The sequence below is a fragment of the Hesperophylax consimilis genome, chromosome 12 (assembly GCF_061612785.1).
Source record: "Hesperophylax consimilis isolate HC1 chromosome 12, BYU_Hcon_1.0, whole genome shotgun sequence".
NCBI classification, from domain to species: domain Eukaryota; kingdom Metazoa; phylum Arthropoda; class Insecta; order Trichoptera; family Limnephilidae; genus Hesperophylax; species Hesperophylax consimilis.
This window is the reverse complement of record NC_142847.1, coordinates 12,331,860-12,403,948: the sequence shown is the minus strand read 5'-3', so window position 1 is coordinate 12,403,948 and position 72,089 is coordinate 12,331,860. Positions and strand designations below refer to the sequence as shown.

Here is a 72,089-nt window from a genome sequence, read left to right as displayed (position 1 = left end):
ATTCGAATTTCGTACGAATCAATTTCGTATATTTCCGATCCAATTTTCCAGCCCATTACCTTGAGCAGGCGACTGATCACCGCCATATTATTTATTTCAATTGAAATAACGCCGGTGCTGCCAAAAGTGTACCACGTGTTTGATTACAATCTAGCGATGGAATGACCGAGATATCAATTTGGATGTGCTCGATTATTTAAAGAATCTAACATTTCGATTAAGAATTTATTCGGTTAAATCGAATCGAATCGAAAGATTCCCCTATGACGACCTTCATTTTTTCAAACTCATCTGTGTGAGTAAATGAAGAACTAGCAAATAACTTGTTATTTACTTTGATTATCGATAATACTAGAAATAATAATTCTTTTTAATACCTACTAGAAGTTAGGATTTATTTCAGTGCAAAAATTCTTGGACTAACTACCATTTGTATTCCTCTTTGCCCAGAATACTAATGGAGGGAAACAATTGTACCAAGTCAATGGACATCTTCAATTTATCTTTAAACAAATATAAAATGTTGTTAATGAAGCAAATCAGTTATGTACAGTAAATAATGTATATTTCTTAAAAAAATTCTTAGTAAAAGCCCCAAAAAGGGCGGTAATTCATAAATAAATAAATAAATAATACAGATATGCCCACGAATGCAAAAAAAGATTTGTAGATGTATAAATTTCATATCTCTGAGTTAAGAGGTAGTTGGTTCGAAACCCTGCAAAGGTTTTGTTTTATTTGTGTCTGCCCGTATGAGACCTTCTAAGTAAAATATTATATAGATTTAAAGATAATAATGTCCATCCTCTCGACGTTGACAAATTTAATCGTCGCTATCATCAGGGGAAGATTCCTGTAAAAATATTGGTCATCACCAGAGTAAAGCCGATAACATTTCAACATTAAATATATTTATTCTAGCCGAGTGACTCGATCATAAACATTACATGATTATCGACATGTTTGATTATGCTCATCACTATTACAATCCAAGCGGCTAGGGCTGGCCTGTTCGAAACCGCAAAGTGTTCCAAAGTGGTTTCCAAATATGAATAGTTTCCCACCTTTGTCGGTACGAACTGATAAAAAACACGTGTTTTATGAGTGCGGAAACAGAAAAACAAAACCACAACATGTTATCATTAAAACGTAAAATTATCCCACAACAATTTAAATTAGTGCAATGTTTTTAGGGTCGACGAGAGAGAGGGATTTAGGGCACGTTTTCTTAACTGTTTCTAACTGTTAGGTACCTACGTAAAAATTTATTCAACTACAGTTTGGCAAACTTAACTTTGCAGGCGGTCAAAGGGGGAAGTAATGAAATAAATTATTATTAATAGATACACAGAAAATGGCGGGCGACACAAAACTAGATATTTTTAAAATTTTAATGAATTAAACATTTTTTTTAAATCTTTTGTTTTTATATTCAAAAGGTATATATTAGCGACGTATCAAGATACACGATACTTTACTTTACAATTGGGGGCGTCGCTAGTGTAGATCTAGTGGAGATCAAAAACAACTGGTTTCATAAAATACTTAATATTATGTTCGTTAGTTAGTCCTTTGACCAACTTCAGGGTTAAGTTTATCAAGCTATACGAACGGTGACCGGATAAATCATCAAAATGATAATTCATCACATCTTTAAAAAGCTATATAAAGTCATGGAAAGTGATGAAACAAAAACTTTATTAACTGGGTTAAGTAGGTTAGGTTAGGTTTAACAAAAAAAAATTCATCGTTTCTAATGACTTTATGTCACTTTTTAAAAGTGTGTTGCATTTTCATTGTGTTGATTTGTCATGGAACCATTATTTTTTATGAAAAAATTGTGAAATAACACTGATTAATCAAATAAAATTTACTTGCGCACGCCGGGATTTGAAAGGTGAATTTATGACCAAAGTTTTATGAATTCACGAATTTTGTAATTATTGATCAAAAACTTTTCCTGTATGTATGTACTTTATGCGTAGTTTTTCAAGATCGGGTATGAATAAAATTATGTTTTGAATATTCATTTTCAAAACGGCCATCGTTTTTATCATATACAAGTTTCTCACCAATATTGCGGTTATTAATAGCTACCCATACATACAACACATGAATTAAATGAGAGACTGTTCATTCTAAAAAACCCCAACTAGTTTTATAATAATGTTTACAAAACAACTCGGTAAAGATAAATATTATGTTGCAAACAAATCAAGTGGAATTTTCATCTTTTTTGACAAAACAATTCTGACGGTTTGTTAAAGCACGAAAAAATTCAAGGTCAGATTTAAAATACATTAATAAATTTTAATTATTATCATATAAATTAATATGATAATTTGTCATCTACGGAATATTAATATATATTTTTATTATTTCAGGCATTTAGGCACTTACCGATAACATATTATACACGGTGTCCGGAAACTCGTAGTACAAGCGGGAAACTGGAGAATCTACACCACATGGGGAACCCAAATAAACATAAAGTTTTTTGATTTGAGCATTTTCAAAAAAAATTTTCGGCTATTTTAGGGTTAAAGTTTTTTCTGGTGTTAAGGGTTGAACAACAGATGTTTTAACCCTGCAGAGCAGAAATATTTTATGATTACACCGGATTAAATGAAGGGTGATTTCAAAATAATGCTTCAAATCCGAGTTTCTTCATTTGTTTTACTTTCAAATAGTTTTAATTAGTTGGATACTTTGATCTTCAGTAATAATTTATAAGAATTTGATTAAAAAAAAAAATTAAATTCTAACTCGATTTACTCGATAACGAAAGCTCAAATAAAAAAAAATATACTACAAAATCGATTTTAAATGTGATGTAGATTCACCAGTTTCCCGCTTGTACTACGAGTTTCCGGACACCCTGTATAATAATTATTGCTTCGACATTGCTTATGTATTTCTCGGGCATATCCGACTTCTTTCACCATCCACTACTGTATACCACAATTCTATTAAAAAACTACATTAAATTGACTTTTATTCAACTCTGTATCTCATTACGGTGCAGATATATTGCAATAAGTATTTCTCGGACGTCACCGACTTTTTCTATCATTCAAACCATTGTCTAAACACTCCTGGCACTAATAAAAACAAACTTTGAAATTTTCAGCGACATTGGTCAACTACTATTAGAGTTTTACGAGCACAAACATACGCATTTTATTTAGTTATTTAAAATTATATTTTTTATATACAAACCTTTACTAACAACTGACATGACATTTAGGCACACTTTACACTTCATATAAAACTTATTCTTTATTGCATTTATATATTTATTTATTTCTCTACTTTTTATAAATATAATACGAATGTATTATATAGATAAACCTTCCACGAGAAATTCTAAAAATTATTTATTTATTTATTATTACACGCCCTAATGGGCTTTTACACACTACAAAGTTTAATAGTAGAGTATCACAGTTATTATAAATTCTACAAAATTAAAACAATAAAGGAAATATAATACAACGAAAAAAGAAAAAAATATTAAATGTTACAACAAAAGCATATAATAAAATAAGATACATTAGTAAAAATGATAAAAAGTCTCACATAAATAGATATTCAAAATAAAAATAAAAATTTATATATTGCGGAAATTATAGATGCCTATTTGTGTCTCGATATATAAAAGAATTGAAATAAACAATATTTATATTGATCATTTTTAAGATGAAATATATCTCCCAGATCAGAGTATTTATTTCTGAGACTGTGAAGTCTTGGAATTGGGGAATTTTGATAAGACAGAAAGCTTATTATAGAGAACACCCTATCAAAATCCGTTGCATAGTTTAGAAGAATTGAGCGCGCACACAGACGCGGATAGCGACTTTATTTTATAATATTTAGAGAAGACGATATAATTTCTTAGTGGTCTACGCTTTTCAGTTAAATTCAGAGAAAAATGTGGACAAACGAAAGATAGACATAAAACGTCACACCTGTGGTACGAGTTTTTGTATATGTTCTTAAAAGGCTTCGAAAATCTACATTCAAAGATTTAAAACCTTTCCTTAGTCCGCCTCACAATGTCACCCAACCAACGTTCTCAGTTCTTGCGAGGTGTCAGATACCTTGAGTTTAATGTTTTAAAATACTCACCTAGATACTACCGCAACTTGTAAAAGGTATTAACCGTTAAAAATATTAAATATGCGTACTAAAAAATAAAATAAAATATATTCACAATAGCTAAGTCGATAGCAGGTCTGCGATTCAAGGGAACTCATATTTCTGTGGCTGTCTTGCTCAAAATCGTGTGATGAATTCGTATTAGTAAAACAATAGTATTTTTCTGCCAATAAAAGCCTGTACAATTCCGAGTAAATGGCGCAAAATTAATACACTTTGACACGCAAATATTCAGCGAAACCCGTTGAGAAATGCAGAGTCATGGCTGAAAAACACTCGAGATACCTAATAGTTAACCCATAAAATAAAATGGAAATCAGTTTGTTCGTTTGTAATAGCGAACGCTCTCGAACGGTGAGCTTTATCGTCCATATAATAACACTTTAGTGTTTGTATTTTTCACTTCGAGGAAACTATTTTCAGCTCATCGTTTCAACCACGATCTATCGAGCTTTGAAACGCCCACTTAGAATCACATTGAGACATGATAAATATTTGAGTATTTTAAGAGTTTGTTGTGAGGCTGAAAGCTTGAATAAGCTTTTGTTGGTAGTTTCACATATTTTATACTCAGAGGGTATCGAATCTGCAACCTTTGAGAGTCAAATAGTTCACCACTCTTATTTTAATAACCAACTATTATATTTTTGATGTAGTTAGTTTTAGTGGGATCTCCCAAAACGCACCAAATCTTTGGTTTTGAGTGCGGCGTCGAGAATCGAGACGTTCTTGAATATGAAAGAAGACTAAGTAAAATGTCAGCATCTCTTCACTTCTATTATTGTATCCTACCAAAGTGCAAAAGTATATCCACCACCGCATCTGATAAACAATTGATCAGTGTTCTAAAACCTGCATCATTGCAACAAAAATGGTGTCACGCTATCAAACTAACCAATAAGAAAAAAAACTCTTATATCACTTCGTCAGCTGCATTTCATTGCGGGGATCATTTTTATGCAAGTCCAATAGTTTATAATTCAATTCAATATTTAGGTGATATAATAAAGGTTTTCTACAAATTTAACCTATATTGTACTTGTAAGTTTGATCACACGTTGGTGTTTCAACTAATATGATAGTTAAAATTATGCTCAACTAATGTTGATACTAACCTCAAAATTGTCTTTATAAGATAATACACATTTATCTATCATTAAGTTTCTATAATATTAATTATTATAGGCGCCTAGCGTCAACACTGTGAAATAACAACATTTAAAATTTTAAAAACAAACACTTTAAATATGCACAACGAGAATGAAATGTGATTTGTGGCTCGTGACGTCAGAATCAACAGATCAACAGGCATTTTTATGTGATGGTGTTTTATTCATTTTTAATTGACGATTTATAAATTATACGTATATTTATGTATAATAAAACTTATATATTCATAATCAGCGTTTGTTGATCCGTATGAATATATGTTTTTTAAATCATAATATTTTTCCCTCGAGTTCCTTATTGTGACATCCTAGGTTTTAGTTTAATTGGTTATTCAAAGATGTCACCAGTAACAGTAGACCTGTCGATAATGCAGGGAATAAGACATAGATAAATACGATTGCGAGCCCAAGGTCAACACCCAGAATCATTCCTACCGCCTGCTAATGAAATCACCGAAGCTTTATTATAATCTACCTAGTGTTTTTTTGACCACGGAGTTTTTATTTAAAGAGTTGTCAAACAACCCGGAGTTACAATAACAATGTCGTAATGTATTGTATGATATCAAAATTATACCATTACCAAGTGTACCATTTAGAATGAAACCGTATCAAAATGAAACTAGGTCATGATAAATGATTAAAAATTAATAAACGTCTTTCCGAATAATCTTTCACGTTGAATTAGTTATGGTACCTAGTTCCTAACATGCTGAGCTTACTTTTCGTTGGTGGGTAACACTGATATCAATAACACCACAATTTGTTTTGCTTTTCTGCGGTTGGCCAGATTGATTCTGCAGCGGCCGGATTAATGGGTTCTGTTTACTGTGTGTAGTACCCACTAGTACTTTACACGAGTGTTTTTTTTTACTAGGCTGTTGAATAAATTTCATCGGTTTTCAAAAAATATGAAAATAAATAGCTTTACCGATAATGTGGTAATAGGAAACATATTATGTTATGCTTCTGTAAGTAATTCGTTACAAACCACATAATAAAAACATCCTCGGGGGAACAAATAAGTTAGTGCGAACGGCGGAGGTAAAAAGATTGAAACGTAAGATGAATATATCTAATCGGAGGTTGGCTATCCGAGTTATGCCGGTTTTGTTTCTAAATATATAGCCATAAATCAACTTCTCTAGATTGATAACTCCGGGTTTTTGTATGAAACAAGTTGGTCCTAAAAAAACATAGATATGCCAATATATAGATAGTAAAATTCTCATTCGCAACCTACTTATTATGCTATACACTAATGAAAAACTTTGAAAGTTTATTCCATAGATTTTCAGGGTTTTTCATTGGTGGATATAGTTAGGCAAAACTCATACCTTTTACCTCCCCAGAACTTGGTCTCTTTCCTTTCCTTAAAAAAAGACCTTCCACACAGCATCAAAAGATAACATATGATTTCCCCCAGGGCCTCCTGTGTGGGGGTTAAAGTAAAAAAAGTATATATATTTATAAAAGTTTTTTATTATTACATTGGTTCTGTTGACAAAAGGGTCACTCCTCAGTTACGCATTAGGCAATTCTAAAATAATAATATGTGTGTAATTATGTTCAGAATACATTTAAATTAAATCAAGAAACTAGAAGATAGGATGTTTAAAAAAAAAACAAATTCAATTTATATTATAAGAGCATTATATATAAATTGAAAAATCTTAGACCACTACATATCCGCTTATTTTTAAAGAAAATCTATTATTGATAAATTTTGCGTTTTTCTTACATATCTTTTTGTTATTATTTACAAAATATTTTATTTTATTTATTATGATTTTTTATAACTGAGCTAAAATAACCTTACCAAACACAAGAGCCTTGTCTCTTTATGGTGAGGAAAGGCGATAAAAGTAAATCAATTTTCAGAAATGTAGAACATTTCTACTAAACTTTTAGTGCCCGACTTCTACGATTCCATCTAACAATGTATTCACCTGCATTCGAAAACAACTGTAGATTTGTACTCAATGACAAATGCACTTAGATATTTATTTAACTCTTCGGAGTATTTCCGCTTTGCAATAAAACCCAAATAAATTGAATATTTCTGAACGTATCCGAAAACTGTTTTAGAAAGGCATGAAATACGCTTTCGAATTTTATTATTATAAAAATATATTTTTTTGAAATTTTTAATTCTTTTTTTTTAATGGTTCACTTTTCGTTTTTTGTAATTAAAATCGTTGATAAAAAAAACGTACATAGAAATACAATTATTTATTAAACTATTTTGTCGTTTCATATAAAAAATATTAACAAAAAATTCACGAAATTCACGAATCTCTCATGAAGTTTTTTCAAATTGTGGTCGAACCCTTTGGTTTCATAAAGGTGCTGACTTTTTAATTGTACTTTTTTTTATTTTTATTCTTTATTTTGGCTTTCACCCATTAAGAGTGATCTTGGCCATACATTACAACATTTTTCTTATTAATAAATACAACAAATTACAGGATAAAATTGACATGATTGACAAAACAACATAACATAACATAACATAACATAACATAACATAACATAACATAACATAACATAACATAACATAACATAACATAACATAACATAACATAACATAACATAACATAACATAACATAACATAACATAACATAACATAACATAACATAACATAACATAACATAACATAACATAACATAACATAACATAACATAACATAACATAACATAACATAACATAACATAACATAACATAACATAACATAACATAACATAACATAACATAACATAACATAACATAACATAACATAACATAACATAACATAACATAACATAACATAACATAAATAAACCAAACATAACATAAACATAACATAACATAACATAAATATAACATAACATAAACATAACATACTTAACATAAACGGTACAGAGCTGGTAACAGTAGATTATCACAAAATTATAAAAATAGGAACCTGTGTACAATATAAGTGGGCGCTTTTCGTTATTAAACCAAAGATTTTTCTAAAATTAGTAGCGTTTTTTAAAAATAGAATTATGAAATTGGCAATCTTATAAACAAACACAGCATATGGGAGTAAACAAATTTGATTATAAAACATAAAGAAAAACATAAATTGTACTTTGGCTAACTTCTATATTTGAATATAAAGCGTGGTATTTTTTTTTATCTAACACCGTTTAAATCATATTTCTCATCACAAGATTAAGGGAGATACAGTGATTTCTGTGAGATCATATGAGTTGTTCCCTAAAGCGAACAAATTAGCTTGAAAGGTTAAATATACCTAGAAGAATTCACAATCCGCTCTTTAATAGATGGCGCTAATTTATTAATTTTAGGAAAATTACACTTTTTGCAAGTTGTGCCACATAATTTTACGATGAATAATTTAATTATTATGAACTACTCTTTTCTGATAAGGTATACAAAACCATTGATGATCTTGTTTGCGCCCATACGCCATACGTAATATGAATATGAATAAATAGATTTGTTCGTATAGAAAAATCAATAATTTCAAGAAAGGCATTCACATACTATAGTGTATTGGTGAATTAATTCAATATTACTTAAAATTAAACCAACCTTTCATTTTTATCCATTCTGCGATTATTTTATCCATTTTGTGATTATTTTTATTCCGTTTGTGTATTGGTGAATTATCAGCAGGTTGTTTCAAATTAGATGGCATGCAGTTATACAATTTCATGGAATGGTACATAAAGGATATTTGTTCGTTAAATTATTTTAGGGTTTGTATTGTGCTGTAACCGGGCAACTGAGAACAGTGGCAATTCAACATATTTCAGTATACTTTTGAAATGTGACATAAAGTTATTAAAAATTATGATTTTTTTAAATTGCTTCTAAACCTAATCTAACGTAACCTTTTTAACCTAGTTTTTCTTTCCTTTTCGTGACTTTATACCAATAATCAAGAGTGTGTTGTATTGCTACTGTCCTGAGTTTCCTGGTTACCAATAAAACTAGGTTTACTACTTTATGTTAGGTTAGGTTTACAGGACAGTTTTTTCCTCACTTTCAATTAATTTATATCACTTTTAGAAAGTGTGATGAATTGCCACTGTCCTGAGTTGCCACGGAACCCTCGACACATTTTTTTTTTTTTTTTAATTTTTTTAAAAGAAAGACAAACATTCCCAGGTTACGAATAACCCAACAATGTTTGAAAATCTCCTACTACCACCACAGAAAGCCGAAAATGTTGCTTGTGTTGTGTTGGAGGACTTAGCCAGCCGAGGAATCGAACACGCGACGCTCGGGTGAGACCCAAGCGCTATGCCCACTCAACCACTGACCGGTCGAATGTTTTACATTAATACTTATTAATGTTTTACACCACCATTTTTTCATTAAGTTTGTCTATGCCTAGCCATTAGGGATGAAAAAAAAGGATGTGTTCTATTTTGGTACCGATTTTAGCAGTGTTTAAGATAGCAGACGTCTCTCATTGTTTTACGTAATTATATTGCTTGAAAATTTTGCATGTTTATTCCGTTTTATATTTGAAATATAATTACAATAGTCCAAAATATGAATTTATTACTGATTGTGAATTACTTTTAGTATTTGTGAATTTCAAATGCGTACGTTTGATGATTTGGTATTTAGTTTTGAGGAAATAGTACACGTGAACTTTAAAATAATGAATATCTATATGTTTTAACTTCATACTGTAACATATTTTTAATAATTAGTGGATAGAGACATGGTTGTGACAGCCATTTCTTTGTAATCTGCGCTGTTTTGATGGTTTGACCTCATATACTATACGAATATCGTATCAATCAAGATATGGTGATCCGGCTGGCAGATTCACCAAGGCATAGGTGCATATTAAAATCATTACGGTAATTGTTCAAACGACGATCGGGTAAACAAAAACATCGATTGGACAACGACCAAGAATGTGACAGTTCACATTGTTCGGAAATGACAGTGACAGGTGCATTCATGATTATGTTCTATGGTTATATTCAAAGTGATACCATTTTTTGCTTATTTAGTACCGTTCTAAAGTATTATTTCTTCTTCAATGGCAACTACCTGTCTGAAATCGTGAGTATAAGAATAATGATTTTGTAAAGCGAAAACTTTTCATATGGGTCCCGATATCGGGATCGGTATAAAAAATGGGATGGTGTAATGCTAGCATTACATCTTGCTTAATTCGCATGCCTGCACTGGCTCATACATTCTCTATAACTGACTTTTAATATGATCCGACTCAAGTATTTTACTCATTTACCTAAAAGTGATTTGCATTCTTGGAGCACACCGACATCTTCTTTCATCGATATTCAACCAATGTTATTTTCCCCCTACCCACATTTTAAGGAATACCAAAGTCACACAATTGAAACAATTACATAAGCATCACTTAAGATAAGTAGAAGAACTGCCTGAAGGCAGATTATTTATGTTCCTTCACATGAATGGAGTGCAACATGTCGCACACACAAAGCATTAAAAATCCCCCTTTCAATTATTGACCAATCATTGACACGCATCCACAACAGAAACGAACTATAAGTACCTACTTTAAAAATCTATGGAATGAAAGGTACCTAATTTCTATGGCAGCGGCTGCTGGCTACTTCTAGGTGGGTAGGTACTTACAATGTAGAATGAAAAAGTTATACAGATACAAAAGAAGAGTAGTGTAGACGTTTTCGCTGTACCAGAGTGAGAATAATGGTGTACAGGTGCCCAGAGAGCCGGTGGGGAGTATGGGGGGTGGAGGCGGGTGGTGAGGTGGGTAGGGTTGGGAGAGAGCGGAGGGAAACTGGCCTACCTTGGCGAGGCCATAGCACTGTGAAGGTCGCGGTCGCAGGCGTGTAGCCGAGAACACAAAAAAAAACAGTGAATTCATCTGTTATGCAAAGATTATCTTATAAAATTGTACGGTTCTTTCTATTCACAGTAGGGGGTAGGATTTGAAGCGATTTGTGAAGTACCTAATAAACAACACATTAATTAATTAATAGATTATTTCACCGACAGATAAAAAAGGATAGGTAGGTTCTAAATAATGGATGGCAAAAACCTGTATTGTAAAAACGGCCACCGGGCAGGATATGCAGCAAGATACTAAACTGATAACTGACAACCAGCAATACTTCTTTGTATTGCCGAAAGATTCTGGCTCTAGGTACTAAAGGATAAAGAACTCTCCCCTTAAAATTAACAACTTTTTCGTTAACCACGGGCGATTCTACTTTAGGATAAGAAATTGTCTCTTACCTTAAAATTAAATACTCGACGAACTGCAATCACAATTGAAGAAATAGTCGTTGATTTTAATGTGAAGGATAATTATTTCTAATCCTCAAAACATCGTTTGCCGGCACTAAATTATCACGGTGCGCCAACTGATTCTATTTTCGTAATAACTTTCTTATTTTTAACAAAATTAAGTTTGTGCAAACTGTACTATCTTACCAGATAATGTGTTTATATATTCATAAAGTTAATAATAATCTACCATAAGTAGTTTCTCCGGGATAACTAGTTATATTAAGAGAAATGAGTTTTTGAAAATATCGTTAAGGATACGTTTGCACACAAGAGGTTAAATACAACCGGAATAGCCCCTCGGGAAAGCTCAACTTTGGTAGCTGGACGGTGTTGATGCAAATAACACTTTATTAGGTGTACGGAACTGAGAGGAAGATCGGTATTGGAGGCGCTTGCTATAGACGACCAGGACTCTCCAAGTGTTGAAGAGTCAATGATAATGATGAAGAAAAACGTTCTCACACTAAACAGATAAGACGATGTACATATTCATGTTTCAATATTAGATTTAGATATCACGATATGCATACCTTCTAAAATTGCAAATGCTTGCCAATCCAGATTCATTAAAACTGAATAACCAAAACAACACACAGGCTGGCATAATTCTTAAGGCCAAAGAACCAAGAACCTCAATGGCTCAGTCACAATTTAATTTTTTATCTCCTAAAATCTTCAACAATTTACCAATAGAAATAAATTCAATTGCCAAATACGACAGTTTCGGGAAGGAGCTTGGGGATTTCTTGATGAGTGAGTGGGATAGTGTCGGTAACCTGCTTCTCGTACTCAGATAGAGGTGTATATATTGTTTACATGAGTGAGGAAGAAGTTAAATGTATGTAAGTATATGTATGTTGTGTGTATATGTATATGCATATATGCATGTATGTATATATACTTGCGTGTGCATGTGTATGTATGTACATATGTGTAATACTTTATATATTGGTGTTTATTTTATTTAAAACTTTGCCAGTTTTTTTAAGTTATTGAAAACATTTTTTACCAATTTTCAAATTTTTTTTATAATTCTACTAAAATATGTTTACACTAGACTTAAATTCAAACTAACCATTCCTCCATTGTGCACCACGAAACAGGCAGCGGCCTAGTATGGTGCTCTAATGTATCTTTTCTAAATAAATGTATTAATCATGTAACATGTACTTATAAATAAAAAATAAAAAAATAAAGTCAATCCGTAAGCGTTCAAAGTTGGTTTGAAAGGAAGATATGTAAATAAGAATGTTAGAGGGAGCGCGCAAATATTAAAAAAAGATAATAATTAAGCCAAAATGGTGAAAATATTTAATAAAACACGACTGAAACAGTGGACAAATCTCTCGTAAAATACTTTAATTGGATTTAAAAATATATTGTAAGTTTTTCATGTCTATAACATATTAAATAAAGGAACAAAACGTGTTTTAAATAATTTTCGGAGCTTATTTTGCGATGTTTTTCTATCGAGGTAATTTCATATAGTTGACGTTTCGGCATAACGAATGTATAGTGTTATCTTAAAAAATTAAATTTTTTTGGACTTAAAAACTTAAGGAGAAACTTGTTATAAATCGGTAGAATTTGGGTATGCGGGGTTTAACGTATCAACATAAAATAAACTCGTATTCCTGTGAAAAGTGCACCCCGCATCCAAAAAAGTAGGTTTATAATTATTCAAACCTTATTTAATAAACCAAAAATAGATATAGATATATATATGTAGGTGCTTAAATACCCACCTACTTAATTATTAAACATATGTGTTTAACGAAACTTTAAAAAAAATAAGGAATTATACGATTTTTTCAAGCTTTCTTCAGGCAGGTAAGTACCTTAATATTGATTATTTCGATTTTACAGCTCGTATTGGGAACCACGATCATGCGAACTCTGGCGGTTTAAAAATGAAGTAAAAAAGGCCACCATATTGAATCGGAACCGGAACGTAACAAACAAATTAATAGAAACATGAAATGCCAAATGGTTGACTTAAAACATGACTTCTCTACATAATGTCAATAAAATTGATGAAAAAATATCTTATTTTAATATCACACCACAGACATAGGAATTAATAGACGAGAAGATAAAGGCGAGGGGTAAAATCAACTGTTGAAGAACGAAGGGAGTGAAGATGACTGTGATTCGTCAATAAATCAATCTGACAGTAAATAGGCATCTCGCATTATAATATCACCATTTACTTCTTAAAAGTAAAATCTGCTTTGAATGAATAGACATTTTTACATGGGAGCGCAAATTACTCGCCACGTTATGAACAAATTTGCGAAGTCCAAATTCGGCAAAGTAAGGCAGCTTCTATATTCAGAGTCATAGTTAGTTCAGAGTATTTAGTTAAGACACTTTTATAAATGTTCATAATTTACTTCCCAGCAACCAACCAGCTTTGTGTTTCGCGTCCAGACGTTTCTCGATGTGATAGTAACAACTGATTCATATTATACGATGTGAATATGCTTAAAATAAAATAAAATAATGCTTATATATGGAATGTAATACGACAATTGGGTTTATTCTCTTTTTTCGCATCTATTTTTACCAGTTTTCATAGTACAAGTAAACATTTTGCCGTGTTATTTCGTAAAATGAACCGATGATGCCTGGACCATAGTTCGCACAAGAATGATGACGTCACGTTTTCAAATATCACTTGAGGCCGTACGCGAGCCCAGCCGGCTCAATGGAACCGGTATGGGGAGTGGGGATAATACGCTTTTAATCACTTAGGGCAGGTCTACTAATATTCATATGTCTATGTATCACACCCTTGGATGCAACATTTCAGAAAACGGCGCAAAACCTTTTTTTATCAAACCATTTATCAAAAACATGTGTTTCTTCTACAAAAGCCGCAGCAGATCAAAAAGCTTTAGCCTCGTAAAACATTATATAGTAATTATGATTAATTATTTGATAGCTATTCCCGACTGCACCCCTGCGGGCTAACGCACGGACCAAATAGCACAGAGAGAAGAGCATTAACAGCACTAACGGGCGTACTAGAAAATTGAACGGCACGTCTCGTCCACAAAGCGGCTGGCTTCGTTCAGACGGCGCGCGGCTGGCGTTAGAGTCAAGCCCATTCGACACACGCCTCTGGAAGTCGGTACCTTGATTTGTCATTATACATTATCTATGTACACACATGTACGATTATGTAAAAGGAAATTTTAACATTATAATTAAATTAATTTATCTGTCAAATAAATATTGGTAAATTACAGCGTATGAAATTAAACTTGAATTTAATAATAAGACAACAGATTATATTAAGGCGATGCACTACGTAGTAATGCAAAATTACGTGTTTTTGGATTGAAAATTTGGTCGCCTAGAAATGTTTCAGATGCTTTAATTAAATATTGCGAGTAGAATACATCCTGGCCTTTAAAATAATCGAGTATTTTTTAGATAAGTCTTTTTATAAGCCCAGAAAAAAATAATGTATAGGGCCTGAGTTCAAAATCTTCTACTTACAAACCCATTTTCGGTTATGGTTTTATTGTATAATGTGGCAAATTAAGTTATTTATAAAATGATCGAAAAACATTTAAATATTTGTACACGAGCAAAGGCACTTTTTGTTAATGTTTTTTTCTTGCATAAATAAAAAATGTGGATTGTGTTAAGCGGGTTAAACCTTATCGCTTTAGCCTTATCGCCATCTACGTAAGGTGTGTTATTGATAGCGGCTTGATTCAAAATATTAAACGACGTAGTGCATCGCCTTAAGCATTCGCAAAATAAAACCATACTTCAGCCATTTTTTGAGGTTCTACGGCTTACTTACTAAGGTATCAAAGCTTTTAAAACTGAGTTAACCACGAAATCTCGGTGTTTTTTATGTTGATTTATTGATTTATTGTGAAAAACAGTATATTCCATTTACATTTCACAAATAACAGTTTATAAATTACAGTTTATAAGAAGTCAGTACATACATTTATTTGCATGGGTAAATACATCAATACTATCTGATTAACCAGATTTGTTAAATAGTATGCTTATTGCCGTCTTAAATTCTCTTTGGTTCAAATTGAAAATGTCAATCACAGAAGAAATGTGATTTAACAAAGTAGTTATTCTCCCCAAAGGCATGATCATTGGTAGGTTGGTCCTGCCCCTTGGAAAAATAAATAATCTGTGCTGTCTAGCTCTGATGAAATTATCAGGGACATAAAAAGAAAATCGTTCCAGAATATCTGGATTGCAAATGTGCCCATTTAGCAGCTTGTGCGCCACTAACACCATTGCAATATTTCTCCTAACGTCTAGACGTTCTATCCCCAGCATTCCGGCAAGAAAATCAGAGGGATACAATAAAGGGTAATATCCGAACTCTCGCATGTAGAGGTATCGCATAAACTTTTTTTGCACCTTTTCTACATCATTTGAGTAAAGGGCATCTTCGGGTCCCCATATTATCGATCCACTCTCAAGAATGCTGCGAACCAGAGTAAAATAAAGCATTTTTATGACTGCCGTATTCGTAAAAGATTTCGAATTACATATAACAAAACCCAGCATTCGCATTGTAGAGTTGCACACCGATTCGATATGAGTTCGAAAAGTCAGACGCGTGTCAAAAGTGATTCCTAAATCCTTCGTTATCGAAATATGTTTTAGAGAGGTACCAGACATTTTATAGTTAAAATGTAAAGTACGCTTTGCCCTTGTAATGCACATAATTGAACACTTACTACTGTTAAAATGAAGTTTATTTTGATGACTCCACTCTACTATACCGTCGATATCGATTTGTAGACGAATGGAGTCTTCATTTGTCGTTATACAGGTGTATAGTTTAATGTCATCCGCAAATAATAAAGATTTTACAAATCTTATAAACATCCCTATGTCATTAATAAACAATAAAAATAATAGTGGTCCTAAATTAGACCCTTGAGGGACCCCAGAATTTGTGGCGTAGAGTTTCGATGTGAACTGCCCGTAAACAACGTATTGTTTTCTGTTAGACAAATAATTATGAAAGAACAAAAGCAGCATGTATGAGAAGCCGAAGCTTTCAAGTTTATTCAGTAATATGAGGTGATCCACTTTGTCAAAAGCTTTCGCAAAATCATTATGAGCTCTGTTCTGGAAAATGTGAAAAACTACGCAACGTTTCAGACACAATTTGAGATTTTCACATACAATTATATTTATTATTATTAATTATTTCACATACAGTATTATCGTGATTTATTTTTGGGGTATCACGACGTTTTGCGTTTCATTATTCTTTAGCCAAGTTTTCGGGCAGCATTACGGCGACCATAAATAGGACAAATGTGTACATTTGCCATGAAATGAGAATACTTTGAACTCACTGAATTTATCTCCACTTATTCTTTATATAAATTGAATGGCGTTCTTTGCGCCAATTACCTACAAGTAGGTACAATTAACTGACTTATAGTCAGAGGTCTTGTCTTTTGTGTCGGGAATTTATTTTTCGTGATGAAATGTGTTTTTATGTTTATAGAAGTGACCGTGATGCACGTCAATCCTCTCAGGGTAGGTATTTCAATATAGTAATAAGTTAAATTAATGTGGTTTTCAGCGTTTAGTTTTGGTGAAGCAGTTTGCATTTTTCTGTTTTTATTGTATATTTTACGAATATTTTGGCACTGTCAATTAGTTACATTATATCATGTTATGGCGGGTGAATTTTATATACTTAAAAACGAAATAAAATGTAATTTTGTAATGTTTTTAAAGGAATAAACAAATTGAATTGAATTGAATTGAATTGAATCATTTATACTGCCTACGGCCCAATGTGCAATAATAATACATTAGACCCTTTCCATTAATTTTGATCTATTCCTTGGTGCGTGTACGCCTTGCGTCTAACCGGACGCACGCCGCGCGCTGTCTGGACGTATCTAAATGTTTTCAATACCCCGCTCTCAAGTCGGACGATTGGACGCCAGGGGTGTACGGAGAGGCTACTGGAATCTTTGAAAATAATACAGAAAAACATAAATGGGTAATGCGTGGAGAGTATTTCACTATTACAGCGCGTAGTGTGGATACTGCAAATTAGGTATGTCTCAAGCTGTTTACTACTATGCATATAGACACACTGCATATAGGTACACTGCATATAGACTCAACGCATGTAGGTATTCTGCATATGGGTGCATTGCACGTAATTTGCAGTGGAGATGAATAAATAATAAAATAGCTACGTAACTCTCCATGATGTTATGATGTACGTAATGAAAATGTGATCTAGACAGTACGCTGTTCTATACTAACATGACCCTCCATTTTATTTTTCATATTTTATTAGCTAATTTACATTGTTGTTAAATAGCATATATATCGACGTAGTTAAAACACTGAAATCATGAAGATGATTTTTTGGTTCTAAAAACTTGAAAGAAACTAAGGACTTAAAAGATCGTTCGTTTGTCTGTTTTTGGAATGAGAAGATAACTAAAGAATAATGAACTACTAACATTCCGAATACAATATCCGCATTCATCCACAATATATGAATGAAGTTTCTGAGATAGTTATTTGTATCTTCTAGACGGGTATTATCCCTGGTTAAATCCATCAGCATTGCTGTCTGGTAGGCTGGGTATTAATATCCTCACCTATACTGATAATTTATTTTTATTTTATTAATACAAGACTTAGAGGGTACATATGGTTTTTGTGATATTTCACCTTCCATGCTAGGGATGATCCTGTGTTATGGCGGATGAATTTTACAGTTTGAACAGAATCTATACATAACTATAATTTGAAAAAGAAAAATAATAAAAATGATGTAAAGCTAGTTTGGGTTGCAAGAAGAGAATGGAGAAGTTAGAGGATTATAAGAAGATGATAAATTTGAGAAATTATTAGTATATAGATAACACTAATTAATTATGTACATACTATACCGCTAAGTTAGGGAATAAGGATATATAATGTTTTGTCTGAAAGGTGATTAAATTGATAGAGTGCAGAATGAATGGGTATTGTAGTTGTAATGTATTCCGTGTGTAAGGATCCATTTCGTAATTTGTTTTTTAAACAAATTGGGTTGACTCACGGTTTTTAGGTTTTCAGGGATAAGGTTAAAGAATTTAGGAGCTAGGAAGAAAAAACTGTCTTTGAGGTGACGTGGTATGTAGTTAAAGTGCTTTGTAGTGACCGTTGGTTATTGTTCTGGTGGGGTAGTTGTGTTGTAAAAGAGTTTTGTTTTTATATTAGAACAGGAACCTTCTGAAAGGCCATATCTCACTGATACAATTCAACATTTTGAGTCTTATCTTTCCGACAATTTCAAGATCTAAGAAATTTAAAAAAAATAAAATAAAAATCGAATACCTACGAATAAACAAAAAAATATATTTAAAAAAAAAACATAAATATACACAAGTACACGAGCACTATATATAACAACATAACAATTGTTTTCTTTCTATAATGTGTTCTTTTCCCTTATGTTATTAATAAAATATTATATGAATCATGTACTAGGGTGTGAGCAAGTGTGGAAATTGAGAAAATCACAAAAATTGTGATTTGTGAAATTTATAAATAAAACATGAAAAAAACTTGTCTCACAAAATAAAATTGCGCCATAGTAAACGAAGATATGGAGGTATCACATACTTAAATAGTTTTCCTGAAAACTTTACAAGGTAGGCCAAAATTATTATAGTAATAATAAAATATAACAATAATATACAGACTTAAACATGCGGAATATACTAAAGATTTTAAAATACGTAAATGAAAAACGCAAAAGTAATATAGTTTTTCGTCTTAGTTTTTTGATTTTATTTTTTTTATTTATTTATTTATTTGATTTTACTACCTAGTGTTGTTTATCGACTCTTTGTCAATACATGGTATCATTGTGATTCTAGGTGCAGTATTCTAAGATTGATTTTTAACCATTCAAAAGCCCTATAAACGTCGAACCAAAGACTTGATTGTTGTTCTATTTTCCAAAGTGATTTTCAACCATGTTAAAGTTGTACAATATGGTCATCAACTAAATATATTAGGACTCAAATAATTTTATCAACCATGAGTAGGTATATTTCCCTGCATTTGACAGTTTGCATACATATCTACAAAAGAGTCGTTATTAGAGGTAAGATTTTTTTTATATTTTCTGTTTTAACAACAATTCGTTCAGTAGCAATAAAAATAAAACTGACCATCGAATGCTAAAACAAATGTCACAGTTTGAATAATATAAGTAGCACAATTTATACTTCTCCGTTTGAAAGTCAACCACTACCTATATACAAATATTAAAATCCAGGTAAATGCCAAAATAAAAATTAACATGATAATCAAATTTCCTTATTTTCAACAATATCTATAAATATTACAAAATGCGCTCAAGCCAAAGTCAAGGCTAACAACTAAAGATATCTTATTTTTTTCATGCTAAAATGAACAATTCATTTTTTTCATCCATAATAAAATCATACTTTTAGTGTGGAATTCTGAACAACTATATTAAATTGTGTTTAACTACAAGAAAATGTCAAGAACGCAGTTTAAATACATTTAGAAATTACTTTTTACGTGTTGTTAGTTAATTCGTATTCTTTAGAAATAAACGCTTACTTCAGGTAAAAAATATTTTGACGTATTTTGTGACACAGGGTATTTTTATTGAATTAGCCTGGAAATAGCTCTAGAAAAAGAATTTATATTGTTTTTTTTATATATATACATATTTTTTTTTTTTATACAATCTTTTACATTTTTTAGTACAATTTAGTAATGTTGACCTCTCTGGGTGGCTTACCCATGCTGAGGGCTCCATTTTATAATACGTCAAATATCAAAATAATTTTATTTTAATTAATAATACCATATTTTAAATGTTTATTTATTTTGTCTAATTTTTTAACGGACATATTAATTTCTCAACGTTAGTAACGCTCTTTATTCGAAAGGTAAAGTTCTGATCGTATCTAAAATTAATAATTATTGTTGACAAATTCAACAAATAAATTATAATATTTAATCAATTCCACATTTTTTATGGTTCGTAGGTAATCCGTAGCTGATCCCAAGTAAGCAATCAATTGAATGAGTTATGAGTTCTAAAATTGAGATAATAATTACATAACAACAGACACAAAACACATTTCAGAAACGTTGTTAAAACTTGAAGGGAAATGGTTTGACGGATAATACCCGGAAAAACTACTAAACTAACATTAAACTTACGGTTAAACGATCACAAGTCGTATATTGAAGAGAATGCATTAAGAAAGTTTATAAACAGCTTTAGTACCTATAAAGTTTTACTAGGAGTATTGTTATTGTAATATGTTATTGTTGTTACTTAAAGCAAGGAAAACTAATATTGATATTTGCACTAACATTGAAAATATGCCAAGTAAAGTGGTACTTATTCCTACAGGTAATAGCTTTTCTACATCATGTAAATAATGAACAACAGTAATGGCGCAAAACAGATTATTTTATTCTGGTGCCTTTTATTAAGTATTTCTGTAATCGTTTAGCGAAAATCTAATAAAATTTAATAGACGGCTCTAAACATCTGCGTCTCTATTTACCAATATAGCTGATGTATTCATCTTGACCAGGGGTAGGAACCTGCGGCCCGCGAGTATTTTTGGTGCGGCCCGCGAGCTCTTTCGATGCGGCCTGCTGACCTCAAAAAAAAGAGAGTTTAAAAAAATTACTTTCAGAACGCGAGAACTGTTTTCTTTTTGTGGGTGTGGATTCATCTGCTGACGCATTTTGAAGGAAAACATTTTCGTATTCGAAGTGCAGTTAGAAAACTTGACGCTAAGAAAAAAGTTATTTCTATTTACTTAGATCTATGTAAGGCCTTCGACACAATTTCACACGAAAAACTTTTTAAGAAATTAAAAAACATTGGCATTGATGGTGTAGAATTCGACTTATTTAAAAGCTTTATGTCTGACAGAACGCAATAAGTTAAAGTGAACAAGTGAACCACTTTTAATTACATACGGAGTCCCACAGGGGAGTGTACTTGGCCCTTTATTATTCCTCATCTACAGAAATGAACTGTGTGACATTAAAATTGAAGGTAAAAGCGTGACCTTCGCTGACGATACAGTTCTTCTGTGTCAAGCAGCCACATGGAAAGATGTATTTATAATAGCCGAAAAAAGTTTATCAATTGTCAAAAAATGGCTAAACAGTAATACTCTTACCATTAATACAATTAAAACGAAATACATCACACACAGTATAACACAAAGTGGCCAACATCCAACTAACACAGTTTTGTATTCCGAATGATGTGTTAAAATTCCAGTTGCGGATTCGAAGAAAACCGTTCGGATGTTCCGAGTGCAGTTTAAATTCTATTTTTACAATATGTGCCGAATAATTCGGAGGAAAACCATTTTTTTCCGCGTTAAAATAAAATAAATACGCTTTGCATTTGTTAAAATTAAGTTATTATTACAAGTGAAGGATTCCGACACTAACGAGACAATAAAAGCATTCAATAATCGATACAAAAAATGAGGGAAACAAAAAAACATTTCACAAACAAAATTAAGATATGATTTTAAAGAACAAAAGGCGAAATGTAGAATATAAATATAGAACTTACACATATTGTACATAACCGTAGAAATAATTACATACATATTGCGTATTATTTATTACTTTTTTCATTTTTTTTGTTCGACTTTATGTCCAGGTTAAATCTTCCCCACAGGAAAAACTAAACCCTTTCACACACTTTTCCATAAATGATCATCTAGTCAATCCACATTATGAAAGTGCATTATATAAGAATAATAAATACAAAATAATAATAAAACAACACGTCAATGCTTTATTAAATTATAAACGTTTAATAAACATAATTTTGCCAAGTGTCATTTTAGAAATTGAAACTGCTTACACGAAGAATTATAATTCAGACTAGCGTTAAAGAAAATGATGTAATAATTGGACAATAATTGGACGAAATTGGAAAATATCCCGTGATTTTTTAAGGGTCTGCGCTAGTTAATAATAAATAGATTGATTTCCCAAATGATTACAGAAAAGATAATCGACAACCAGAACGAGTAGTCAATAGGACTCTTGTGCAGTAATGCATTAAAGATAAACTTATGTTTACAAGACAAGATTTTTATGGAAAGCACAAAGGATAACAAATTATTATATACTATTATTATTAGCCTGAAACACAAATATATATTGAATAAATCTTCCGAGAAAAAATAAATGCCGCAGACGGGAATTGAACGTTCCGATTCAATTAAATCAAATAAGCAAAAAATGTTGAATAAAATACTAGCACTTTTTGAAATATTAGGCTGTTTAAAATAAGTCGACGTAGCATAGTGGCTAGTGCACTTGAGCTGCATTCGGAAGGCTGCGGGTTCGATTCCCGTCGGCAGCATTTATATTTTCTCTGAAGATTTTTTCAATTAATGTAGGTGTTTCAGGCTAATAATTATTATTTTGACTACCATAATACGGGCGTGTGTCTAGTGTGGTAGTCGAAAAGCATGTAAAAACTGTACACATTAATATTTCATGAATAAAGAAAAAAAAAAAAAAAAAAAAAAAATTATAATAATTAATTAATTAATCCAATTTTCTCGTCACCACGAGCAAATTATTTTTGAGTACAAGAAATATAATTTATTTCATAAATATATGAAATACCTACAAGATTCGCACTTCTTCCATTGCAAGTTTTGTTTTTGTATGCATAGATGAAATTCCAGTTTCTATTTTATAACAATCGTTTTACGGCATCGATAAAGTTGAGTTTTGCGGTCAATTCAAACCATCGATCAACTTTAAAAATGTGAGGGTAATTACATTAATCAGTCTATAAAATACTATAGTCTAGTTGCATACATACTAGACTACTCGCGCCCTGCGCCAATCTTGCGCATTATTTGCCAATGTTGGAATGCAAGTAACACTGTATACCCATTCACAATTTAAAGAGCGTTTGACAGTAATTACACGTTGGTATTGCACCTAATAATAACGTTGTACAGAGTTTTCTAGATTTGCAGAGCGTAAAGCGCCGTTTAAGTGGGTGGATGAGGTGTTTTCAAATACAAGTGTGAAGATTGGAGCGCTCGAGAGACATTGATAGATATATCACACGTCATAAAGTACGAGCAGATTAATACCTGTAATCGGGGACTGGGATGAAAGTAAGAGCATTATAATATAAGTCAGTTGCGAGCTGCGATTGAGTTGTAAAACGCCTTATTATGGCCGATAAAAATATCGCGTAATGTTTAAGTTGTATATCGAAGTGTATTATTTAGGCTTTTCCTACACAGAGATACTTACAAGATACGTGACTGTAACGCAACCACAAGTAGCCTACCAATATGCTACTCTTTAAAGCTGGTTTCGACCCGAATTATAATGAAGTTTATAATTTTTTAAGTGTATCCGTGGAGTTCATACGATGTCAAGTGACTCTAGGTACGAAGACAGTAATATTGTTCTTCTTTATACTTATGAGCATAAAAAACGATCTGAAAGAAATTTTGGAATTTTTATTTCATACAACGAAATAATTTTTAATTGTAGGGAATTCGTCACCACCAAGGAACTACACGGGAATGATATCAAATTGACATTTCTTTTCAACCTCAATCCATGCCTCTCCCCTAAATCCTTTCGAAGTATTCCGGTAAAATATCGTTATATTAACGTGGATATTTTCCCACCTCCAGAACAAATTTAACGTTCAAATCGTGTTCATGAGTCATTTCTGACAAACAAGTAGTAGTTGCAGGTGCACCGGCTACCGGCACTCTCAGTAGCATGCAACTTACGTCGAACCCGTACACGACGCGCTAGTAAAATAGTATGGCGGATACTCACGAGCTACGCGCACAAAACTCGAGTCGCTTGTAAGTATCTCCGTGTACGAATGGCCTTAGTTTCACTAAAGGTACAATGTGGCTAAAGTTGTTGAAAATTATATAAGATATTGTCCAGTGGCGTACCCATGGGGACTTTTAGGGGGTCACCTGTCGAATTTCGCAATATTGGTTTGCTAGTTTTACCTGTGAAAAATCACGAAATATAACGTAGCTTGCAAGATGAATACTGAGAATTTTTTTATTTCAAATACCTATACCCAGTGATAGCTCGTTACTTTGTGTACTAGGGTGAAAACATCATTACTTATGTGGTTGTAGCATCAATACTGCAATTTTTTTTTAAATATTAGCACTCTAGTACACTCAAAAGTCACGTGCCACCACTGCCTGACCCTCTTACTAATAAACATGTTTTAAATTATACACAGCTGATAAACAAGCATTTGCCACACCATACATTAATGATTGTTTATTAGTTGTGTAAAATTTAAAACATGTTAACTAGGCCCATATAATTAAATCGTCTAGTATAAAATATTTTTTATACTAAGTTTTTCTGTTAACCAAGATGGTTCTTAAGAAAATACATGTAAGTTTAAGAAAACACAATGATCCAAGTGCATATTATTTTGTTTAACCAAACGGTGTTCGGGAATCAATTTTACTTTCGAAAAGGAGATGATACCTGGTTTTTCATATTCTAATACATTTTTTTAATTATTATTTAGCGCTGCTAGGATGACTGACGACATGGTAAGTCGATTTTTTTGCATTAATGAAATGTATGTATCAAAATACAATTTATTAGATGTTAAAACAAAATAAATCATTATCTAACTCACAGACCAAAATTATAAATCAAATTTTTAAGAACGTTGAAAAACGAACTGTCCATAGATATACGTAAAAGTGTGAAACTTGAATGTGAAGAACAAAGACATTGTGATTATCTTGATGTTGCCATAGTAGTGAAAAAAATTGAACCAATTTAATATATTTGTAGAATGATTTATTGTAACAGAATGTAGAATGTAGAAATATTTTAGAATGATTTATTGTTATTAAAACTTTTTCCACTTAACTATTTTATGTTTTGACCGTTACCGGTTTCAGCTTATTATAGCCAATAAAATCATTATATACCATCCCTGTTAATCCCGCCATATGTTGTGTATGTAAAACATAGTTTAAGGAATAATTGTACCAGTCTAAAGATGGCTACAATAAGCTGAAACCGGTAACGGTAAAAAAATAAGTGTAAAAAAGTTAAAAATTGTTTCAATACATCACAATAAAATAATTCCAGTACGAATTGTCATTATCAAAAGCAGAAATATTTCTAGTATATTCTGCAAAGCTGAATGTCATTTGTCATTTCAGATTTAGAAGTAATACTCCAAGTTCGAAAGTCAAACATAACCTCAAATTCGATCCTAAATTGTTCCGAAATCTGTGTTACTGGTGCTGCTCAGGGAAATTATGAAAACCTTATGATTTTAATTATTGCTTTCGCAATTAAAGCAGAGACGAGACTTATGGAGTAGAATGGAATAAGAAATTAAGATTTACGATGACATTTAGAGGAGAAATTTATGTGAAACGTTTGTCTTGCGCTATGATTTCGTTGTGTATCTTGTAACGGCATCTGACGCAGGTACATTTTCCTGCAATAGAAAGCTCTAGAAAACTAGGAATTTGTTTTAGATGGATGGAAGAATAATCGAGAACACTAAACTGGTTAAGTTAATTTTAATTTAGGTTTTTAATGTATTTTTTAAAAGAGAATTTTGGTGAAAGCATTTTTAATATTTTAATGCAGGATTTTGGTGAACGTCTTTTTGATTTTTGCAGGTTTTTGGTGAAAGCCTTTTTGCACTGTACCATTCCCTACTTCCATCTCTTTTCGCAACATTAACTATCCCGATTTTGGAAAATATGAATAATTATATGAAATTCTCTCGATAAAAAAAAATCGCAAACTATGCCCCGAAAATTATAAAAAACACATTTTGTTATGTTATTAACATGTTATTATGTATGAAAATAATTCACAGCGTTTCTTTAAATGCTATTTAAGGTGACATGAGACTCTTATAACGGGAGTTTTCTCGACGCTCACATTTTAATTATTTCTAATTAACCTATTACTAAAAACACGACCTTATATCATTACGTTATTTTTTTATGTAAAACGGTATGAAATTTTTTTTAAACGTTTTTCAATTATAAAATTAGCGGTAAAAGCACCAGATTTTATTTCTCTAGACGATGAATTAGTAATTTTCTGAAGGAAATAAACCCCACGGAAAGATCTATTATCCAGGCCTGCTAGCAGAGGCGGATTTGCCCTTAGGCCTATGTAGGCCCGGGCCTAGGGCGGCCAAATATTAGGGGCGGCCAATCGTGACAAAAAAGTCACAGATGACAGCAAGAAATTACTTCCTAAGTACCTAAATATTCTACGTACGAAATAGCGATATGCAAGAGCGTGTTCACACACAGCACACAGCGCGCCCCCACGCCCCGCAGCAGTCTCTCTCTATCAGGACAAATCTCACCCCATGAACCATGAATGATAATGGCAGGAAAATTAAAACGGTTTTGACCCTAGGAACTTACTGAAAAGTTTGGATACTCCTGGTCAATATGATGGGTACTGAGAAAGGGGCGGCTACATGGTCTGGGGCCTAGGGCGGCCAAGACTGCAAATCCGCCTCTGCCTGCTAGAGCAATGTCGACCGTAGTCGCACCAAATATCGTTTTTACACGACTTCATCGCTTATGTCGTTAAAATTCCCAGTTTATTTTAGACTATTGATGGGGAAAATTCAACCGCAGGTCTGTCCAATATACCTGGGCCGCGCGTCGCATTTTTTCGTACACGGCTGCTTCACTTACGTCGTTAAGATTCTGGCTTTATTTTAGGGTATCACTCTGTCTTGATATTTTTTCTCATTTTTAAATAAGTCACACTCTATTAAATTTTTTCACCCCTGCCTATTATTTATAAACGTTTTTCAATATTAGCTCGCTCCCTATTTCATTCGTAATTACATATCTCCATTATATCAACCCATCTTCTTCTTCTTTTTGGACGCTTACTAACGAGGTAAGCACATTATAGTTTTGTCAAATACGTGATATTAAAATAAAAGGAAGACCATAAAATAATACATTTTAAAAAATAATTTTACCTTTAATATTTTTTTAATAAATTCAGGTATTTGAATTTCGATTTTGTTTTCTTGATTGAATGAATGAATGAAGTGAAATCATGGAAGTGGAAATTAACCCACTTTCCGACATTCAACATGTCGTTTATGAGATAAATAAAATAGTCTAAATACAAAAGCAATGTAATTTATTATCAACAGAACAATATAACAGCTGATAAAAATGTGTTTATCCGCACAAAACGCACAAAACTTTTTTTTAAATCGGTCACTAATGAAAAAAAAATCTCAACATTTTCATGAATAATTAATCTCCTCCAAAAGTTTCGCGATAAGAGCGTTGAACCAAAACCTCCTAGATCGCAGATCACAGATTTAGGAGTTTTTGGTAGAACACTATGTAAAAAGATTGTGTACCATTGGTCAAGAAAAATCTGCAAAATACTGTGCTGTGGATCTAGTTCGAAACATAATTTTTATCTTTTTGTAAATTAAAGATAAACATGAAATAATGCATAATCTGCTTTTTAATAGATTGCGCTAATTTAACTATTTTAGGAAAAAAACCACCTTTCGAAAATTATGCTTTAGATGAATTATTTGTTTGCGCCCGTACATGCGCAATATGAATATGAATAAATAGTTTTGTTCGTATCAGAGATGTGCTTTATTTCAAATAAATCCATTTCAAATGGAAATGCAAAATGGGTATTTTCCATTTTGCATTTTAAATGCTTTTCTCAATGCATTTTTCATTTTAAATGCTTTTTAGCAACATTCTTCCTACTATCTACACTCATCTTTTTTTCATAAGCCCCAAATATCAGTCGGTCCTCAACCTCACTATCAGAGATAATTTACATTTGTCAAGTTGCTCCCTCCTAGGAGCCCTGGCAATTGAGTGATACCATTACAAAAAATACTGATTCAAATACTGAACATGGCCATGACGCTGTAATATTAAATGTTAGATAGCAGTTTCTATGTTTTTACGTTGGCAACATTAGTTCCGCGCAAATGTTTTGTGGTTTCTTAATCTGAAGTCGTGGTGTTTTTGGATTTACTATCATGTAATATGTTTGTTCTACATTGATATCCATTATTAAATGACAAAATTGTTCAAAAATTCTATAATTATTTTAATTGTTTGACCTGAGAAACCATTTTGCATTTTGAAAATAGGTATTTTGCATTTTGCATTTGAAATGCTTTTCTTAAAACCATTTTGCATTTTGCATTTTCAAATGGAAAAGTTTTGACCCATTTCCATTTTGCATTTCAAATGGTTTTGTGTACCCATTTTGCACATCTCTGGTTCGAATACACACTCAATTCTTTCAAACTCCATATATTACAATATTTTAATTTAAAGGGATGCACTACATCGTGTAATATTTTGAATCGAGCCGCTAACATTAACACCCCTTATGTAGAAGGCGATAAGATTTAAATTTACGCTTAAGGCGAAGCTTAATGCCAAATCACTATTTTGATTAATCTTTATAACGAATTGGTGTACATTATGAAGGTTTTCCTATCGCTTCATTTGAGTAGAATACAAATAAAATAATAAATTAGTCAATAAAAAATATAAATACAAATTACTAAAAAAAATATTTTTCAATATAAATGTATGAACGCATAAAGGAAACAACTTTAAAAAAATAAGTATTATAGCTAAGATTATCTGTGACAGTTTCACTTGATTAACTTTTTTGCTTTCGTGTAAAATTATTTACAAAATAAATAAAAACCAGTTTTTTGCTTGAAATCGAACGTTTCTAGACTCCGTTTGTCAAGCGATTTTAATGCCTATAACCTACAATATAAGGTATACCAAGAATATACACATTTTAGATTATATTAAAAAATAAACATATTAAACATAGAAATGTTTTACGATCATTTTATAAAAAACTTAATTTGCCACACTATGTAATAAAACCATAATCGTAAATGGGTTCATAAGTAGGAGATTTTGAACTTTAGGGCAGTTTGTGATTTTGCATTACTACGTAGTGCATCGCCTTAAAGAAAACATATTACAGTCTCAATTCTTTCAAGAATACAAATATTACATTATTGTATCTGTGATTTAATTCAATACGCATTTCTTCAAAGAATTGAGTTCGCACACGGACAAACCTGTTTATTCATAGCGTATGTACGGGCGCAAATACATATTCATCTTGCGGAAACTCTTTTTTCCTAAAGTAATTAAATTAGCTTTTTCAAAAATTTAATGGACCCGATATCATTATTTGTATCGGTGAATCAATCCCAAATTGTATTTTCATTCGTTTCTTTAGTGAATTAAGTTTTTAATTCATATTCGTATTCCGTACACACGTAAACGTGCAAACAATTTGTAAAAATTGTTTTACTCAAAATAACGTCATCTATGAACGCATAGATTATAACCATGTCCATAAATAAACCAACCATGTCTGGCACAAGTCTGTGTTTTGGTAAGACCTACAGCGCCCTCTTTTAGAAAATCGAATACTATACTTCTAGCTTGGAGCATTATTAGTTCGGCTTTACGCCAAAAGAGATCATAATATATATTTATTGTCAAACATATTGTGGAAACAGTTAAAAATATTTGCGATAATAATCGGCAAGATAATAAAATGACCCTTTTAGGTCTTTTACCCATTTATTTTGTGCTTTGCAAATTTGTTACCGGGTCTGGTGTAGCTGCACACTATCGCCAAATAAAAGTAAGAACTGTCAAAAAAATAAATGATAATTCATCTGTCAAAGTGCTGGCGTTTCACGTTTTATCTATGGAGGCCGCGTGTCATGTTTGGATCGGTTGTCATTCTGTCTAAAAGTTTGACCGTATAAATACTAAAACAAGATGGTTTGTACTGCTTTTAATTAAATAAATGATTTAAATCAATTGATTATTCACTGTTTCTTTGTTATATACACATTTTTACAATATTTTCCACGTAAGTTGTGTTTACAATAGGCCCTTTGACATTAGTCAGGGCGTACTGATTTCATTTCATTTTCCCGTGCTAATTGGTGTTTTATTTTATAACCGTCGATTATTTTACACATACAGGTTATTAGAGAATCATTAAAGTACCCGAAAGGTATACTTAAAAGAATATTAAATGTAAAATTTCCCTTGTTTACTTGCACAGTTTCCATAGATTTCATCATGCTTCACATCAGGAGTGCGTGTATATGTGGCCGGTGTTAAAGAATTAGATGTATCGTAATATCATTGATTTATGAAACACCCGATTGGCCCCCAAAATTGACTTCTAACATATCTTATGATGATGAGACTTGCATGTTATAATTTACTTACTCCGTGAGTCTCTGACATCATGCTATCATTATTAACATGAAGACATGTATAGTTAACAACTAAGTAGACTCTTTCATTTTGGGTGTAAATAATTAGATTTGCCGCCACAGAAATTCGCTCACGAAAATGTGTTAATAATCATATTCATTGTAATCACTCCGTTACTCATACATCCGCATTCAGGGAGTATTTACAATTATCAGCGTACCTTTTTCTAGTCAATTTAAAAGGTCACTACAAAATGCCGTGTAGCAGTGTTGTCAATAGTTGATGAACTTTTGTAATTTAAATGGCCAAAAAAGATGCCTGGCTGTGTTTTTACTCATTTCTAATGTAGCTGTACTTCAATTTTCTTGAGATAATTGTCCGATATTAGTATTGCTTCATGGATGGATCTCGTCATAGTCCATTGTGCGCCGCAGTGTGATTCACTTAGGGCCTGTTGTTTTACAGAATTTGAACAATTCATCTAATTTCATTTTAAGTTAATTTTCCAGTTTCGTGAAAGTTCTGTTATTATTCTATTATGGACAATTTTTTTCACATAACTCGAAAATTATCTTTGAAATTTAATGAATTGTTCAAATTCTGTGGAACAACTGGCCCTCTAGAAAACCGTTTGTGCTCCAGTGACTAGAATTTTTTCTCGCCGACAAACAGATAGTGCACTAGTGGCATTGGAATTTCATCCTAGCTGGAATTTTTGGTAAGTATTCAGGATCGCCGGCCACGCTTAATACGATTTAAAAAAAAAATTAAACCTCTTGATTGACCTTAATTACTATAAAAGGCAACAATCCAAAAGGGTCTGGAGTTCGAAAGGTCAACAATTATAGTGACCATTCATAAATGAAACTCTTTAATTCGCCACAATGAAAAACTACGATTTAGAAAGAATGTATATTCTTCAATTTCTATGGGTATTTGAACAGAAGTATATTTCGACATTCCGGTATTTTCCATCTTTTTGGTTTTCAAGCAAGAAGGGTGAGAATAAAGATAATTAATAGCTTCTGACTGTGTAATTGTAGCCACTCCGACTGGACATCAAGAGGAAGCTGACGGCGCGCTCCGACCGGGTGAAGTGCGTTGACCAGCACCCCACAGAGCCCTGGCTGCTCTGCTCCCTCTACAGCGGAGACGTAAACATCTGGAACTATGAGACACAGCTGCAAGTCAAAAGATTTGAGGTAACTTCATATATTATACTTGGTTTATTGATTGGACTCTTTTGTATTATGTGGTTCTTTTACATGTTATGATGAATGATGAGCACAAGTTTTGGTAGAGAATCTATTCTGGTCTTTTCATTAAATTTACCAGGCCTCTGGCATATTGACCATGTATTTCTTAAAGGCGCTGTCAGAAGATCGGAGAATTTGTGTATTTTTCCACTCTACTATAAAATCCAAATGAATGAAATATTTATAACATATCCGAAAACTAAAACCTGGTTTTGAAAGATGATAAAATACACTTTAAAATTTAATAATTTTTGAAATATTAAAATTTTGAATGAGAACATAAAAAATAGGTAGTTATTTTAGTACCTAATTTAAAATCTTATGATTTCTGAAAAAACCTTAGTTTTGATTTAACCAGTTAATGCTTTTGAACGAGCGGTGTTTGCGGACGGCTCGTGTATCGTACTGCGACAACCCGAAAACTGCTCGCGTCTTTTGACTTGTTTGCGTTATACAAGATAAACAAACGAACTGCGCTCGGCAGAATTTTTTAATTTTTTATTATAGTTAGTCTTGTGTTATTTTTTTGAAAATGGTTTTTTTTTAACATTTTTTATTGCTTCGGTTTTGTTTTTTTTTAAACTGGTCAATTTTAAATTATGTTGACTCTTTATAAAAAATAAAATAACCTGATGTTTTTTGTTTCATTTTTGTTTAAAAAAAAAAACTGAGTATTAACCCCTCCGACTTTTCGCGAACTTGAAGCTAAAATGTCTTTATCGAAATGTCAATTTCACGAAAACGTTGTGTTATTACCGCCTCACAATCAAAGCTCTATAAATGAAACATTACTGAACGGAGCCGAATAGTAAAAACTGTTTTAGAAAGGTTACAAAATAGGCTTTCAAATTGTTGTATCATAAATAAATATTAACATTTGTAAATATTTAAATTTAGAATGGAAACATGAAAAAATTGTAAAAATGACTCACCTGTAATGTTTTATGTAAAAACGATACTAAAATCACGGATAATGTAAAAAAAAAACACTTATTTCATCGTACAAATGTACAATAAACAATTCTGTCACTTCACTTTTTGACCATTTCATACAAAATATATTTTTAAAAAAATAATTAAACTTGCGAGGCGGGTCGGCACGTCAAACGGCTTTCTTGGCGTCGTTTTACGATTTGGCGGGTAAAATTTGCTTCCACTGAGTAGGTCTTTTTACGGGTTTCTATGGATAACTTTGAATAGAGATGTGAAGCTTCATTCAATACGAATATTCTACTTTTTGTTTTAGGGATGTCACTAGAAGAATAACGGAGTTATGACGATTTTTGTGGAAACACACGCGTTGACGTGTAAACACGCTTATTGTACTTGACTGCTATCGTTATTTTATCGTGTATATCTGCTTACGTTGCTGACCGGTTAAGTGGTTAAAATAAGAAACGCTTTTCACAGAACTACTAGTTATTTATATTAATATTATAGTATTCGGTCATTTCGCAAGATGACCTGCTAGTCAATGACAGAGATACCCGAATGTTACCGAGTGCTTCCGAACGCTGGACGGATGTTCATTAACCATATCGCTCAGAAAAATTTTATATGTTTAGGTATGCAACCTCCCCGTGCGAGCGGCCCAGTTCGTTCCTCGGAAGAACTGGATTGTCACAGGCTCTGATGACATGCAGATCCGAGTGTTCAACTACAACACCCTGGAAAGGGTTCACTCCTTCGAGGCGCACTCTGACTATGTGAGGTGCATCGCAGTGCATCCCTCTCAGCCCTACATCCTTACTAGCAGCGGTAAGCTTACTTTTCATATCAGTGTTCGCTGAGTACCGGAACAAAGCTCTCTCTGTGCTAAACAGCTCCGGGTAGATGTGTACTCTATATTATGTTTAGGCAATTTGTTCAATGAATCTAAGCACATTGATTGCAATCTTTAAAACATATAAAACAGGAGGGAGATTCCGGTTCTACTTAAGGATAAGGAATTTACTTAACCTTAAAAAATCGTTGACAGCGAAAAGTTGTTTATTTTAAGGTTAAGGACAGCTCCTTATCCTTAAGTAGAAATGGAATCGCCCTCCTGGTGTAAATGATGCGTATGTTCATGCGGTACTTCAATGGAAAGTGCTCCACAAAGAAGAGTCATTGGTCACTTCTGCACCAGTTCCCAACCAGGAAGCACGCTGAATACATTCCCAACATTCATGCATTTTTAACACTTCATGCAGTGAATTCGACTTATTTAAAACACCACCTCACATTTTCAAACCTAAAATCAAGAAATAACCATCACACAATAATATTACTATACACAGACTAGATCCATCCCATCCACATAGGCTAATGTAACTCTTTTCTCAATTATATTCACTAAATTAAGATACATCAGTGAAAACCTTTTATTGGTTGAATAATTATACATATTTTACCATGCATTATATAATACAGTGGTACCTCGACATACGAGTTTAATTCGTTCCGCAACCTTGCTCGTATCTTGAATTACTCGTATATCGATGCAGATTTCCCCATACAAAACAATTAGACTACCATTAATCCATTCCAACCCCCAAAATGTCACCCCAGTTATTTTTGTTACGTGGTTTTGAATAATAAAAACGTATTTATAAATGACAAATATTTATTGTACAAAAACAAAAAAGAGAATGTTAATAAATAAATTAGATATCCTTAGATAGCCTTTTTCGCTACATTTTTCTCGCTTTCACCTGTAGGCCGTTTAGAAAAAAACATGTCCAAGGAGGTTTGTTTCTTCCTTCCTCTCAGAATGTTCCAGAAATGAGTTAGGCAAGTGTCATTAAAAAGATCAGATGCACAACCTTTGCAACTTTTTCTGGGTGTTTCTTTTCCACGAACTGTAAAACTCTCTCCCACATTCCTAAGATCTACTTTATCTCACTTGTAGAAATAACCTCCTCCTCCTCTGACTCCTCTAAACCAATTTCTTGCATAACATCCGTATGCTGCTGTGACTGTAACTCTTGTATCTCCTCAGTCGTCAGTTCCTCGGTGTGTTCCTCGACGAGTTCATTCACGTCTCTCTCTTCCACTACCGGCCGACCTGCTAAACCGAACTCGTATCTCGAATTTCGCTTGTAACTCAAAGCAAAAAATCACTCGCTCGCCAGCTTGTATCTCGAAAAACTCGTATGTTGGGGCACTCGTATGTCGAGGTACCACTGTATTATAACTGCTGTTTTCCAAATAAAATACATTGAATTTAGCTTAACAAGTTCCTGGGTATTAAAGGCTTTTAAATATAATTAGACGCTTGTGCCCTAATTGGTGACTTTGAAATGATATCTTTGCACTTAAAATTATTCAAAAACATTTTTATGGCACCTACTATCTTATCTTTATTTAGTTTAACTTTATTTGAACTATCAAAATGAACTCATTCCTATCCATAAGCAACCTCTCAATATTTTCATAAACAATTTTATGCAGCGTTGTTTAGTATGTAGTAATAAAATCACCTCTAGCTTTACTCGTTTCCTATTTTAGATAAGTTTTAAACTTGTTCTGTATAATATGCAAGGTGTCTGGGGTAACTTCGGGAGGTGGTTGGAGTTAGTTTGTTGCATACAATTTTGTGCAGCATTGTTTAGTAGTAGTAAAATCACCTCAAGGGTTCTTTACTTGTTTCTCATTTTAAATAAGTTTTAAACTTGTTCTAACAAATTGTTACAGTTTTTTTACAAAATCGGATGTGTTTTCGAAATATCGAGTTCTCTTTTTTTTGTATGTTTTTATTAGGTAAATTTTTTAAAAATTATTTGGTTCAGCTGTATAATGTATTGCTTTCTTGTGACATTATTATATTCTGCATATGTAACAGAATATAGTTGGAGTGGTTTTTATTATGAATGCTTAGTTATCAACTGGAGCAGATTTTTGCTAGTGTCCAATAATTTCATTGTTAATTCTACATTACAGATGACATGCTCATCAAGCTGTGGAACTGGGAGCGTGCTTGGGCGTGCCAGCAGGTGTTTGAGGGGCACACGCACTACGTCATGAAGATTGTTATCAATCCCAAGGACAATAACACCTTTGCCAGTGCCAGTTTGGACAGAACTGTCAAGGTATACATTGCATATAATAATGGTTGATCGCCTACCTCCCTTGTTTCTATTATCTACGGCCTCAACAAATCCCTCAACACTAAATCTCTTGTTTTGTTTCCAGGTCTGGCAGCTGGGCTCCTCCACGGCCAACTTCACGCTGGAAGACCACGAGAAGGGGGTGAACTGTGTGGACTATTACCACGGGGGCGACAAGCCCTACCTGATCAGCGGGGCCGATGACCGCACCGTCAGGATATGGGATTACCAGAACAAGACCTGCGTACAGGTTCTAGATGGTATGTCTTCTTTATTATGATGTATGTCGATATTTGAGGGGTGGTAACTAAAACGTCAGTTTCCAAGTTAATGTTCGTTGGTAAAAAATCTATTAATGAAAACTTGAAACAACCATTTGTAAATTATTAAACATAGCTAAATTTCGTAAAAATTTTATGAATGTACATAGTTGTTTTTACGTACATGTTTTTAAATACATATAAAAATATATATGTATATATATTTAAAAACAAACTATGTAATATAGTCGGAAATGTTTTTTTTTAAAATACGAATTTGCTATACAGTGAAACTCGCTTAAGAAGTTCCCATTTTAGAAGTTTTCATCCTTAAGAAGTTTGGTTTTTCGGTCCCTTGATGACTGAATTTTCCTGGTCCCTTGGATGTTTGGGGTGTTTCACTGTAAATCCGACATGCAGTTAGATTATTATTATATTTACTCTATCTGACTGCATATTTAACTCATTTTCCTATTTTCCTTTGCATTGCCGCCTTTATTCTTCAGTCAATTGTTGTAATTTTTCTACAAATCGTCGCCATAGATGTGAAGGGTTATGTTAAATGCATATCGTTTTTTCTCTGTCTTTTTTGCTGAGTTAGAGAAAGACAACACTCTAAATCAGGGGTCTCCAAACTACGGCCCGCGGGCCGTATCCGGCCCGCCAGTGTCTTCCGTCCGGCCCGCGACATCTCATTACCAGTGTCATCAAGGACCCGCGACAGCTAATGGCTAAGATCTTGCTCAGAAGGGGCGAAAACTCCGCGAATTTTTTCGTGCGAATAAATAAATATGCTCGTTGGCGAGGTACTTGGCACCAATACATTGCGTCCACAGGTATCGCGCGAATATATCGAGAGGATTTTTTTGAAAAATCTTTATTTGATTCGCAATGATATCAAGGTCTGAGAAACGAGTATCAAAAATTATCTTCAAAGCTACGTTATCTAAAGCTATATTTTCATCCCTGAAAATTCTATTGTCTACCCCCCCCCTCTCCTTAGGACAGAAAATATGGGTGTCTAGAAATTAAAACGGTTTTGGCCCTCTGAACTCACTGGAGTAGTCAATATTGCCCTCCGGCTGAAAAGTTTGGAGACCCCTGCTCTAAATCATCGTTGAATGTGAACCGGGGCGCGTGTGCCTGGCTGCTAATATAGAGAGAAGTTTTATTTGTCAACAGCGTTAAGCCACATATAATAAATTATTGGGAGGTCAAAAGACTTATGCAGCTTGTCGTCATCGACTGCTTTAGTCAATGTATGTTAGGTCTCTTGACAATTTACAAAATATCCATAAATGAGGTGATTTTGGCTCAACTCTATTCACCATGGCATCTTTGATGGTTTTAAAACGCTTTTGCATACTTAACTCATTTTCACAAAATTTGTGGCTTGGCTCCCTTGACATCTACGGCAACGATATTTTCCATTCCTTTTTACCGTGGTATGTATGTACTCCATGACAGGCCAGAATATGTTTGTCAAACAGTGGATATATGTCCTTATTTCGCATGGGACTGTAGGTTAGTGAACTTATCTCGTATTTATGTTTCCTTCAGGCCACACACAGAACGTATCCGCTGTATCATTCCACCCAGAGCTGCCCATCCTGCTGACGGGATCAGAAGATGGCACTGTCAAAATATGGCATGCTGGGACCTACAGGTAAACAGATCATTTTTTTTTTCAACACCAATTTTGTGATCCATCTATGATTGTATCTACCAAGACCTTTGAGTTTTTATTGTTCTCTCAGAAGTGACTAAATGACTCAACGTGCAGATATGTCAAGCACATTGAAAAACTTTTCTCTTAATTTGCCGACTCGGATCAGGATTTTTATAATTGCTTGGATTATTTTTTTTCAGATTGGAGTCTTCGTTAAATTACGGCTTTGAAAGAGTGTGGACCATTTCTTGCATGCACGGTTCTAACAATGTGGCGCTTGGGTAAGACTATTTCACTTTTACTGCATTCAATATATTTCTTGCCAGAAATCTGTGTGGAAGTAAAACTTTTGAAATGTAGAACGTACCACGCATCACTACATTCCGGACTTTTAAAAATGTCTTTACACATACACTTCTGTGCACGAGTCAGTCGATCGACACTTTGGAACGCGCTTGGAAGTGTAGAGAATTTTTTCACACAAATTTTCAGCCCAATCCGATTGAAGCATTTTATTTTGGAAGGTGTTTTTGAACGAAGATCGAGCAGCGCGCTCCAAAGTTTGCATACAGGAGAGTCTATTGGCTTTAGCTAGTAGAGTTCTTGTGTGGTTTTTAAAAAAATAATTAAGTAAAACTAATATATCAATTTATAACAATAATGATTGGATTATTTGCACAGCGCCGTTTTCTTAAGAAAATCACCTCAAGGACGCTGAACAACTTAATTTGTGCAATTAATCTATTCCTTTACTTACACTTAAGTTAGAAGCAGATGATACCGGTCCACCACCAGCCCGAGTTACACGGGAAGGTAAGGACTGGGACACTGCGGCTAAAATAGTTACTCCCTCCAGAGTTAAATGGGCAATCAGAGGGTTTGACCCTTTTAAAAGCGCAGGAGAGGATGGAATCTTTCCGGCACTTCTACAGAGGGGCCTAGATACAATCCTACTTCCGGTGACGAAGATCCTGAGGGCATGCTGTGCCCTCGGATACATCCCCATACCATGGCGGAAGACAAGGGTAGTGTTCATACCCAAACCGGGGAGAGCTGACTACGACCAACCAGGTGCATTCCGCCCAATTAGCCTCACCTCATTTCTTTTGAAGACAATGGAGAGGCTAATGGACAGGCACATAAGGGACGGGGCACTGAAAGAGAAGCCCCTCCACGAGTTACAGTTTGCTTACCAAGCAGGTAAGTCAGTCGACGCGGCACTGCACAGGTTGGTGTACAAACTGGAGCAGGCACAAGCGACTGGGGAACTGGCGGTAGGGCTATTCCTGGATATAGAGGGAGCATTTAACTGCACCACTATTAAATCCATTGATGAAGCGGCAGAAAGACATGGACTCGACAAAACCACCAGAAGGTGGCTGAGGAACATGCTCTCAGGCCGGATACTTACGGTGACAAGGGGTGAGGTAAGCATCAAAGTGCTGGTGACACGAGGGTGTCCACAGGGAGGGGTCTTATCACCCTTGCTGTGGAGCCTGGTGGTGGACAACCTCATCCGGAAACTCAACAACAGGGGCCTATATACGCAAGGGTATGCGGATGACATTGCAACCATAATAAGGTGTTGGGATGCAGACACAACCCGAGGCCTTATACAGTCAACACTAGCAACAGTGGAAGAATGGTGTGAAGAAACAGGACTGTCAGTCAACCCAGACAAGACAGAACTAGTAATCTTTACGCGTAAAAGGAAACTAGAAGGATGGAGCAATCCAACCTTCTATGGAAAGGAATTAGAACCCTCTGACACGGTTAAGTACCTCGGAGTCATCATAAATGCCAAACTGAGCTGGAAAAACCAGGTGGAAACTGTAGGCAGAAAGGCCTGTGCTCTGATGTGGGCAACTAGGCGAATCTGCGGCAGAACGTGGGGTCTCAAACCTAAAATGATGCAATGGCTTTACACAGCCGTTGTAAAACCAAGGATCATGCACGCAGCCCTGGTCTGGTGGAGGAGAACAACACTGAAAACAGTGATGGTCACACTCAATCACATACAGGGACTTGCATGCAGAAGCATCACAGGAGCCATGAGAACCACTCCAATACTAGCCATGGGAGTGCTGCTGAACCTACCCCCACTAAACATAGAAATAGAGGGGGCGGCGATGGCGGCAGCCTACAGGTTACATTGCAATGGCCAATGGAGAGGAGAGTTGCCCAGAAACAGTCACACGGAGATAGGAATAAGACTGAGGGCAATTAGTCCGACGGCTGGGATGAAGCAGGACGGCAAACAAGCCGAATACTTCTTCGGACAGCTGTTTAAAGTGACGTACCCCACAAGGGAGGAATGGGACACGGTCCCAGGTCCAAACTCCAAACAGGAACTAATCTGGTTCACAGACGGGTCCAAGATGGAGGAAGGAACAGGGGCCGGGGTCTGTCTACAGGGATCTAAGAGGGAACTCAGTATACCTCTAGGAATGCACTGCACTGTGTTTCAAGCTGAGATGAAAGCCATCTTAGTCTGCGCACAGGAGAATATGAGTATCGGGTACAGAAATAAGAACATAAACATATGTTCTGATAGCCAGGCGGCCTTAATGGCACTGGAAAGTAACCGATGCGACTCCAGACTGGTGATGGAATGCAGGACTATCCTAATAGAACTGGCGACCATCAATAAAGTAACCCTGCTCTGGGTACCAGGACATAAAGGTATTGAGGGCAACGAGCGGGCTGATGAACTAGCAAGGAAAGGGGCGAAAGCACCACTTGTGGGATCTGAGCCGGCCGTAGGAGTAGCAGCTTGCCACACCAAACTACATATCAAGAGGTGGGTCAAATCCCAACACTGGAAGGAATGGAAGAAGGCACCCGGAATGAGGCAATCTAAAGTACTCATAAACGGACCGGACCCTAACCGAACCAGGCAACTACTCGATATGGACAGAAACTCACTGAGGGAACTGGTAGGACTATTAACGGGACACTGCCATCTCAGGAGACACATGCAACTGTTGGGAGTGGAAAACACCAACATCTGTAGGAAATGTGAAGAGGAGGAAGAGACTCCAATTCACCTATGGTGCCAATGCCCCGCTCTGCTGGGAATAAGGCTCAGATACCTGGGAAGACACAGTGTGGAACCAGAAGACATCGCCACATATCCAATGACAGCCCTGGTGAACTTCATAAAAGGGACCGGGTTACTGGCAAGGGAATGAGGTAAAATGGGAGATAGTACAATGGGCCTATGGCCTAAGTGCTCGCGGGGAACGTAAGTAAACCGCCTCCGACTATAAAAAAAAAAAAAAATAAAAAAAAAAAAATACACTTATTACTATTGGCTTATAACAAAGTTTGATAGCTAGTGACTTATAACTAGGGGCTTATTTATTTATTTATTTATTTACGCCCTAATGGGCTTTTACAAAAGTAGTTAACAAGTAATACAGTTGTGTTACATAGTTTACAATAAATTATGATTTTTGATTAAATTAAGGTAAATTCAAATTAAGAGTGTGGATTACGGAAAGCTAAATATGTATTAACCACTCGGAACATTAGAACGTCAAAAGACGTAAATATGATAATAGCGGTCAAGACATTAGTACGTCTTTTCACGTAAACGCGCGAGATTTTACAAAAATCGATTTATTTCCATCACTAGTATACGGATTGCCATGATTTAAAAAACAGAGTATCGATAATGAATAACGCTACGCGTCTGCATTCAAGAATATCTATGGAATGTAGAGGTGCATTATCTGAGTCGATTGAATCTGTCATCTTGTTCGTTCATAATTTATTGCGTTTTTAAATAATTTATTAAAAATATTTTAGTTTGGACGGTTAATATTTTGAGGTGACTAATAGTTTTTAATTATATTTCTTCAATATATAAAGTGTTATTTCTTTATGATACTCAGAAAAAAGTACATTTTTCACAGCTTTGAAATAATGGTCAGCGATTTTTACATATTTTTGACGTTTTCAGAAAATGTATATTTAGACACGCAAATATTTACGTATAACAAAACAATACGATAGTGAATTTCATAATCTTTCCAAAACATTTTTTAGAATGAGGCTACGTTTCCGAAAACGTGAGTTATGAAGCTTTTAACAAAACTCGTGAATAACACAAAAATTTTCGCGTTTTGACAGTTCGCAAAGGAACACAAAGTAAATAAAAGTCCTTTTCTGAGAGGTTAAGGAACATATACATATAAAAACAAAAGTGTATTCACTACAGAGTTGTGAATTCATACATCTCAGTAAAGTGATTAAAAAGAATTTGTTTTATAACTAATACGGAATCTTTAAGCATGTCTACAATATTCCCAAATTTATTTTTTTTTTTTTTTTTACAGTATTACCGCACAAGAGTCCCAACTGCTCCCGTCTGGAGCCAGTGAGACTATGGCATCCCCAATTGGGGTATGATGTGAGGCTGAGGGTATTGGAGAGGGGAGGGAGATGGGGAAGAGGAAGGTGGGGAAGTACCTGGCTATTCAGATCTGGTCACCAAACACGGCTAAAGCCATTTCAAGCAACGTTTCAATTCTGAATGGTGGTCTTACACCAGGGCGATACTGAGAGTATCTTCCACTCTGGAACGTGCCGCAAATATACTATATATTATTTTTAATTAATTAATTGTGAAATAACACAAATTAATCAAATAAAATTTATTTGCGCACGCCGGGTTCGAACCCGCGACCTTCGGATCTGTAGTCAAAAGCGTATACCACTAGACCACGCCGGCCATTGTTTATCATTATCATTATTGCCAAAATGATGTAGTCTATTTATAGGTGTATGAGCTTCATAGTTGGTTTTAAAATTTAATTTAATTAATTAAATTAATTAATTTAATTTAATTAAACACGCAGTTTGGAACGATCTCTGTATTTTATTGATGCTTTTTGTTATTTTTATTTTTAGTTACGATCAAGGCTCAATAATGGTCAAGGTGGGAAGAGAGGAGCCAGCCATGTCTATGGATGTAAATGGCGGCAAAATCATATGGGCTAAACATTCCGAAATACAGCAAGCTAATCTTAAGGCACTCCCTGAAGGTAATTCAACTCCTCTTTACAATCTTTTAAATCATTTGCCTCTTCATTATATTCATTTAAAGGGTTATTCTTCTGTTAAATTAAAACTTTTTGTCGTCAAATGATATTATTATATTTGATCTGATGTACGTGGCTGTCGCTCGAGTAATCTATAGGCGGCTACTCCCATATGCACGCTATCGAAATTGACTCCTCTATTCCCTCAAAATATTAATTGATTCTATTTTATTTCAGACACCGAGGTGAAAGACGGTGAGCGTCTTCCGGTGGTGGTGAAGGACATGGGCTCCTGCGAAATATTCCCGCAGACCATCGCCCACAACCCCAACGGCCGCTTCGTCGTGGTCAGCGGCGACGGCGAGTACATCATCTACACGGCCATGGCGCTCCGCAACAAGGCGTTCGGCACCGCGCAGGAGTTCGTCTGGGCCAGTGACAGCTCCGAGTATGCCACGCTCGAGTCCTCCAGCACCATCAAGGTGTTCAAGAACTTCAAGGAGAGGAAGAGCTTCAAGCCGGATTATGGAGCAGAAGGTATGAGGGGAAATAGAATTAAATATAAAGGGAATAATTAAACTTTATCTAATCTAACCTAACCTATTTTTTTTATCGTGTTCCGTTTGTCGCTGTTCTATTTAATCAGGTTACCGGGTGAAATATCTAAATAATATAAAATAAAGTCGCTATCCGAGTCTGTCTGTTTGTGCACTTAGTTCTTCTAAACTACGCAACGGATTTTGATAGGGTTTTCACTATCATTTAGAGAATTTCTTCCGGAAGGTTTATGTATATAATACATGCATTGTAATCAAGACGTAAAAAAAATATTTGCAGGCGCTACATCAATTTAGTATATCTTAAAAAGGCCTACAGAAAAGTCCGCGATGGTATATCTCTATCTCCTAGGGTTAACCCGCAGCAACGTCGGATACGCGTCAGCTAGTTTCTTTATAATTAACTGCTACGATTGTGGGGCTGATGTCTTATATGAGAGAGATAGCATGAAAGAGGGACAACAATGTAGGTATATAAGAGCTTGCAAGGTTATTTAGACACTCTTCATCGTCACCTGTGTTGATAACAATTTATTGACTATTATTCCGCCAACCAAATATCACTATCGACTGACATCTTGTATGAGAGAGACAGCGTGAAAGAGGGAGGTTGTCAAGCCTCTCTTGGCCATCACCTGTCATCTGAGATAATATATTGTGATAATTACTATCTATTAACTATTACTCCGCCATCCCAATATCACAGTAAAATCTTAAATGTAAAAGGCCTTCATGCAAAAGGCAAAGATTAACTCAAAGATTTTGGTAATTCAATTTTCTGTTTATGACGATCTCAAGCAGATTGGTTTTTTAAACTGGTGATAGCCACCCTCCGATGGGATAGTGCCCTAGAAGAGGAAATAGAACTGTTTAATCACAGAACTTGCCCCATGAAACCAATTGCCACAGTTTTACACATAATAATTTAATCACAGAACTTGCCTCATGAACAGTGGCGGTTCGTGGTTTTTTAACAGGGGGTTCAGAAATTCAAGAGAAGATAAACATATCTAATTAAAATTTACTTACTGTTGTCCTTCGTCAAATAGTCGAATACGGCAGCAGTCACACAACTTAAATAAAGTTAGTGAGAGGGGTACCTACATATTATTGTTTTTAAATCACTTTACACTAGACACAATTATTAGATGATGAGAAAAGTTTTATAGGAATTAAATTATATTTATAATTATTAGTAAAGGAAAGATCGTTTACTCCAATTTTACACCACGATGGGTCGCCTCCAAAAACTAAACAGGGGAAGCAAAATAACCGATTGGTTTCCTCGCAACCACATAACCAAGTACACCTCGCGTACCACTCACGTTTAAAAACTCGAGTGAAGATTTCTCGGTTTTCGCGGCACAAACCTGGTTTAATGAGAGGTCAGGACGCGGAGGCCCTTTATTTTTAATTTCCAACCTTTTTTCATAAGTATTGGCGTTATTTTTTTATATAGACAACACTGTATTCCGCCATTGTTTACAAAAATTATGACAAAATATTCGCGACAATCAATAAACGCAAACGCATAAATAAACATATACGCAAACGCTTTCAATTTGAAATCCGAAAGAATACTGGAGATGGAGAACTGGACAAAACACAAAATTGCATAACTAGCGACGACAATGGGGCGTTTGCCGAAACTTTCGCAAATATAATTAAGGAATATAACGACTTATCTAAAAAAAAAATACGAAAACAGAAATCAAAATCGGTCTACTTCAATAGGTAGTAGATTTACAAATGCCATAAGCAAACGGTTGGAGAAATGCAGAAACAAGAAAACAAAAATGACTACAAAGTTAAATACCATAATATAACATAAAAAATAACACTTGCTTCCCTATGGTTCAAAGGTCAAACGTCGGTCAGTCAGTCCGCGAAGTGCTCGGGTTTCTTCGGTTACATTCGTCAATGTTCGGAGGTCACGTGATATCACAACGCGTGTTCGGCGCACACAATTTGTCTTAGTTTTGCAAAGAAAGACCAAATTTTGTATATGTCACCGTCATAGGGTCTGTACCGGCTAAAATTCTTTTGTATGAAGAGTTTGGCGCGGATTTCAACTCGCACAAAGTTGGAATATGTATCGTATTTTTCGGTGGCGCGGGTTTTGAAGGCGAAATTTTAATAGAGTGCTATCTATAATGTGCTTATATTATTATAAAACAAGTTTGTTTTATTTTCTCATCTTTTTAATGGGGGTTCGCCGCACAAACGCACTTTAGAGAAAACCGCCACTGCTCATGAACCCAATTGCCACAGTTTTACACATAATAATTTAATCACAGAACTTGCCTCATGAACCCAATTGCCACAGTTTTACACATAATAATTTTTGCCAATAGTTTGTGGAATTTTCTAATTGTGTATTTTTTTAAAGGTATATTTGGGGGCTATATGCTCGGAGTCAAGTCTATCAGTGGAATGGCATTCTCATTCTACGATTGGGAAACACTGGATCTAATAAGAAGGTAAGTCTTATTGAATTTTACACCCAGCATTTATGACACTGACACATGTTTTCTAGTCATTACTCTGAATCCTGGAAACTTAAAATTTTAAAAAAATAATTTTTTATTTTTCATTATGTATATGCAAATGCTAAACTGTCAAAACTGTTTGTCAGCAGGTCATGTTCACAATAATCATTAACCATTCACCAAAGGAAACATATAACGAGAATCATTGATTTATATTACCCTCTGTAGTTTATTTAAATTTAAAAATAACCTCACCTATTAATAATTTCACAATACAACTCTCCGTGAAATTCCGCCACCTCACTTTCCCTACAGTATAAAACAGAACAGAAAGTTATTCCTCAAATCCCATAATGTAGTTTGCTCATTTATCAGCCAATAAGAAAGCACAAACAGCGCATGTCACAAGATATGGAGATGAACTTAACATTCCAACTTGGTGTAAACTTGTTGTACAAGCATTCAAAGTCGTTAGCGAAACCACGGATATTTTGTTACAGAGGTGATGCTGTAATATGGATACAAAGCCCTCAACAAACCAATACTTCAGCCACTTATATTTTTTTGAATAAGGGCTGAATCGGGAAAAGAATCAATAAATAACCCAAAATGATTTCAATTGCTTTTATTTTTGGTTTTTGAATTCTGTACGGGTCCTACAGAACCAAACACGAGAAACGTATACATTTTTATTATTGTGCATAGGTTTGTTTGGTTTTTAATTTACCAAAGTATTTATATAGAATGATATATGTATAATTATTAAAGAAAGCAATCACTTTGTGACTTGGAACTATCATTTAATGAAAAGTTATTTTGTTTTTAACCACTTTGTTAGAATTAATACATTGTGTCAACTAGCTTTGGTTACACTCAACCTTCTTCAGGTATTACTGAAAATAATAATAGCATTACTGAAAACTAACCCTTTTTTTTTTTAAAGTGGAGACGGTTTACGTAGTTCCCGTGAGCACTTAGGCCATAGGCCCATTGTGCTATCTCCCATTTTACCTAAATCCTTTAACAACAACCCAGTCCCTTTAATAAAGTTCACCAGGGTTGTCATTGGGTATGTGGCTATGTCTTCTGGTTCTACTGTATGTCTCCCCAGGTATCTGAGCCTAGTTCCCACCAGGGCAGGACATTGGCACCATGGGTGAATTAGAGTCTCTTCATCCTCTTCACATTTCCTGCATCTATTGGTGTTTTCCACTCCCAATATCTGCATGTGTCTCCTGAGAGGCAGTGTCTCGTTAGTAGTCCTACCAGTTCCCTCAGCGAGGTTCTGTCCATATCGAGTAGTTTCTGGGTTCGTCTAGGGTGTGGTCCTTTTATGAGTACTTTGGATTGTCTCGTTCCAGGTGACCTCTTCCATTCTTTGCGGTGCTGGGATTTAACCCACCTATCAATATGTAATTTTGTGTGGCAAGCTGCTACTCCTACGGCCGGCTCGGATCCTACAAGTGGTGCTTTCGCCATTTTCCTTTTTCCTTACTAGTTCGTCAGCCCACTCATTGCCTTCAATACCTTTATGTACTGGCACCCAGATTAGGGTTATTTTATTGATGGTAGCGAGTTCTGTAAGAACAGTCCTGCATTCTTTCACCAGTCTGGAGTCGTATCGGTTATTTCCCACTGCCATTAGGGCTGCCTGGCTATCGGAACATATGCTTATGTTTTTATTCCTGTACCCAATACGTATATTCTCCTGTGCGCAGGCCATGATGGCTTTCATCTCAGCTTGAAACACAGCACAGTGTGTTCCTAGAGGTATACTGAGTTCCCTCTTGGATCCCTGCAGAGAGACTCTGGCCCCTGTTCCTTCCTGTACTAACCTACTTTACATGAAATATAATATAAGATTAACATAAAGAGGGAGATAAACCGTATAATGTTGCGTAATAACTGCCGAGCTGAACCGAGACTTATGGGAAAGGAACGAAGCAACCGCAAATAGCGCGAAACACCACAAGGGATTGCTTCGTTCCTTTCCTATAATTCGTAGCTCGGCTCGTGTTTCGGTTTGCAAATATGTAAGCAGCAATGATGAGGACAGAGCTTCGGAGAGGGTATGGGTGAGGGGTAAGGGAGGGTGGGGATTATATTTTTACGTATTACATTTATGTAGCTTATACAATATATTCATATAAATAAACACAAAAGAAAATTTTATCAGCCTTGGAACAGACTCCATTGAAATGCTTAGAGTAATTATATCAGACCGGCTCAAGTATTGGGGCTCTATAGAACCCAAAGTAAATCAGGCTTCCAAGAAACTTCAAGAAGGATTCTTCGAATAGTAACAGCTACCAACCCTACACAAATCTCAAGTAGGCCCAACAATTGAATTTGGGAGCCACCTCTGGGCTCGAGCCCCACAATACTTGATAAACCTACTTTCTTCTGTGCAAAGGAGGACGTTCTGTCTGATTGACAATCCATTATTGACATACCGATTGCCATCTCTATTACAGACGCAATGTGGATATTCTAAGTCTGTTCTGCAGGTATTTCAATGGAGCCTGCTCTAAGGAGCTAGCAGCATTGATCCCCGGTGTACCGGTGCACGTATGTGAAACTCAAATGTGCACCAGCAGAACACCTACGTCCATCGGTTTACGCATATCGGATTTTGCAATTCTGGTAGAGGAGCCGGCTTGTTGATTACAGTAGAAGTTTCAGCAGGATCGAGAACCAGTCCTGTTTGAGAAGAAACAATGACGGTATCTCTCTTCCTAGGACCTATAGCCGTGGAGGACCGTCAGAAATCAGCCTGAAATCAATCACATTAGCAAATTAAACCTGATACATATATCCATGATAAACTTCACAAGTTTTCACAAAAAAAATCAAACAAAATAATTGCTGGAAAATCCATAATTGGTTTTATTTTGGCTGTATAATACTAATGTACAAACTGAAATAAATGTAAACTGTCGATTTTCCGAAAATTAATATTAATTAGTTTGTGGGGAAACCTATCAGAATGCATATAGAAAATATTCATCCCTATACCTAACTTATTAAATGAAAAACATTGTAAGCCTACATGAACGTACCTTTTCATGTTACATATCCTCCACCGGCTCCATCTACCTCTATAGCAATAGCAATCCTAACTAATATTTAAAAAACATTACATGCGCGCGCAGAATTCGACAACTTTACCACACTATTTTTCCAACCCACAAAAAGATTCAAAACATCATGGTTTTATCTAAAGTTACCTAATCACATTCATTTTCTTTACTTTCTAACTTGAATGTATTTAATTTATATCGCTCTTGTCACTTTCTCACTAAAACCTTCACTTTAACAATGAGAATTATTATTGTTCCTGTACCTCTTACTATAACTTGAAAGATCAGATAAGTTATCTGCACACAATTTGTTATTCATCGCATTTTTCGCTCTCTATAAACAAAATGGTACTAGCAACAGTACCACCCTTACTGAAAAATCTTAACACTTTCAGAAAGTTATAAATACAATCATATACATATATATTATTATTTACCTCCAAAAGAATAAATCATAGAAACACGCCAACACAGATGTCACAACCCTGTACCGTAATGTACCAAATAAACAGTTTTGCCTTTAACATAATATAAGGTGGTCTCAGAATTACATCTTTATGAGCATATTATAATACAAAATTACAATTTAGTATCTTTATTTACTTATTCTGAAGATTTGTATAATTGAATTTTTACTTTGTAGAATCGAAATTCAACCTAAGCACGTTTACTGGACAGAAAACGGAACCCTGGTCTGCCTTGCCACAGAAGATTCCTACTTTATCCTGAAGTATGATGCTTCGGTTGTGGCACAAGCTAAAGAAAATAACACACAAGTTACGGATGATGGAATTGAAGACGCGTTTGAGGTTAGTATATATTGTGGATTTGTATGAGATATTAAAAGGAAAAAAACTACAATTCTATATCGCATTGTATGAAAATTATATGTTATGAAATACCATCTCATGGTTACGAAACTTATTTTTAACTCCACACAGGAGGCCCTGAGGAAAATGATTTCCCTCAGGGTCTTCGTCATCTTGAAAATAGTAAATTTGAATTCGGATTCAAGTTACACGCACACCACGGGTTAAAATTTTATGTTTTAATGTTGTAAATGCCTATGTTACCCGCTCAAGGTGAATTAAATTGTGACCTATACAATATAAATGCCAAAATAGTATTTCGATGTACATTACACATATAGGTATGTATTTACACAAATAAATCGAAAAACAATCGCCTCTCATGAAACAATAAATAATTCACAAATTTAATTTAAATTTGGCACTTCTGTTATTATCCCAAGGAGTCAATAAGGAAGTTGAGTCCATTTTTTAACTCTTTGCACGCGGCCGTATCAACTGTTGTTACGGCAAAAAGTCTATACTCACACGCGGCTGTATCAACAGTTGATACGGCAACTTTGACGGCCGATATTCCCGCTCTCTTTCGTCATAAATGTATTTCTTGCTCACTTGGACATTTGTAGAACTATCACGATGCTGACATCTACAAGAATTTCTCAAAAATAAAATTTTATTTCATAAAAAAAGATCGATAACCAAGTGCGCCTCTTCGCGCCTTTTAGTCCTTTAGTTTACATTTTTGTCAACGGATGGCGTTAGTACTAGTTTGTCATTCACAACTTTTCATAACTAAGAATGATAAGTGATCATGGTGTCCCACTTGTGTCTATAAACACAGTGGCCTAAGTACACACACACCGAGAGTGGTTTATTTATGACGCCGAGTGAATGGCGGGACCACATTCAAAAGATACGGTACGTCTTTGTATGAAATTTTATGTTTTTGTTTTTATAAACATCTAAGAGTGTTGACACACGAGGATTTGTTTTCATATTGTGGAGAATAATCTGTTCTGTCTATATAGTCCAATAAATCATGCCAGAATGCTATAATTTGACATAATTGCATGCATAGGTATTTGAAAATATGTACCGCGTACGGGTATAGATAAAACGGAGCATATTAACGCGTTCAAAAGGTTAAAGTATGTATTTACACAAATAAATCGAAAAACAATCGCCTCTCATGAAACAATAAATAATTCACAAATTTAATTTAAATTTGGCACTTCTGTTATTATCCCAAGGAGTCAATAAGGAAGTTGAGTCCATTTTTTAATTTTTTTTTATCAATGTTCGCATTCATACTTAAATACTGGTAATTTTTTTTTTTTTTTAAAGACTGTTTTCATAATTAAATTAATTCTCAAAGTTTAAATTTTATTAAGCCCGCCAAAACGAGCGGAATCCGAGCGGTAAGAGGCGGGGTGTGGGTGTGACGTCATTCAAACTGTGAGAACCACGTCGCTTAAACATTTTGTATGGAAAAAAATTTAATTCTTCAATAAGGAATTCCAGTAATTTTTTTACCAATGTTAACCGTCTATTAGAATTGATGTTATTAAAAAAAAAGAAAATTGATTAAGATTTCATAGTTAAATTAATATTTTAAGTTAGAATATTTGCTTCTCCTGCCCGGCAGGGTATTGAAGACGCTATTTGTTGACCGCCGCGCAGAAAAGTAAGACCAAATGTAAAATAACGGTTTACAGCCCAGTTCACTGTGAGACTTTTCTGCGTTTGGCCTATACACCTCTCTCATCTAAACCGACCATCTCTCATGTAATAGAAAGAGATGCACCATAGGTGATACGTTGTACGTACAAGTCACGACACATGTGACGTCAGAATTCTTTCGACCAATCGTGGAGCGTATTCAGTTTATTGCTATTTAATGCTTTTTCAAGAACGTTTAACTAATTCTAAGAATAATAATATAGAAATATATTTATATATTTAGAATCGATATTTTTTGATCTACATGAACATATTTCAAAGAAGTCAAAAAATTTTTACTCAATTTCTTATTGTGAATTCTTGTTGTTGTAAAGTCTAATACTGGAAATTTTGCTCCCAAGGTTTTAGGAGAGGTGAACGAGAGTGTGAAGACGGGCCTGTGGGTGGGCGACTGTTTTATTTACACCAACTCTGTGAACCGCATCAACTACTACGTAGGAGGAGAGACGGTGACCATCGCTCACCTCGACCACACCATGTATCTGCTGGGATACGTGCCCAAGGAAAACAGGTTACACATTTAACAATTACAATTTTAACAGGACATAATTGACCTACAGTGAAGCTGTTGATAAGATTTGTAAAGCGACAGGAAAAACTATCGGGTCATGGCTAGGTATTTTTTTAACTTTCTTATTTATCTCTTGGAATACCAGCACTTCATTTTTGCCATCTGCCAGCTGATTCTATTTTATTAATAACTTTTTATTTTTGCAGAATAATGTTTTTGTAAATTATAGCATCTTACCAGATAATGTGTTCATATATTTGTAAAAATAGTACACAATCTAGCGTAAGTAGGTTCCCCAGAATAGCTTAGAGAAATTATTTTTTTGATTAATCCATATGGATACGGCATAACTCTAGAGGTTAAGCATGAAACTTCTTAGCTTGGAACATCTTAATTTGCTTGGTTTGCTATTCTTGCTATGAGCCAATGCAAGATACCTAGTCTGTAATCTGAAAAATACCAAATAAGCTCTGGAAAATACCAATTATCGTTATCATCATTATCAACTCTCCATGAAGGCCTCTCTAAATAGATTTCAATATTCCTGGCTACTTTGCTTTGTCAGGTATGTTTCATCTATCTGGGGACTGTCAGTGTGGCCTAAAACCATCTTTGTTTCTCTTTGATATCACTGCATAACAAGACAAGATATCGTCTTTCTTTCCTTATTTAACTCTTTGCACGCGGCCGTATCAACTGTTGTTACGGCAAAAAGTCTATACTCACACGCGGCTGTATCAACAGTTGATACGGAAACTTTGACGGCCGATATTCCAGCGCTCTTTCGTCATAAATGTATTTCTTGCTCACTTGGACATTTGTAGAACTATCACGATGCTGACATCTACAAGAATTTCTCAAAAATAAAATTGTATTTCATAAAAAAAGATCGATAATCAAGTGCGCCTCTTCGCGCCTTTTAGTCCTTTAGTTTACATTTTTGTCAACGGATGGCGTTAGTACTAGTATGTCATTCACAACTTTTCATAACTAAAAATGATAAGTGATCATGGTGTCCCACTTGTGTCTATCAACGCAGTAGCCTAAGTACACACACGCCGAGTGAATGGCGGGACCACATTCAAAAGATATGATACGTCTTTATGAAATTTTTTCTGTATGAAATTTTATGTTTTTGTTTTTATAAACATCTAAGAGTATTGACACACGAGGATTTGTTTTAATATTGTGGAGAATAATCTGTTCTGTCTATATAGTCCAATAAATCATGCCAGAATGCTATAATTTGACATTTAATTGCGTGCATAGGTATTTGAAAATATGTACCGCGTACGGGTATAGATAAAACGGAGCAAATTAACGTGTTCAAAAGGTTAATCAGCGCCTCTTCAAGATCCACAGTAATAAATCTCTTTTTAATCTACCTTACAATGTTTTTGCAATCTGCCCATGTTATTTAATTAATTAATTAAAGAACGGATTAGTGATATTTTTCTTCTGGTTGTACACACTACAGACAAGGGAATCTGGTCAGGTGTCACATGAATATAAATAAAACCATTAATTTTGTCTTTTTCACTTTTCAGGTTATACGTGGGAGATAAAGAACTGAATGTGGTATCATATTCATTGTTGCTATCAGTATTAGAGTACCAGACAGCTGTTATGAGAGGAGATTTCGAGACGGCAGATAGAGTTTTACCAACTGTGCCCAAGGAACACAGAACTAGAGTGGCCCACTTCCTCGAAAAGCAGGTACGTTTGAACCGTTTTTATTGACGTTATGAAAAGGAGGAAGAGGCCAAAAGGGATCTATCAGCGATAAGGTTTGAACTGTCACACAATATACAACCATTTCAATTTGTCCATCATGTACTAATATGCTTTCTCCAACAACGCAGGGTTTCAAGCAACAAGCACTGGCCGTGTCGACAGACCCTGAGCACCGTTTCGAGCTGGCACTGCAACTAGGAGACTCGGCCCAGGCGGTGGCCCTTGCCGATGGGCCCCAGCGGTGGCTGCGTCTCGCCGACCTTGCCATGCAACAGTCAGACCTCAAGCTGGCTAACCACTGCTTCCGCCAGGCTGGCGATGACACGGGGTTGCTGACGCTGGCAACAAGCTCAGGTAAACTTATCCTGTTTGGGGATACGTTATGGTATACTCAAACTCGTACAAGTAGTCGATTCGCAGCGGTGACTGCATAACATAGCCCATTGGCCGTTATTGTGGTAGGCTCTAGCTTTTCAGGTGTTTATTGTCATTATTCATCATGCCATAATGTGTAAAGAAAAAGGTGCTCCAGGCAGATGGAAATTAAAAATTTGAAATTTGCCAAACAGAAACAATTTTAGATCTTATTCAAACAGGGTAGTTGGACCACTCGGTTTCGGAAAACTGTTTAAAATAATAAAATTAATATATTATGTATGTATCTGAAATTTCGAAAAAAATACTTATTTTTAGAAATTCGGACATGAAAAAAGGTACTACTGCACCCCACTGCTGTATAGTTCTCATAAAAAAAATACAAAACAACATGGCAATCTGTGCAAGTGGAATTCTTACTCCTTGTAGCAGTCCGTGTATTCTCTGCCTCGGATGTAGAATTATGAAACCCACTGTGTTTATTATACAGTGAAACCTCTATCTATCGTTCCTCGAATAATCGTTTTCCCGGATGTATCATTTATTTCTTCTAATCCGAATTCATTTCATACAAAAATAGATCGCATCGATCGTTTCTATATCCACCATTTTCCCGCATTCATCGTAGGAATTACGTCGCGTATTTGATATTTTTTGTCTATGTTTAAACGGCGCCAGACGGCACTCGTTACGATGCGCGAAACTTTTAAGAGAGAAAGAGAAAGAATAACAGTTTGTCGCCGCCATCAGTCGCTAGTTGTCGTCAGTTGTCGCTAGATACCCGAACTTAGTGGAGTGTTTGCAGTTATCCTTTTTGGGCTTTTAAACTATTTTCGAAATGAGCCGTTTGATGAAAAAAGTACGTACTCTTCAAGAAAGATTGAAAATTATCGAAGAGGTGGAAAAAAACCCCGCAGAAAAACGCATCGATATAGCCAAGCGTTTAGGAATCGCGGCATCCACGTTAAATTCTATTTTCTTGAAAAAAAAACGAAATTCGGAAGCAAATTCAAAAGTGCGGAAAATCTTCGAAAACTAGAAAAACCAGTAAAGAATCTAAGTTTAGCGAACTGGAAAAAATTCTTATCTTTTGGTACCAAATTTGACAAATTTTAACAATTTTGTTACTTTCGACGACAATATTCCAACTTGTGGGATAGAAACTATCGAAAGCTTGTGTGACGCAAGATTGACGGAGACAACAAAAAAGGTCGATATTGATGAAGAGGAGCCCCTGCCTGTACCTTCATTTTCAGAAGCATGCACCCTCTTTGAAAGATTGAAAACTTTCTACTACGCACACTCAATAACTGATGCCGAAAAAGCTGGAAATATACTGTTGACTTGCGGAAATAAAACAGTAAAAAAACAAATGTCCATGAAAGATTATGTATTTACAATACAATAAACTTTAAAAAAAAATTGGTTCTGTTTAGCTTTGTTTTTTTTTTAATAAATACATTTATTTACATCTAAAACTTATTTTCTTCTTATAATTTTAATCTACCAACGGTTTTGCAGATTGGGAGGACGGTATCTTCACTGGATCGTATCTCCTTGTGTTTTTTTTCTCTTAATCCCGCATTCATTGTTTTCCCGCATTCATCGTTTATTTCGATAGGTCCCTTTAAAACCAATAGATAGAGGTTTCACTGTAATTATGTTTGTCAATAAGCTCCAGTATTCATACCATATTTGTTTGTCATAAATGTTTCGATTTAGAGTTTTGCATGTCTGTATGTCGACTAATTTTATATCTTCCCCATCACAGGCAATGAAGAGCTTTTGAAGGACATGGCCGGTGGCACTACAAAGGAAGGAGGTGCCAACATGAAGTTCCTCATGAAGTTCCTGCTAGGAGACCTCGACGGCTGCCTTGACCTTCTAGTCAATGGAGACAGCCTGCCCTTGGCCGCCTTCTTTGCCAGGTATACAACCATATGTCTAATTAATATCTGCACCTTATCCTGGAAAAACTTATCCGGCATAGACTACGACAATCACTCTCCCCGTCCAGCGATCTTCAATTTGGCTTCGTCCCCGGTAGATCCACCGTGCACGCCATGTCGTTTGCGCTTAATTGGGTGAAGGTTTGTACTAAGAGGTATGTAGTTGCAATCTTCCTCGATATCACTGGTGCCTTCGACTACGCGTGGTGGGACATGATACGCATCAAGGTTAAAAATAGGAACTGCCCAAAACTTTTATTTAAATCGGTGGACAATTACTTATCGGGCCGCACCATCATTATATCTCATGGCGACACCGTTATTGAACGCGAAGCCGATATGGGGTGCCCTCAAGGCTCCAACCTAGGTCCTGAATTTTGGAATATAACCTTCGATGACTCCTCTAGGTTACCCTTGCCTGAAGGATGTATCATGATCGACTATGCGGACGATAAAATGTTTCTTGTCTCTGGGGACAGTAGAAGAGAAGTTGAACGTAAGGCTGGTGAAGGTTTGGACACCCTCCTTAAATGGGGGGAGAGGAATAAAATGACCTTCGCTCCCCAGAAGACAATGGGTCTCCTGATGAAGGGTTCTTTCAGTAAGAGACACTAATATCAAATTTGTGGATAACGTCAAATACTTAGGTGTCACTCTAGATCGATCGTCCTCCTTTCTGGCTCATGTCAAAGATGTATCCAGCAGGGCTCAGGCGCTTTTCCTGAAGCTAAGAAGAATCTCCACGGCTGAGTGGGGACTTCGCAGACCGGCTCTGCACGCTCTCTACAGGGGGGTATATGTTGCGCAAGTCTCATATGCTGCCTCTGTTTGGGAGCACCGCCTGGATAACTGCTTAATACTTCTAGCTCTCAATAGGGGTCAACGCACTCCCCTGCTGGCACTATCTGGGGCATATCGAACCGTCGCCTCGGACGCTTTGCCAATTTTGGCTGGTGTACTACCAATTGATCTAGAGATTAGGGAAGTGTTAGCGAAGCAGCGATTAATCCGAGGATCCCCGGCGAACCACCTTGGTGTCGTCCTGACACCGGGTGGACCAGGAACTCTCCCTGGACTGCTCCGAACGATGAGGGATCTGTCGCTCAAAGAGTGGCAGGTCCGTTGGGATAGCTCAAGTACGGGAAGATGGACTTTCTCCTTTTTCCCTTCAGTTAAAAGCAGAATGGAAGGGGCCTTTCTTAATGTGGACCATCACCTAATCCAGCTTCTCTCAGGACATGGGGAATTCAGGGGGAGGCTTTACAGCCTCGCCCTGTCTAACCATCCAAATTGTACGTGTGGGAACACGTACCAGTCGGCTGAGCACATTCTGTGGCACTGTGAGATCATGATGGATGCAAGAGAGGAAATGCTCGATGGTTTGGATGTCATCATGAGACCGTTGTGGAACACCGATCTTGTCGCTAACAAGGTGAATTTAGAGTGCCTGAGGAAGTTTACAAGAATCTGGGTCGAGAGATGGTCCGAGCTTAGAGTCGCTGATTAATTGCAAACTCAGATACCCAAGTGTACTGCCCCCTGTATGACCTCTTCTACGGACATTCTTTACTTTTCTACTTATACAAACATGTTTTATACTTTTTTTTCTCTATTTCTTTTTGCTTTTCGTTTACTTTTTGTCCATTGTTTTTCTCTTTTATACTTATGTACTTTCCCTGTTTTCAGGACTATTATCATGCTTTACATTTTCTTTTACATTTTACATTTTTACATTTTCCTTTCTCTATTGTTTTTTTTTCTTTTGTTCTTATATGCTTTCCCTGTTTTCAGGACTTTTAATTATTATTTTTTTTTTTTTCTCTGATTTACTTTTTTTCTTTTTCTTTGAATTTCTTGTTTTCAGGAAAATGTTTTCGTTCTGATTTATTTCTAACTATGCCACTAACCGTTTTTGTCTCTTATTAGTTGCCAGCTTTAAAAGTCAATCCGGCTACTTCTTTCCTGTTTGAATATTCTACTGTTGTAAATTTTTATTATATGCCTAACATGGTATACACTTTCTTTTTTTTCCCGTTTTACTTTCTTACTTTTTTAGTTATGTATTGTATTACCTTTCGTTTCTTTTTCCTCAGTTACAGCCATGTATTTCAGGTGATTACTGAACTCCGTTGTTTGTTTTGTGTTGTTTTTTTCTTTTCCCCCATTACGGGGTTGGATCAAGGGCCTTTGTCCCCGCGACCACTTTTACTGGAGTTCTACTGTCGTGGGACCTCGCCAAACATCTGCGCCACCCCGGAGGAGGGACGGTGGTCAGAGGGACGTCTATGCGAGTCTTGGTGCCTTCCGCCCTGCCTCCGACTACCCGACGCTTTTCTTCCCTAGGGTCTTTAGGGTATAATCCCTACCATCCCACACACTTCTTCGGGGCACCACCGGGTCGGTCGGCTTAGGGGCACAGCATCCGGACCCGTTTCAGTCTTCCCAACCACCACTAATTGCCCCACTGGACTGCCAGCTGTGAGGCGCTGAACCACATTTCTTTTCTTTCTTTATCTTATGCTTACAGGTGATCTGTTACACGTCTTCTCTGTTCTGCTGTACTATTTTTTTTTATAGTTTATATTTGTTGTTATTTACCTGAAAGCGCTCGCATACCGCCCCCTAACACTGTATGCGGAGACATTGAAGGTTCTTAAATTCTTTTTCATATTATGTAGAGTCGTTCACAACAAAAAAATTAGATTCTTGCGAGAGCTCCGAAGGGGTGACATTAAGTCACCTATACCGGGGTGGGACAGGGTGGGTGAATCTTCAATGCACCTTATTATTTTTTTATTTTAAATGAGTTTGTGGTGTGAATCTTAGACGAAAATTTGACAAAAATTAAAAAATCTAGACTGTAAGCAAAAGAAGTTACACAGTTTGCTATGCGCAGAAATGACAATATTTATTAGTTATTCCTTTGCGGCTTGCCACGCTGCACTCGCCTCGCGCACAGCGCTTATTTCCAGACGACACTAGGGAATGGTCTTTTGTTTTAGGTCGAACTATAGTGTCCAACTCCACTGAGCATAAACTACTCTCACAGCCATTGTGTCTATGTGATGCACAGGTGCTGCCTTAAAGATTCGGAAATATGTATGTGATTTCAGTGCTGTGCAGACTGCTGAGCATAATGATTGCCAGCTTCACTCATTCTGCAACAGAATTAATGAGGTCCACTGGGCGACGCGTAAGGCCATAGATTGGCTCAGGACTATGGGGATATGGTAAGGAGACGAGTGAAAGTGGTTGTGAGGTCACAGCGTTTATTGTGGTACATTGCAGTAGTGAGAGATGACTCCGGACCGATGCTCACGTAGTTGGTGGACGTAGTCGACGGTGAATTCCCCGGGCCGAAGATCGTTACACCGCGTCGGTGGATGTGGTCAGCGGCGAATTCCGCGTGTCATAGGTCGTCACCAGATGCAAGCAGAGATGATGGCGGTGGAGTGGTCGAGGCAATGAAGTTGGTGTTTCGAATCCGCGTTAGTGGAGACCGGACTTGTTGACGGTGTTCAGCACTGGAATTATATTGAGTCTTCCTGGTTCTCCAGTGTGAAGTAAGAGAGCCGAAGGTAGAATTGACCTTGTCAGCAGATGAACTCGCTGCCCAGGAGATGCAGGTCGACTAAGATGTCACAGGGTCAAGGCGCAGACCAGCGAAGATGTTGCAGGGCCTATGCACGTGGGGGGCGCAGGCCAGAATTTATATCACAAGGCCAAGGCTCTGTTGTAATACCGCAGAGTTATCATTATCCGTAGTGTGGTTTAAGGTCAGGCGTAATAGGTCCGTGGCCCATGGTGGCGCGGTGAGGTAAGAGCGGGGTGCGGCGTGGGGGTCAAAAAAGCGGCTGCCTAAATTTAGTTGGCGGCGAGTGCTTCTACTTGTAAGACTCTGTAGCTGCTAATTACTGATTGACTTAGTTACCTGGACGTAGCCCCTTTATATGTATAGGCATAAATGCATTCGAGACCAAACCAGCAAATCGCGAGTAGGTAGATGCGCTGCATACACAATGTTTCACTAGTAGGTTCTAAGGCGATGCGGGTTGCATGTATGAACGTTCCTGAACCTTCTTGTAGCTACCGCTACAGGACTCTCTACGCCTATCTTTGACACTCTTTGAAGACACATCAATATAATTAGCTTATCTTTCTTGTTTTGATTTCTCAATTTCAGATCTTACCTGCCGTCCCGCATATCAGAAGTAGTACAAAAATGGAGAGAACAAGCATCAGCTACAAATGAAAAGACAGGACAATCACTTGCAGATCCAGCCACCTACGATAACCTGTTCCCAGAATATAAGGTATGTTATTCCCTTTTTAATTAAGACATTTTTTTTTTTTTTTTTTTAGATTCTCACGGCCAAAAGCATTTTTGTTGTTTGTTTTTGGGGTGTTATGCCGTGTTGCGCTAACTCCTTCTTTAGCCGACGTTTCGGACAGCGTTGCATTGTCCATCATCAGGGCAGATCCGGTAGACATCTTCGGATCTGCCGGATCTGCCCTGATGATGGACAATGCAACGCTGTCCGAAACGTCAGCTAAAGAAGGAGTTAGCGCAACACGGCATAACACCCCAAAAACAAACAACAATTTTTTTTTATTTATTTATTAATTCAAGCGTTCATCAGTGTAACATGTAGACTTGTTCTGGTCTTATTTTTATTTATTGTTCTTAAGTTAGCTCACATCTTCTTGTGTACTAATAATTTTAGAAACAATTGGCTAAACAAAATGTTTTTGTTTTAGAAATCGTTAGTACTCGAAGCATACCAGAAGAACTGCGGAATCGCGATGCAGAAGCAGCTGATAGACGTTTCTCCAGAATTATCCAACGTTGAGAGAGATTTAGAGCAGGAGATGGAAGCTGCACAGCAGAAGGGAAAGTGGTCCAAGGCAGAAGAGGAAGAGAGGTCACCTGAGGAAAGCGACAAGTAAGCTAAATTATCGATCTTCAAATCATTTCAAATTCCAGTTGCACTCAAATCAAGCAATTATTATTTTTATGGGTCAACATTTTCTTAAATTTGGAGACTCACCATAAGTTTCAATTTTTCAAATTACTTCTCATTAGATGTATCATGCGCAAAACAAACCTGTGGATTGCATGTGAATATTGAGGTGGCCATTGTTTTTTCACATTGCATCTTCCAAAGGAGAAACACAAATGACATTATTATTTATTTCTGACATAATTTTATTTTTTTCAGAGAAAGACGGCCATCAGCAGCCAAATCAAATGCCACAGTTGACGAGTTGCTGGAGAGAGGTTCAGAGGATGAACTGGAAGCCTCCTTGGCTGAATTCAACCTTGATGATAATGATGCCTTATTAACGGTATATAGCTTTAATTTTATTATACATACTAATTTCGACATTTTTCACCATCAATTTACAGCGTTTGACATAATATCGTAGGTATTACTGACAAAAATCGTTAACTCTTAATTCGCAATTTTGATAAAACAAGCATTTAAGTTTTGTACATACCAACTTCTTATTTAATTCATTGCATGTTGATATAAACATATAATATCATGAGGTGTGTTCGTTCAAGAATACCTTTTTAATTTAGGTGTGTTTGTATTTTGAATACGAATAAGGTTATGTATTTCCAAAGTGGTAGCAATTAGTATATTTAGCAGAATGTTTTGACTCTGGCAAAAAACATTAAGTTACTAAATGTTTTTATTTCAAATTGATTGCTTCACTTTCTTTTCAATGCACTAAACATTGACACTATATCTGCTATTAAAAACAATATTCCACTCGAACTGTCAAACAAACGCAAAAAACATACAATAAATATAATGTGACAATAACAGAAGCCATAGACAAGCAAAGCGCCTTCAGCTAATGTATATTAAGTTGAGTTAAAGTTTTCTGCCAGAGATTAAAAGGGCGGATACAAGTGCATATCCATAGACATAATATAAGGCAAATGATTTGACTTTTTTTCAGTTCAAAAACATACGTTTGCTTACTTGATATGTAACTTACTGTTAAATTTATTTCCCTAAAATGTAGAAAATTTCAATTGAACATAACTTAGTTTGTTATAGTTACGTCAGTTTATAGAGCGTAAAAAAACTTCATTATCAACCCTTTCAGACCGTGTGTATATTTGAAAAAGACTTTTTCCTCTCTATCTAGAGTGAATAAAAATTGGCAGTTTTCTTTTGAATTGCTGGTATAATTGACTTTGCACACTATCTTTTTGATTGAATTTGCGTGACTAGTTCAGGCGTTAGCTATTTTTATATTTTGAATAGGGATTTTTGTGTTAAATCAGGAACAATTTTTTTCTCCTGTTTTGTAATGTGAATTTTTATGTAGTTTTTTTTAAGTTAACAAAATCTTCTATTTTTGGTATACAGTGTAAGATTTGTCATTTTATCTAAAACACTGAAACTTAACGTTATTTCAAATGAAATAACTTCCTAGAAATACCAAAATTTTTCAAATAACTCTACCAGTTGTTATCAAACATAAAATGTGTTTTACCACTGCCAGTCTTAGTCAGGTCTGATTGGTAAACATAAAATGTTAAATTTCCCACTTGCATTTTTTTGCAGTTGTCCACGATATAATGGTCCCTGAAATTAAGAGGGGTTTTTGCTCTCCTTCTTGGTAATAAACTAAAGCAATTCAAACACAGATGTATAATTTATTTATTTTATATTTTCAGGATGAAGCACTCCTTGATGATGACCTAGATGGGATTGAATAAAATATTACAATTACATATTTCAAAATCTATGTTTATGTGCAGTTATAAATATTATTGTCTATAGTTTTATTTGCCACCATTACTTTTTGCATTGTATTTAATATTGTTTTTATCCACTTTGTATTACAATAAAACCATGCCATGCAATTTCCCCGATTTTTATTACTTGACACAATTGAGTATGTAAAGGAAATGGAGCGTTGAACATATCTCATCAGATATGAAAACAATAAAATATGGTTCCATGATAAATCAACACATCGACAATTCAACACACCTTTAAAAAGTGATATAAAGTCACAGACATAGGAATTAATAGACGAGAAGATAATGGCGAGGGGTAAAATCAACTGTTGAAGAACGAAGGGGGTAAGGCTGACTGTGATTCGTCAATAAATCAATCTGACAGTAAATAGGCATCTCGCATTATAATATCACCATTTAGTTCTTAAAAGTAAAATCTGCTTTTGAATGAATAGACATTTTTACATGGGAGCGCAAATTACTCGCCACGTTATGAACTAATTTGCGAAGTCCAAATTCGGCAAAGTAAGGCAGCTTCTATTTTCAGAGTCGTAGTTAGTTTCAGAGTATTTAGTTAAGACACTTTTACAAATGTTTCATAATTTACTTACCCCAGTAAACAACGATGAGCACACTTGAGAATCGCTACATTGTGATGTGATAGTATATGTTTCTAAAACTGATCCATATAATACGGTGTGAATAAGCTTAAAATAAAGTAAAATAATGCTTACTTATGGAATGTAATACGACAATTGGGTTTATTGTCTTTTTCACATCTATTTTTACAAGTTTTCATATCACAAGTCAACATTTTGCAGTGTTATTTCGTAAAATGAACCGATGATGCCTCGACCATAGTTCGCACAAGAATGATGACGTCACGTTTTCAAATTTCTCTTGAGGCCATACGCGAGCACAGCCGGCTCCAATGGAACCGGTATGGGGAGTGGGGATAATACGCTTTTAATCACTTAGGGCAGGTCTACTAATATTCATATGTCTATGTATAAAGTCATTAGAATGACGAAAAAAAAAATTTAAACCTAACCTACTTAACCCAGTTAATAAAGTTTTTGTTTCTTCACTTTCCATTACTTTATATAACTATTTAAAGATGTGATGAATTTTCATTTTGATGATTTATCCAGTCACCATAAAATATAATGTAATGATTTTTTTTAAATACGCAGTAAACAGAATACAATGATAATGAAATATGTTCAGAGAAATATGTAGCACAAAGCAAGTAAGCAAAACACGCAAAAAAGAGACGACAGATGGTTAGAAAATAAAGTGAGTAGCAAAATTTAAATTCAATTATTTCCTTACTTACTGACACAATCCATTACTCTGAACTGAACCAATACAATTCCATCGAAAATACCAATAAACGTATACTAGATTTAGTTATCTGTAATGAGGAATGCCTTGTATCTCAAGCATACAACCCTCTTGTCAAAGAGGATTTACACCATCCATCGCTCAAAATCATACTACAATTAGACACACTTCCAACTATCAATGCTCCACCAAAAGAAATTTATCGGTATGATAAAGCTGATTATGATTTAATAAACCAACACCTGTCTAAAACAGACTGGTCTTTTACTCACGATAATGCTGACGTTGACGAAGCAATTTATACTTTTTATGACATTTTAAATAACACCATTAACCAGTTTGTCCCTAAACGTTTCATCAAAAAGAAAAAATTTCCCAACTGGTACTCACCTCCCCTAATCAAAATTATAAATGAGAAACAAAGACTACACAAAAAATGGAAATCAAGTAATAATCCAGTAGATTACATAGAGTTTTCTATCAAACGAATACAACAAAAACACTTACAGAAACATTGTTACACCCAATATATAAATTCAGTTGAGTCTAGTATTCCAACTAACAATAAAAGTCTCTGGAATTACGCTAAGAACAAAAATAGGACAAATGGCATACCACAAATCATGAACCTAAAAGACGAGTCAGGCACCGGTGCTCATCAAGTGTGCCAACTGTTCTGTAAACACTTCCAATCTACTTACGTAAGCGATGAGGGCACGGATGATCCCAGTAATATAGATAATTCCACCTGCGTTAATAATGTTAACCCGATCGGGGACGTACAAATAAACAACTCATTGGTCAATAAATACTTGAATGAATTGGATGTTACAAAGGGTGCGGGCAGTGATGGTATCTCGCCATATTTTATCTCAAAATGTGCCAAAAATCTTGCATTTCCTTTAACTAACTTATTTAACATGTCTTTAAAAAAAGGAATATTTCCTACAAAATTCAAAGAAGCCATTATAATCCCCATCCATAAAACTGGCTCAAAAAGTAACATTGCAAACTATCGCCCAATCTCAATACTCACAGTATTTAGTAAACTCTTTGAGCGCATTGTGTACGATCAAATTTATATATCTATTGTCCGCAGCATACAAAATCAACAACATGGCTTTTTACAAAAAAGGTCAGTAATAACAAACTTAGTCAACTTTACTGAATACTTAACAAGCAATATGGATAATGGACACCAAGTAGATGTTATCTACACAGATTACTCGAAAGCTTTCGATAAAGTTAACCACTCTATCCTCATTAAAAAATTACACCAATTAGGAATCCATGGCGACTTACTTCGGTGGCTAACTTCATATCTGCAGAAAAGACTACAGTGCGTATCAGTTGAGGGAACTAAGTCTAGTTTCTTAACTGTGCCCTCTGGCGTACCGCAGGGTTCCCATCTGGGACCATTACTGTTTAATGTATATATATTTGATATTTATAAATGTTTTTTACATGCTAACTACCTTGCATATGCAGATGACAAAAAAATATACTTAGTAATCAAATCTATCAATGACTGCATAAAACTTCAAGAAGACCTAAATCGTCTTTTTGCATACTGTAAATTAAACAAATTAATCATAAACATTTCTAAGTGCAACAAATTATCTTTTACGCGCAACAAAAATAAAATTTATTTTAATTATAACTTTCATGATACACATATCAATGAAATAGAATCAATCCGTGACCTTGGGGTAGTACTGGATGTAAAACTAAATTTTATCAAACACATTAACGAAGTAATCAACAAAGCCAATAAAATGTTGGGATTTATAATTCGCATATCTAAACCTTTTCGCAATATTAAAACCATGTATTCCCTTTACACCACGTATATCCGCCCCCACTTAGAATACGGCACACTAATTTGGGCACCGTTCTACCAATGCCATATTGACAGAATCGAAAGTGTGCAAAACAAATTTTTTAAACACATAAATTATAAATTTAAATTACTCTTTGCAAATAACACCGAATCCTTAAAATTTCACAACTTTACTCCACTTCAAACACGTAGATTAATATCTGATCAAATATTTTTATACAAAATTCTGAATAACGGCCTGGACTCTCCAGAACTCGTAAATTATTTAAGAATTCGCATACCTACAAGGCCAACCAGACAAAACCATTTTTTTCATTTGCCCGCGTGCAGAACCAACCTTAGAAAAAATTCTCCAATCCCCCGTATATGCGCGCAATATAACACGCAATTTAACAATATCGATATTCTTAATAATACTCTTGTGAAATACCGAAACGAAGTCAAGCGCACGACCACAAATATTAATTAAATTAATGTACAGTAATAGAAAAGGTACAACATGAGCGTCTCCTGTCCCCATCCCATCTTCCTCTGCCTCTTGCCCTTTCCTATTCCTTCTTCCTTCTAATATATTTATATGATTTTTTTGTTAATTTCATTTTCAGTTAATGGTTATAACCAATTACAATTTTGTATTATATCACATTAACCAACATTAGCATAAGAAACTATTTTGGCTTACCTCATATTTAACCTCTTGTATAAATTATCCTGTATAAAATTGCTGTTTGTTTCTTACAATAAATAAATAAATAAATAAATAAATAAAATATATAATATCCCACCTATGTAGGGGAGAGTATGGTATATCGTACCACTTTGCACTTAACTCTCAATACTGTATGATTGAAATGGGTTAGAGAAGTGGAGTTAGGTTCAAATAAATACTTATTTTATTGGGTATGATATTTATTTAAATCATATTTTACAGGCATCTGGAATGTTTTCAAATTACATGTTTTATAAAAAATGATTTTCGGTACGATTTAACGAACCGGTATGGTTAATCGTACCACCAGTATGGTAAATCGTACCTAGACCATTATTCCAATTTATATCAAAGAAAACATGGGACATTTTTAGGGCATGCATGTGTCGCAAATGTCTGGGTTACTGGTGCAAGCTTCATGCACCCATTTATGGCAACGAACGCACTGGATCCAGTGTCTTTTGGGTCCTGCCTTTTCAAAATAATTGCCAAAGCATAGGTGGCGTATGTTTTCTTCATCGTCATCATCAATATCCGTATCCGAATCATTCAAAACGACAATACTGTCAGCATCTTCACTATCACTACTACTGTAATTTTCGGCCTTCTTTCGTCGAGCACACTTCTTACCCTTAATGGGTTTTTTATCAGTTTTAATAATCTTATTTTTTCAATTTTTAATTTGGGCATTTTGACAGCTGAGCGTCTACCAGCAGCCACTTCTAGTCCTTTTTTATACGGACTTGCTGTTATTTCAGCAGCCTTTTATGCCATGCGCGTGTTCTTTTTTCCTTGGTTCTTTGGTATTGGAGGAATCTCAAGAATTGATAGTTGAAAAGATGTCGACGCGTTTGAATTCGTTTGCCCCAATTCAACTTTCTGAACAGCATCTTGTGGTGAAAAGGGAGACTCTGACGAGGTCACTGGTGGTGGTGGTCGCAACAAAGGCTCTGACGAGATCTCTGGTGTTTGTTGTACTGAAATCTTTAATTTAAAACTATAAAATAATTCACTTAAAAAACAACAACAAAAATTACGGTAAATCGTACCGGTACGATTTACCAGACCCTTGCGGTACGATTTAATAAATTTAACAAAACATGTAAACGACGGTGACAAATATGATTTTGCAATAGTAAATTGCAGAATATAAATATGCTAAGTGATCTTAATTTGAGAAAAAACTAACATACCTACCTGTGAACATGAAATCACCTTACGCAGGAGCCGAAAAAATTAGATGAAGATTGTGAAAAAACAAAAATACTCCACTGCCAGCGCACACATGATCCAACACTAAATAAAAATGGCTGGACAACTATGACGCTTCTAACAGTTGGCAGAGTATTTCCAGGATTAAAAAATAGTGACCCGTAGCAAAAATATCGAGGTGGTACGATTTACCGACCGGTACGATATACCATACTCTCCCCTAAGTAAAGTAACTTACTTTTGTATGTTCCTCTCGTCCTTCAGTGAGTTTTGTAACTCATTGGGATTGCTCTATCAAGAAATAAAAACAATAAAATCATTCCATAAGAAGGAAGCGTTTAACTGAGAACAGTAACCTCGAGAACGAGAGGTCCTGTTCATTAAAGCAATAATATTGAAACAATAACCAAAAAAACCAAAACAGTAAATGAATGTGCGTTACATTTTTTATTTACCATCTGAAAACAATAAAAGGTAAATAATAGAATATATACAAACAAACTAAAAAGCAATTCAAAGAGTAAGAATAATAATATTATTTATGTTTAAAAATATGTTTTTCGCTTATCGCCTGAAATCGGACATCTTAAGACAGGTTCAGTCCTATCACTAGTCTGAAGATGCCCATCATAAGGTGAAACTGATCTGATCATTGACCTTCAGGTGGTGTGGTTAGCAAAACTTAAGCAAGTGTAGTCGTGGGTAGGTATAATGTAGGTTTATGTGCGCCAACGCTTTTTCTTAGTATGATCTGTCCCCCCTTTTTCTTAGCAGGATTCGCCTCCAGCTTTTTCTTAGCAGAATCCGCCACCCCTTTTTCTTAGCCGGTACAGCTCGTTTTTCCCAACAGACATCCTTTTTTTTCAACCAGATCCGCCCTTTTTCTTAGCCAGATCCGCCCATTTTTCTTAGTCATAACCTCCCCCCTTTTCTTAGTTTAATCCGCTGCCCCTTTTACTTCGCTGAATCCGCCCCCATTTCTTAACCGGATCCTCTGCCCCTTTTTCTTCGCCGAATCCGCCCCCATTTCTTAGCCGGATCCGCTGCCCCTTCTTCTTCGCCGAATCCGCCCCCATTTCTTAGCCGGATTCGCTGCCCCCTTTTCTTCACTGAATCCGCCCCTATTTCTTAACCGGATCCTCTGCCCCTTTTTCTTCGCCGAATCCGCCCCCATTTCTTAGCCGGATCCGCTGCCCCTTTTTCTTAACCGAATCCGCCCCCTTTATCGTCAGCTGCCATAGATCTGCATTTTTTTAACGGGATCTTTCCAATCCCTCCTTTTTATAGCCCGTACCGCCTCTCCTTTTCTTAGCCGTATTCCTCCCTTCTCCTTTTTCTTAACAGGATCCGCCCCCTCCTTTTTCTTAGCAGGAGCTGCCACCTTTTCTCAACACCCGCTCCGTTTTCTGTTGATGCTGGTGGTGGCTGTTAAAGTGTGGCGGTGGTTTGTATTATTGAGATCCATATAAAAAAAAATAATATGTAAAAAAATATACCTACATATATATTATATTATACATCTGGTTCTGTTATTTTTCACACCTATAGCATGTTAAATAACAGAACCAGATATGTTTTTTTGTTGGAGCGTACTTTGCGATTTTTTCCTATCAAGGGAATTGTAATTACTTTTTCAACTCGGCAAATGAAATAACATACCTATATTATATAGAAGTGCGTTGTATTTTGGTATAAATTCGGAATAACCACTCGTATATTTTGTCAATACATTATATAATTTATTATACTTTAGATCACCTATCTCTTTTTACTTCTTTTGTTTTTTTAATAATTGTGATCGTTAATCTTGATAAAAGATATTTAATATTTACTTTATCTATTAATTAAATTCAGGCCCCAAAGAGCCGGAGAATAGAATATAAGACACGCTAATGGCTCATATTTTGCCAGTAAATTTATTTATGGTAAACCAAAAGTGTGGTAATTTTTTATGAATCATCCCTCAGACTGTTGCTATTTATAATTATGCCAAAGATGATTCGGTACAACGGATCCAGGGCAAACAGAAAAATTATAACATACTTTTAATTATAACCCAATTTAATTTTGTAATTTTGCAAATTTTTTTTGAAAAATCATTTAAATTGACTTTTAAATGATTTTTCATTGAATTTATTAGGCGTCATTCCTCCTACGTAAGCAAAACATCAAACGAATTGAAACTCCAAAGTAAGCTGCATTAGAGTTTCTGAATAAAATAAACAAAGTGCTACCATCAAAGTCTCTAAATCAAATAGCAATTTGGCATATTCGAGCAATTCATATTTTATTCAACTAGAAAAGCTCATCGAAAAATGTATGATGGCTTCTTCAAATAATATTAACTTAATCACATTGACAACAGTAAAACATATTTTTATTTCGCAAATAGATAGTAATTCCCTCAACGTTATTTGTGCACTAAATAAGTTTGAACTTTTCTTGAAAGCATTTCTTATAAAATTGTCTCGACTAGAATTCTTTCCTTTACCCATCAGCAATCATGTTTCCATCGCTGGGCTGCAGATACATAAGTTTCTTTCTCTCGGTAATATTTGCTTCCCCTGGACAAGCTGTTATACCAAACGGTTCCCATTTAGCGGAAGGGATTGATCCTGGGTATTATCCAACTCTGCAAGCTGTCGTGTCACCTGGGAACCTTCTGACTCCGGCCCCCGACGTGGTGCGTGATGTGGTGGAGATAATACAATACCTGTCAAGACCAATCATTTTGACAGCGTTTTTATGTTGGAGGATAGGTAATTTTCTACATATTTTTTTTTTCAGCAGGATTATACAAATCTAAGGTTTAAAGTGTTTTATATAACTTCATATTGTTCGCTGTACAATCCTATTTACACCTAAAAAGATGATGTGTTATAAGTGTTGACGTTGAGACAATATGCGCTGTGATCTGTTAGCCAGACAATATTTGAAAATTTTGCAACCAATTTTCGAACTTTTAGAACAATTTACGGAGCGCCGTAATTACGCGGCTGTCATCTGTCAAAGTGACAAATCCCATACAAAAAAATGATATTCCGCGGCAGCTCCCCAATTGATCTGGCCCCCTCTCCTGAGGAAGATTATAACGTAGCTTATCATCCCAACATATAATACGTATATTCCACGCCCATATTATGGGCGCGTAATGTGTCTAAGACTTTATCGTGATTAATTTTTGAGTTATTATGCCGAGTTGCGCTCACTCCTTCTTTAGCCAACGCATTGGACAGCGTTGCAGTGTCCCATCATCAGCAGATTTACATATATGGACATGGTAACGCTATTCGAAACGTTGGTTAAAGGGAGGAGGAAGTGCAAACTCGGCATATTATTTAGTACATTAAGTTTTATTTTCTAAGCTTGTAAATAAAAATTTAAAAAACTGATAAAATAATCAATTTAAAGAAATCATACTTGTTGAGCAATGTTTAGTAATTAATTAATTGACCATCTTACTAATTAGATAATTACACGCCCGTTCAACATTGGTATTTTTTTAGCCGGCCTCGAGCCTGGTTTAAGACCGTTTTAACCAAACAAACACCATGGTAACAAGTCTGACCTTACGCGCCGTGACATTTACACCACATTTTTTAGTAACAGTGCTTATTATGAGATAAAGGTTTTGCCAATTATT

General features: G+C 35.2%; 1 protein-coding gene across 1 annotated transcript; it reads left to right on the top strand.

Annotated features, from left to right (window-relative positions):
- The first annotated feature begins 30,440 nt into the window (after positions 1-30,440).
- beta'COP (coatomer subunit beta') lies at positions 30,441-63,466 on the top strand. Its single transcript, XM_089637714.1, has 19 exons — positions 30,441-30,569; positions 32,060-32,218; positions 33,838-34,030; positions 36,194-36,342; positions 36,446-36,620; positions 38,181-38,286; positions 38,490-38,570; positions 43,204-43,337; positions 43,572-43,871; positions 46,281-46,371; positions 50,104-50,269; positions 52,351-52,520; positions 54,068-54,236; positions 54,383-54,608; positions 56,401-56,557; positions 60,762-60,891; positions 61,337-61,521; positions 61,798-61,924; positions 63,276-63,466. Exons 1-19 carry the CDS (start codon positions 30,567-30,569, stop codon positions 63,315-63,317), a joined length of 2,763 nt encoding a protein of 920 aa, XP_089493840.1. The 5' UTR covers positions 30,441-30,566; the 3' UTR covers positions 63,318-63,466.
- Positions 63,467-72,089: the final 8,623 nt, after the last annotated feature.

Coding starts and splice junctions, on each gene's coding strand:
- beta'COP (XM_089637714.1), top strand. Junction 32,219..33,837: donor TGCAAGTCAAAAGATTTGAG/GTAACTTCATAT, acceptor TTATATGTTTAG/GTATGCAACCTCCCCGTGCG. Junction 60,892..61,336: donor ACCTGTTCCCAGAATATAAG/GTATGTTATTCC, acceptor TTTTTGTTTTAG/AAATCGTTAGTACTCGAAGC.